This window comes from Quercus lobata, chromosome 5, assembly GCF_001633185.2.
Source record: "Quercus lobata isolate SW786 chromosome 5, ValleyOak3.0 Primary Assembly, whole genome shotgun sequence".
Lineage (NCBI taxonomy): Eukaryota > Viridiplantae > Streptophyta > Magnoliopsida > Fagales > Fagaceae > Quercus > Quercus lobata.
The window spans coordinates 55025500-55097588 of NC_044908.1; the positions used below are offsets into that span (position 1 = coordinate 55025500).

The window sequence follows — 72089 nt, forward strand, 5'->3', positions numbered from 1 at the left end:
GCAGATCTCCAAGATTGAAAAATAGCTCCACTTTGTTAAGATTAATTTTGATGCAACACTTAAAGTTAAAGATAATCAGGTGGAAATGGCAATCATGAGAAATCACAAGGTAGAAGTGCTAATAATGAACCGCCAGTAGTAGAAGGTAATGCAATAACTTTCTTTTTTTAATGTTGTAATTGAGGTGGCATTTGATTTGCTTGATGCTACATCATATCATATACTATATAATAAAAGTTGAGCTTAAAAATCTTAGTTGTACCAAGTGGCTGTACCAAATTGCAGTAATTTTTTTAGATAGAAACAACACAACCTAATTATTCTTATCAACTTTTGCTTTATTGTTTTATTAATTTTTTAGATAAATACAAAAGCTTAATTGTGGATACTAAATTTTTTTCCCTCTTTTCATGTGTGCTCGTGTGTATATATATATAGTTCAGTTTTTTATGGCATAGCTTTGTAACTATCCTAAACTACATAAAAAAAAAAAAAAAAAAAAAATCCCCTAAAAAAAACTACATTAAAAATAATAAAAAATTATGGGTCACAATTTTTTTTTTAATTTTTTATAAAATATATGTGTGACAATTAATAATAGGTGGTTATATTTTCTTAATCTTAATTTTCATGGGAATAAAAAAAATTATAGAAATGATGTCATCAAATTTTTATTTAAAAAAAAGGGAAAAATTATAACATAATTAAGTTTTTGTGTCTATCCTAAAAATTGCTAAAGCATCAACTTCTTCTTCTTTTTTCTTTGGATAAAGTAACCCTCTATGTTTTGTGAGTGTTTTTTTTTTTGGGATAAACATGCATCCTAATTTTTAACTTTTTAAAAGTTAATTGTGACAATTTTTTCCTAATAATTCTCATTCTCTTATAATTCCTAGATTTATTTAACTCTCTCTCTCTCTCTCTCTCTATATATATATATATATATATATGGGTTTTTAGTGTATTCTTATATATTCCTACGCATAACTTATATATATATATATATTCTTCTTTTTATGGCTTATTCTTTCTGTTTAAATAAATAAATATATATATATATATATATTTGGATAGAAACATTACTTCTTGTTCTAATATCAATTTTTTCTCTCTCCCATTATCAATAATTCTCATTCTCTTATTGTGGGGCCCAAATAATTTATGGGCCAGGCCCATTTACCCGTAGGGAGTCCAAAGGCCCAAGCCGAGGAGGGTTATGGCCCAAGTTTGATAATATAGAGCACAAAGTGGCCTCGGGTTACAGCCGAAGACAGTTCAATCCTCGGCGGACCCAAAGTCCCACCAGAGAGAGGGGCAAAGACGGTATGAAATTAAACTTAAAAGAAAATCTAAAATATCCAGGGAAAGCTGCCCTTACTTCCATTCAATACTCTGCACCTGACAGAGCCGTATTCTTCAGCTTTTACAACCACCCCCAACGACTTTGGGTATGGGCTGATGGGACAAGTATCAATCTTGGAAAGTTTGACCCTATACGTGGACGAAGGACAGTGAACGCATGTGAGTATAAAAGGAAAAATGAGTAATCTAGAGGAGGGAGGCTGGGAAAAATGGCCAAAAACCAGAGCCTCCCAACCCACCTCCAGGAGAAAGACTTCAGGGGTGAAGGAAACTTTACCATGTATGAACACTACGAAAGACCCACCGTCTGGTGACCAAGGCCTAACATTTCAAACCCACGCTCTACAAATGATATTGTTTGGGCCTTTTTATGTGCGAACCCAACACTGTTACGGTCCGCCACGAATCGAGTCCTTACAATTGGCGCCGTCTGTGGGTAAGGCTTGTGTGTTGGTATAGGCGATAGGTCGAGAGAGTTCCTTTGTCGTTTTTAACCACTGGTTATAGAGTTTTAGTGTAAAGTTCCGCTAGGGGCTACGCTTCTTGACTAGGGGCTACGTTAGGTGGCGTTAATCGCGTGGATAACTCTAGGGGCTTGGCCGAGGAGCTAACTCCCCTAAAGCCAAGGTCCCACGCAAAGAGAAAACTGGGTTTTGGACAGAACCAAGGCATTGCATGGTCCTCGGACCCAAGCCTATGGGGAAACCAACTACTTGGATGAGAAAACTGGGTTTTGGACAGAACCAATGCATTGCATGGTCCTCGGACCCAAGCCTATGGGGAAACCAACTACTTGGATGAGAAAACTGGGTTTTGGACAGAACCAAGGCATTGCATGGTCCTCGGACCCAAGCCTATGGGGAAACCAACTATTTGGATGAGAAAACTGGGTTTTGGACAGAACCAAGGCATTGCATGGTCCTCGGACTCAAACCTATGGGGAAACCAACTACTTGGATGAGAAAACTGGGTTTTGGACAGAATCAAGGCATTGCATGGTCCTCGGACCCAAGCCTATGGGGAAACCAACTACTTGGATGAGAAAACTGGGTTTTGGACAGAACCAAGGCATTGCATGGTCCTCGGACCCAAGCCTATGGGGAAACCAACTTCTTGGATGAGAAAACAAAGTTGTTGGCTACTTAATAACAATTCTAAGTTACTCAATCCTCGGCTCAAATACTGTAAATGGTTAATGTCGATAGGAGTGTTAAGAAGATCGAGAAACACCCCACTATTCAGTAGCATAGGGGGGCAGTTCATTTTGCGGGTGATATGTCCTCGGATGGTTACTTCCTACACTGCACCGGGCATTGAGCTATCATCTCGGCTAGTTTCGGGGTAAGTATCGTTTTTCACAGGTCGGCATTGTTGTGCCAAACAACTCTATTAAGGTTATGGTGATATCTTTTTTAGCAAGCATTTTGGCCCTAAGTGTCATTGATTCAAATGCTATATTATTATGCCGAACAACACTTGCAAATTCATAATAGTGCCCTTCTCTTTGATAAAGGATTAGGGCCCCCAAGTATTGTACTCTACGGTCGGCAGTATTGTGCTAGGCCGACCCAATAAGCTCCTCATAATGTCCTTTCTTTTGTTGTCTAATGGGAGTTTCCACCCTAAGTATCATTTGTTCGATTCAGTATTATTATTAAGCCGGATTGTTTTTATAAACACAGAGCAAGATCTTTTTATTAACTGGGACTTTGGTCCTAAACGTCGGCCACGGCTTAAGAATAAAAAGAATTCACAAGATTGTATGTCTATGCATTGCGCTATCATCTCGAAAATATAGAGAAAGAACATGTGAAGTAAAACGATAACAATTTTTATTAATATAAAGATGTATTACAACGTACAAAGAGGGGCTTAAACAAGCCTATACAAAAAGTAGATTGCCAAAACAATAAAAAAAAAAAATACATTAAGTGAACAGTCAGATCTCTATTTAAACTCGTCTCTAAAATCCTTCCAAACTCTGCCTCGGTAGCGCCCATATCGAGAGAAGGACCTTCTTCTCGGTAGCGCCCATATTGAGAGAAGGACCTTCTTCGGAAGAAGATGGAGGAGATGAATGAAGAAGATGGAGGAGATGAATGAAAAGAAGGAGGAGAAGAAGAGAGAAGAGATGAAAAGAAAGAAAAAGGAGCAAAAGAGGGAGAAGGAAAAGCACCAGGATGGACCTGGTGGTGGAAAGAAGAAGAAAGAGAGGCAAAAGGAGGCACTAGTGAACGAAGAGAGGAAAAAGCAGGGGCACTTGGCCCCTGCCTCAGTCCTGACCCCTAACACACTGGTGCCATGTTAGGTATGCTCGTGAGAGAGCGGTTGGTACTGATGATGAGTGTTTTCGACTCAGTCACGCAGAAAGTTGGACGTGACGAGTCCCTACTTCGGATTTTGGCTGAAAGGATGGTGAGATAGATTTTGAGTCTTCGCCATCCCTGTCCTGACCGAGCCATTACAAGCTTTATTGGAATGTGGTGTTTACTGGGGGGGTACGGTTCCTTCATTACTCGTTGTTACGGTGAACGTATTATAATTTAGTGTATAACTAGTGGTTAAAGTAAACGCTAAGGGAGGTTAAGGATTTCGGATCTCAGAAAGGTAAAAAGGGTCTCTGTACGAGAGAGATAGCCTCCTACTTGCCTTCTTATAGGAAGGGCAAAACTGAAGGTATTAAATTCGTCCAGGTTTCCAGAAGAACCTGTAAACAAAGATGTATCCGTTCCACTTCCCCACCTCATCAAACAAACTGTCGAATTTAAATAGTCTCGTAAATAGAAGTCATTAAAAGCGCGTCTTGGATAACCAAACGGCAAAAACGCGTCAGGAGTAAGATCAAAAGAATGTCTCGTAGACCGGTACATCTCCTAGGTAGATGGAGAACCGCCAGCATTAGTGAAAGGTCGAATTAGATGGGCCATTATAAAGACTCGGTATTACCAAAACCCCCCTTTCCAACCAAGAGGTTGGACAGCAGGGTTTTGAGGGGCTATTGTGGGGCCCAAATAATTTATGGGCCAGGCCCATTTACCCGTAGGGAGTCCAAAGGCCCAAGCCGAGGAGGGCTAGTTTGATAATATAGAGCACAAAGTGGCCTCGGGTTACAGCCGAGGACAGTTTAGTCATCGGCGGACCCAAAGTCCCACCAGAGAGAGGGGCAAAGACGGTATGGAACTAAACTTGAAAGAAAATCTAAAATATCCAGGGAAAGCTGCCCTTACTGCCATTCAATACTCTGCACCTGACAGAGCCGTATTCTTCAGCTTTTACAACCACCCCCAACGACTTTGGGTATGGGCTGATGGGACAAGTATCAATCTTGGAAAGTTTGACCCTATACGTGGACGAAGGACAGTGAACGCAGGCGAGTATAAAAGGAAAAAGGAGTAATCTAGAGGAGAGAGGCTGGGAAAAATGGCAAAAAACCAGAGCCTCCCAGCCCACCTCCAGGAGAAAGACTTCAGGGGTGAAGAAAACTTTACCATGTATGAACACCACGAAAGACCCACCGTCTGGTGACCAAGGCTTAGCCTTTCAAACCCACGCTTTACAAATGATATTGTTTGGGCCTTTTTATGTGCGAACCCAACACTATTACGGCCCGCCACGAATTGAGTCCTTACACTTATAATTTCTATGTTGATTATAAATCTAACATGCTTCTTGTTTTGTTTTTTTTTTCTTATTATTTAGGCAATTCGATGTTTGTGAAATCCATAGTAGAATACTTTATTAAACTTACCATCCACACTATTATAGGTATGTATTTCTCTTCTTTGTTTGTGCCTTTTTTTTATAATTTTTTTTAAGGTTTCAACTTTTTTTTTATTTTTGGGTTGCATTTGTTTTATGTTTATATGTGTGTTATTACATTAAATTAATTTTCTTGAATAATAAAATTTTTATGTCATTAGCTCCCAATTCTATTTTTGTTGTTAGTAATATTATATGTGTGTGGAGAGTTTGTCTAACATTATGATCATGTAACTTTTTTTAAAAAATCATCGTAATTATTATTATTTTTTTGGTGTTTACAAATATCAATATTCATACCTATATAAAATTTAGGAATTTTTTTAATAAATATTTTGAGTGATTGCTTGAGGCTTCTAAGAACAATTCTTTATATACAATTTATATGATCTAAACTTAAGTAATTATCAATTTATTATTTCTCAATAAAATTATTTTAAAAGTTTATAGCCAAAAACATGCAATGCGCGGGAATAATACTAGTTTTATTGTAATGTTACATTATTATAATTACAATAATGTGTATTAAATTAAGGTCACATTACGGCAAACCAAACGCCCCGACCATTTTCTAATCAAAGGTAATGGTCCATCATTTTGAAATGTCATTCCTTATATGGAACATGACACATTTTGTATATGTAGAATTGTGGAACAACGTCTGATTTATATATGGACTAACATTTTAAAAATGCTGATCGTTGCTAGATAAAGTAAGGTTGAGAAAAATAACGATATACATGCATATTTTGAGGAAAAAAAAAATATGAAGGCAAAATCAAGAGAACCTATTATAAAAAATAAAAAGGAAGTTAATACATGTTACAGTTATGAAGTCTAAACTATGTAGCAGAGTACACATCCACATTGTTTAAACCACACACACACATCCACATTTAATTAAGTGATACATAATATATGGAAAAAATATTGTTTTTGCCCCTAAAGTTTGCATGAATTTCATTTTTCTTAGCTAAACATTAATTTTTTGTTTTTTTTGTTTTGTTTTTTTTTTTTAAATATTAAACTATTTTTTGTGTCCCTAGAACACATGCCAACCTTTTCCTAAGAGACAATATTCCCCTTCCCTTAAAAAAAATTATTGTCCCCAAGATTCAGGCCTTGCTAAGTGTGGGTGGATCTCTTCATCTTTTCTCTTAAATATGCATTATGATTTAAACTACATAATTATAAAATATATAATCAGTTTAATATCAATATTTATAAATCATGGTGCATGTATGTACAAAGTTTCTTACTTTTTGGGTTCTGAGGCACTTTAACGTTAGTAGAATGAGGTTTAATCTTCAAAATGTATATACATATGTTTATACATGGACATTTAATCAATTTCATTTGGAAAAGTTAAGATTTAACTTGGGAATAGTAGGACTCTTTAAAGGGGTGATCTGTGGTTGAATTTTTAGCCTCAATTCTCAAACTTTTTGATTTACTAATGTTTATTTATTTATATATTTATCTTGATGAATAATTCTTAATTATGGTGTTGCATTGCACTTCCAAAGTAATAAAACATGAATAGAATAGATTCAAAATAAATAATCACAAAATGAACATTAGTGATTTGAACATATGAACAAACATAAGTTTATACATTATTTCTTCTACATTAAAATATTGCTTGTGGCTAATTATTGATATATATATATATATATATATATATATTCTAGGGTTAGTTACAAATTACCTATTTATGTTTAGGTCCGTTATCACTTTGCCACCTATGATTTAAAAAATGTCACTTTACCAACCTAAAGGTTAGCTTAGTTAGAAATTTGTTACCCACCTCATCACTTCACTATTAAAACAGAAAAAACATAATAAAATTATAGAAATTAGGATAAAAAAGTTAAGGTTTTGTATTATGAACAACTCTATTCAACATATCATCACACTAAAATTTTAGACAACAAAACACAACCCATTTCCATAAACAACAAATTAGGGCGTTGCCACTAGATATTTGGTTGCTTTTGGTTCATGGGTTTGCCTTATTTGGGTGGTTGCTTGACGCTAAAATTGTGGCTGATGATGGGTTTGTGATGGTGATGGGTGTTGGCTAGTCGAAGACTTTCAGCCATGGTGGTGTTTAATGAAGTTTTGTCGAGATTTTGAGTGGATTTCATAGAAGAAAAAAGGGAGGGAGGAGCCCATGCCGTGTACAAATTATCACTTTTTTTTTTCCTTTTTTCTACCACTTTTCATTGTTTTTTATTGGTGAGAATCTGATTGATATGTGTTCAGAATCAAGTCCTCCAAGAATATCTTTCTTTTTTTTATCTTGGCCAAGCAGGCCGTACCAATTGATCTCAAACCGACTCATTGCTTTTGGGCTCAAATTTTAATTTTGAGCTCAGCATGTGCAAGTTACGACACCTTTGAGCACGAATTTTGAGCTAAATGCAAAATTAGCAATTTTAAGATAGAGTATTTATGACGGTACCTTAAGTATCACTCTTACTTAATTTGTATACTAAAGTGAAGTGATCAATATTGTAATTAAGCGAATTCAAAGCTCAAATTATCAATCCCATTGGCTCATTGAAAGTATAATTAGACATGTTAGAGAAATCTTGTTATCCTTCTCCTTTTGCAGTGAAGTCCATATACATAGAGAGGGAAATGTACTAGTTCAATTATTAGTAAAATGGTATTTGTCTTTCAAAAGGTATAAATTATTCCAACCACTTCATCACCTTGTGTTATGTTGTTGGTTTACGTAAAGTTGTGATTTACAACTATGTTTTGTGTTGGCTTTATTCCATGACAATAAGTGTTGTAATTGCATTAATTTATTTTCTTGTATTTTATGGGATTTTATTATATTAGGATTAGTATTAAGTTGGTGAAGAATTAAGCATGCAATGAAGATTAGGGCAATTTTGCGACTAACTCACAAGAAGTTCGCAAGTAAAGGTTCTCGCGAAAAGGCCACGTGAGAAGCACATGTTAGAAGCTGAAGAATCAAGTGCCAGGTTGCATTTCGTGAGTACTTCGTGAGACAGGCCATCTTGCGAGGTACCTGCTAAACTCTCTGCCTGGAGGATTTTAAGTGTGACTTGCTTACCCTTCACCCATATTATATATACTCTCATTACTCACAAAAGTAAAAGAGGCTATTTAGAGAAAATCCTAGATAGGTTTTTACAACACAACACACCTACCTTTTAGATAGAAAGCTACTCATCTTTTAGATAGAAAGCTACTCATCCTTTAGTAATAAATCATTGTAGCCTCTTCTCCTTCCCTCTCCCATTGTCCTAACTTGAGAGGAGATTTTGTACCCGTACCCAAACACAACCCACACCTATTTAGAGTGTAGAGAGTGTTTTAGAGCTTAGGAAGCTTTGGGGATTTGCCAAAAGAAGCCGGTGAGGCTTGACGGATGCAATCAGGTAGTATTGCGAGATTCGGAAAGTTAGAGAAGACATGACTCCGAGAAGTCCGTTGGTAACAGAAGTTTGGAGGGTTCAAGTACATTGGGTAAGGCTTGGAGGGTCTTTTGTTATTTGTATACTCTAACTTTATTCTCTAGTAGATCGATTTCGATTTGGAGAGTCACGGAGAGATTTTTTGCCGAGTTCTTTAATTTCCTCTTTGATAACACGTCTTGGTGTTATCTTGTATTTGCATCTCTCTTCCCTTACTCTTTAAGCTTTATATTTATTGTTGCTTGCTTGCTTATGGCTTAGAGAGTGGATCCGGTGATTGCGCTTCATTTACTCTTGTTCCGCACTTAAATAAGTTAGAGTAAAAGCAATTAAGCCGTAATTTTAATATTGGGGGTCTAAACAAGCTCGTGTGTTTTACACAAATCTAAGCTTTTAGTTTATTTATGTATATTTTTTGGGGGGAGAATCCCTTATTTGTGTTATTAGGAAGATGGGGGAAGGTTTCTCCCTTACTTTTTGATAATAAGCCACTTACTCTCCAAAAAATATATATATATATATATTGACATGGATGTATCATGTAATTCATTTATATAAATGGACAATCATGTCATTTTAATTAATCGACTAAGGAGTGAGCTAAATGCTAAATAAAGAATATCAATCCTTTGTATCACTTTTTTATATTCCACTAATCAACATGTGATATACCACAATTGGTGGAACATAAAGTGAAATATAAAAAGTGAGATAGAGGATTATAACCCATAAGGTGGGTTGGACATGCACACAAGCACATGCTTATTACATATTGTGATACCATTGATAAAGTGATAATAGTCTTGAACATTTACATATCATTCATGTCACACAACTACCATTGAGCATTTTAGCTCAAGTGGTACCTCCTAGTGTCTTTTATAGGAGACATTTAGGGTTCAATCTCTCACTATAGGGCTCTTAATGTGGCAAAAAAAAAAAAAAAAAAATTTGTATCTCACAACTTATTGTGTGTGTGTGCGCGCGCGTGCATGTGCACTAATTCTCTTTTTTGTTTGTTCTTTGTTTGTTATGATAAATTAGATTACATGCACTAGTAGGTCGAACTTGTGGTCATAAGCCACCACCAAGCATGGAATATACTGATTGAGATTGAGATATAACCCATTTCCCTATTATATACAATAGCAACAAGAAAATTTTAGTCTCAAAATTTTGTGGTTAGCTATGGATCCTCAACAAATTAGTTAAGGTTGGTTATACATATTTTTTTCCTCCATTCTATTTTTTTTGAAGTCATACATTCTGTTAATTCTTTAATTGACACATCTTTAATTTTTTTTGATTACTTCCATTGTATCCATCAAAACATTCTCACTATTTCTTAGCTCTCCTTTGATTTTTAAATTAATTCAATGCATGCCATTCTTCAAGCTTTCCAACAAGTGAAACTTGAACATTGGTACAGAGAAGCAAACAAAGCAGCTCACGTTCCTGCGAAAATTGGATGTAGCCAAATTAAGCCTTTCATTTCTTATACTCAGCCTTCTTTTGTTGTCATGGAGGCTTTAAATTTGGATTGCAATTCTATACTTATTCCCCGACCTATTCAATTTTTCTCTAATATTCAATAGACTTCATAATTACTCCAACCAAAAAAAAAAAAAAACTTAGTTTACATTGTATTAGTAATGTAAACTTACATTGTAGACAAAAAAAATTTGTCGCATTGCAAATGTGTACAACAATTGCCATATTTTATGCGTCTAAAATATAAGTTTACATTGATAGTATAATGTAAACCTATAAAAGTTATAAAAAAGAAAGAAAAAAAAAAAAAAAAGGAAAAAAGTGAATTTTTACTTGAAAATTTAAGAAGATAGATGTGTAATACTTTTTGTGATATATTGCACATCATCCATTGATCATGAGAAATCCCTAGGGATGCTAATCAAATGAGTCAAAAAGAAGAAAGAAAGAAAAGTTCATAACAAACTTACCTCTGTTTAAACATTCAATGAAAAGCTAGTAGTGGAGTTATTATTCGTGATTGATTCTCCCGGTGCATGAATGAAGGGGTATTCTAGATCAATTGATTAAGGGCAACAACTGTCCTTACTACTGTGGGGTCTTGGCGATGGTGTTCCAACTTGCAATTTCCTTTGGGTCTCAGTCATATTTAGATTGAACTAGATGCTGAACTAGTGGTTACTATGATTCATATTTAGAAAGTTCAGTTACGGGTATTTTCTTTGCATCGGTGTACTGGACATGTCTGCATCCCAACGTGTCCATATACACCCTACAAAACTTTAATCCATTAATGAATGCAGGTGGCTGATGACCCCAATATCTTGCTGCGAGCTTCGGCATTTCTTATAATTTGGACAGCTGTTGTAATTAGATTAGGATGCAAGCAATTAGTTGATTTTGTGCCACTTTTTATTATATTATAAAAGACTTATAATCTGATATGATAATGAAATATGTAATGCTACGTCAATAACATAATATAATATATAAATATTCGATTTTTTTTTTTTTTTCCAATTGATGCGTAAGTTTTCTTAAAATTTGTATCAAATTGAAATATGAGCGTTTCCATTTTACTTGAAATGGAAAGACTCAGTATGTCATACAACACAAAGCCCTGATATTATTTTAAACTATGATGTTTATAAAACTATTATTGAAGATTATGTCCCCTTAAGGAGAGATGATTGTGTCCTTAAATGGAAAAAAAAAATTCAAAGACAATTATTAACCATTTCTAGAACAAGAAAGAAAGACACTAAAAGATAAATTTTTAGATAACAAAAAATCAAGCAATGTCACTTTAGTAAATTGAAATTGTATGGTCCCATTGTAACTTGTAAAGGTTGTAATCTTCCTTCGATTTAATTGAGGTGGACAGTATAATCTCAAAATCTACACTTGGGTCATCCCAAACAGTACATAGATGGAATGAGTGGACCTAATGAAAGATAGATGGAATACTATATCCCCTATCAATCTAATAAAATATCTCATATTCTCCTCTATACATCTTTAAGTTATAATCAAAAAAAAAAAAAAAAACCCTTTTTTTGCAGTTCTCCTTTGTTCCTCAAAGTTGGTTCTTTCATTATCTTTATCAAATTTATGGCCGAATCATATCAGGAATAGGAAAGGTTAAAGTCAAAAGACTATGTAAGAGGCAGTGCCAAACATGGCAATACCCTTTTCCATTCTTTGATATGGAACCTCCCCAGTCCACATCCTTACATCTTTTTCATGTGAATCATTGAAACCATATTCTTTTTATATGTCCTAGATTTCAAATTTGAATCACACCATGATCGTAGGTGCCTACTCCACTTCCTTTCCTTTTCCTTTTCCTTTTCCCTTTTGCAATTAAGTTTTTTTCTTTCAAACTTCTAATCCCATTAATTAATTGCATACATAAATTTTCCTGTAATGATATCTATTTCTTGAAAAATTATCAGATAATTCCAAAATATGGTGCTATTGTACTCCATCTTTTTCATATTAATGAAGGTTACACAAATAAATTTAATTGATGAGACTTATTATTAAGTGAGTAGAGAAAGTACTATATTGTTTTCCGGAAAGACTAAATAATATTTATCACCATTAACAAAACTAGACATGAATGAACTTTAATTATAGGTTTCAATCAACTTAACTAGTAAAGTATTTGATAGTTAAATAAGAGATCTGAGGTTCAATTCTCGCTTATACAAAAAATTAATTGTTATCTTGGTCTGATGATAAAGAACACAACTATAAAAAGCAGACACAATATGTTAAAACTCTATAATAAAAAAATAATGAACTCCAATTAATTGGGCTTAAATATGAAGTGCGATCCGTTAGGACTTCGTTCATGGATGGAACCACCATTGCACCCCAATTTTTTTTTTTTTTAAAAAAAATATTATTATATATATTGTATTAATTTTAGCAATTTTGTTTTATAAAATTACATTTTGTTTCCCTTTAACAATATCATTGATTCTTTTAAGAGTAATACTATCTACACTCACAAACTTTTTTATAACATTTTTACAAGCTGTTAAAAAAAACCAATTGTTATTTTGGTCTGATGATAAAAAACACAACTATCAAAAGCAGACACAATATGTTAAAACTCTATAAAAAAAAATAATGAACTCCAATTAATTGGGCTTAAATATGAAGTGTGATTCGTTAGGACTTCGTTCATGGACGGAACCACCATTGCCCCCCAAATTTTTTTATAAAAAATATTATTATATATATTGTACTAATTTTAGCAATTTTGTTTTATAAAATTACATTTTGTTTCCCTTTAACAATATCATTGGTTCTTTTAAGAGTAATACTATCTATACTCACAAACTTTTCTATAACATTTTTACAAGCTGTTTTGGTAGCAAATTCTTATTGGTTTACATGTGGGCCCAACACTCACATAATTTTTTTACTTATCAATAATCACTTATCACATCAGTAATTTATAATAATAAAAACTTATAGCTCTAATATTTCCTCATTTTAGTGACCATAAAAAAATTTATAGATTTGAAATCTAAAAAAAAAAAAATACAAGTCCAAAAAAAAAAGCTCAACAACAAAAATTACAAATAAAACTAAAAAAAAAAAATTTAAGCTCAATTAACTAATTTTATCCAAAATAAATAACCCTACCCTTTAAAAAATTCTAAACAAAAATAATTTTGTTCTTACCCACATAGAAAAAAAAAAATCTCGGCAATTAAGTAACAGAGTCAAAAGTTAAAACTATCACACACAATCAATAGTAAAATTGCTACCCTAACTCAAAGTTCTAGATGTAACCCTGACTTCATTTTTATTTTTAGAAATGTCAATTTTTTGTGGCAAAATGTAGCCTGTTAGACAGCCTTTTGAACTCGAATGACCCATGTTCATCTCCTCTTTTTCTTCGTGGATTTTTTTCCTGGAAGTTTCTTCTTAATATATTATTCATTAAAAAGAAAAAAGAAAAAAGAAAAAAGGAGTGCGGTCAAAATTGAAGCTGGGTCATGCAATGTATTAATAGGCAAAATCTAAAAAAAGACTTCTAAGGACTCTCCGAGTTGGCCCATCTCTTTGAGTACAAACTTGCAAGTTGCAACCACAGCCATCACCATTACTTGGAAAAAAGAAAACCACAGCCATCACCATACCCTTTGTGCAAACAGTGCCACCTAATCATTTCATGCATGTTAATTCAAGCTAATTACCATTACTTTCCCATTCTAGATATCAATAATAAAACAACCTTCCTAAAAAAATTTCACACTCCCACAATTTACTTCATTTGCGCCCATCACAGATTCACAATACAAAAGTGGAGAGAGAGAATACAATTTTTTGGAATATAAAAAGCAAGAAAAAGAAATAAATGCAGCTCTAGCCAATGGGAATGGTACAATTGTTAAGGTTCAGGCACTTCATCGAACTTATTTAGGTTTGAATTTTGTTGTTAGCAGTCTTTCGTTAGTGGACATCTATAATGAATGATTGACCTGTTAATTTTAACTTGAGCATCCTGCCTGAGAACTAACGTAACTTAGTTAACCCTCATTTTTCTTTAACAAAAAAAAGAAAAGAAATAAATGCAGCTCTCTATGATAAATCAAAATTTTATTTTAACCAAAAAAAAAAAATTATAAAACTAAAGAAAAGAAAAGAAAATAAAAGCAAAGCATAGCATAAAATAAAAACTTGGGGTTGAAATGGAGGGGTAACTTTAGTAAAATTGTAGAGAACCGAGGCTTTTCTGTAAAACTTTTTCCTAAATGGCCTGAAAACTCTGAAACGAGAACGAAAAGTCATTAACAAAAGAAAAGCAAAAAATGCAAAACCTTCCTGTGTCTATATATAAAAAAATCTGACACACACTCTCTCTCTCTCTGTCTTTCTCAATGAGTCTTTGCCTTGCTTTTTCCTTGGTATAAAAAAGACAGCTAGAAATAATGGCGGTTGTGTTTTGATTGATTGTAGCAGAGAGAGAAAAAAAACCAGAGAGAGAGAGAGAAACCGGTAAAGCAATAGTGAATAGTGATAGCAGAGGTACCAAACAACGCAGTAGTAGTACTAGTAGTAGTAATAGAAAGTGAGAGAGAGGACTACTTAGTACAGCCACTGCCACTACCATCACCACAAAACCCATTACACTCTTTTAGTTTCAACCAAGGCTCTATTTCCATTAGTAGAAAGAAAGAACAAACACAACCAACCCCAAATCCAGTCCATGCAAATATATAAAGATATATGGTCTTTTTGAAGAAAGCCTACCCATGTTTTTGAACAGTGATCAGTAATTTATTATCTGGGAGAAATTTTTTTTTTTGCTTTTGTTGGCTGTTTGTGTTTTAGCTCTCTTCTGGGTTGGTTTTGAATTGGGATCTGTGCTTTGTAGTGAAGCCAGCTTTGGTGCATTGAAGCTGAGATCTGGTCTCTTGGTGGCATATTTAAGTGTTTTTGGTTTCTGGGTTTTCTTGGTTTTGTGAGTTTGGGGCTAAAAAATTCAGGTCTTGGAACTAGCCTAACTGTGGAGCTGCAAGCAAAGCAAAAAAAAGCCAAAGGCTTTCTTCTTTTTTTTGTGAGTTGGGATTTGGAGCTGTAATGTTGAGGTCTATAATTTGGTGAAGTTTTTTTTTTTTTTTGTTTTGTACCATGAAGTTGTGGGTTCAAAGTTTGAATCTTTGGGGGTTGTGGGTGAGGATTGTAAGGTGCGGATGAGGCTCAAATCGACTGTACTTTGTAGTGGAACCGGTTTCGGTTGAAGATTCCGAAGTGGGTTTTTGGGTTTGGGTTTTTGGTGTCTTTGCATGAAGTTTCTTAGTCTATAAGTTTGAAAGGCTTTGGTTGTTAAAAGGAGAGGGAGAGAGGGAAAGGTAAAAAGACATGGTATTGTGCAGTGAAAGAGAAGGAGGTAAAGAAAGTGATTATTCAGTGATTTTGGTGTTTTTTAGGGGTACTTTGGTGCTTAGTAGTTCTGATTAAGAGTGGGTTTTTGGATATAATTAGTTTTGAGCTAAAGAAGTACTAGATTTGAACTACTTTTGGAATATCTGCAGGAATGAGGCTCTCTTCAGCAGGTTTTAGTCCTCAATCCCAGGAAGGTATGGCAATTAATTTCTTGCAGATTTGGTAATTTCTTTTATTCTGAGTCTCTCTCTCATCAATTTTTTGGGGGAACATGTCAATGGCTACTCACTGTGATTTCTGAGAAATATCATGATAGGGATGGAAAATAAAAATGCTGAAAATCCAAGAGAGCTATAATTTAATGTTTATGTTTTTTTCCTCCTTTTGTTTCTGCTTCTTGGACACCACCTGAAACTTTTAATTTTTACTGCTATAGCTTCTTCTCTCTCCTCCATATTCTGAGCAACCAGGTCCAAAATATTTATTTGGCTGCATCTTGCTGAATTTCTGTCTGTTTCTTGTCCTTTGGGGTTTGGTTTTTTATGTTGTAGCCATCACTTAGTATCTTAATTTGGTTCCTGAATTTGACATTTACCATGATGGGATGGCCATGAAGCCATACTGATGGAATTCTCAAGTAATATCCAAATTTTATATATAGTTACATGTATTCTTCATTTAACTCTGTCTCACAGAAACAAATTTTACATGTATTCTTCATGGAACTGTGTCTCACAGAAACAAATTTTGCAGGTGAGCAGAGAGTTCTAAACTCTGAACTTTGGCATGCCTGTGCGGGTCCTCTGGTTTCACTACCGGCTGTTGGAAGCCGTGTTGTTTACTTCCCCCAGGGTCATAGTGAACAGGTTAGAATATTTGAGTTGAGTTGTAAATGACTGTAATATTGGATTCTGGAGCTGATACTGTGAAATGGGCACCCAATTTGTCAACTTCTGTTTACTACTTAAAGATTGAATCATGAATATTGTTCTACTTTTTCTAGACAAGTAAAAATTCTGCTGTTTGATCCTTCTGCATAAATTTTCCTTTTGCTTTTTGTTTCTATTTTTGGTATTAACTTTTCCCCTCTCCTTTGAATTAACATATATAATGACTGATGATGACCTAGGCAGTACTGCAAGTGCATTGGAACTATATATATCTTTAGATCGAGAAGTTTTTGTTTCTTCTCCTTCCCCTTTCTTGTGTTCCTTGTTTGGAGTTGCAAATTTTGATCATGAAAATATAAGCATGCACTTGGCCTGTTTGATTACTCTTTGTGCTTAGATGTATCTTTCCCTTTGTGTGCACGTATGTGCGTGTGCGTGTGTATCTATCAATTATTATGCAAGTTCCATTAGCTTCAGCTAGTCTGATTTCTCTTTTTCTGGAGATAAAATCAATATCAACCTGTCTAGTATTCTTTTTCTATTAGTAAATAATAATTTGTAACTTATAACCATGTAGATTGATTGGTGCCTGTCGATAGTTCAGAATTTTTGAATGTTAATAGTTGAAGATAATCATGCTTTGATTTTTTGTTTTTTTGTTAAAGCCAGATTCATCATTAGGAGTTGAATGGTTCATATACATTGAAATGAGATATAATAATTATATACCAACCTTGATATCTAAAGCATATCTTAATGGTTCAACTTAGGTTGCTGCATCAACCAACAGGGAAGTTGATGCCCATATTCCTAACTACCCAAGTTTACCTCCGCAACTTATCTGTCAACTTCACAACGTGACCATGCATGTAAGGGTTTTCTAGCTTTTTTTGTTCTGGTTTCTGAGTTATTTTAGGCCAGTGCGTGATGGATCCAAATTTGTTAACTTCAGGCAGATGTTGAGACAGATGAAGTATATGCTCAGATGACCTTGCAACCTCTGAACCCGGTACACTACTGTGTATTTATTCGCATTTTGGTTTGTTGACCTTATTGATTGGTTCACATTTTGATAATGACCTTAAACTGCAGCAAGAGCAGAAGGATGCCTACCTCCCAGCAGAGCTGGGCACCCCCAGCAAACAGCCAACAAATTATTTTTGTAAAACTTTGACAGCCAGTGACACAAGCACTCATGGAGGTTTCTCTGTTCCTCGCCGAGCAGCCGAAAAAGTGTTTCCTCCACTGGTAAATTTTTTTTAACTGAAGATACGGTCATCAATTTTTGATTCTCCTGTGGTTCACAATCTCGTGTTGTTTCTAACATCATACTTCCAACCTGCAGGACTTCTCCCAGCAGCCTCCTGCTCAAGAGTTAATTGCAAGGGATCTGCATGATAATGAATGGAAATTTAGACATATATTTCGTGGTGAGTGTTTTTAAGTCAACCATTATGAAAAATGCTGCTTTTTGTAGCCTTTTATTTTTTAAATTTCTTTTCAAAATCTTAGAGAAAAGAATTGTGGTAGATGGTGAGATGTGAGTTTGAATCCTTTTATTTAGTGTAAGCCAACTGTCTACAGTTTTGTTGGTATATTTCTAGCTAGTTGCACTCTGTGTGAGGGTTTTTATCATGTATAATTGAAGGTAGTGTTGTACTTTCCACAGAGTTCAGAGGTTGGGGTGCATTACAAAATACACTAAATGCTCTCTTAAAGATTGTTACCTTTTTGTTTTCATGCAGGCCAGCCCAAAAGGCACCTTCTTACAACTGGCTGGAGTGTATTTGTGAGTGCTAAAAGACTCGTTGCTGGCGATTCAGTGCTTTTTATCTGGTAGGCAGTTTGCTAATCCCCTGATATTGACATTTTCACCTATTTTGTACCTGGATCAGGACATAGAATAATTTTTCTTTCTCATTCTCCTGCATCTCTTCCACTGCTTGTTGTATTTGTCCATTGATATTCCTGTGGCCTAGAAAACTTATCTGGGTGATCTGAGCTATGTAACCTATTCATTGTCTTGGAAAGTCGATAAATATATTTTAGTAGGTTTAGAGAAAAGCACAATATAAAATATGTTTGGGTCTGGCTATCAGGCCCTTTTTGAGCTAAAACTTCTCTTGATGTACTTGCTGAGAAAAATCCTCTGTACGTGCATCATATACTGTGTGCGAGGCATGGAGACTACAACAAATCTGACTCTTCATTTAACTTGTTTCTTTAAAGTTATATGAGCATGGATAAATATTACACATAGTGTTTTTTGGGTCAGACTGATATGTCGTCTTGTTCATCAGGAATGAAAAGAATCAATTACTCCTCGGTATCCGACGTGCCAATCGACCACAAACTGTGATGCCGTCATCAGTTTTATCTAGTGATAGCATGCACTTGGGTCTTCTTGCTGCTGCAGCTCATGCAGCTGCAACCAACAGCCGTTTTACCATATTCTATAACCCAAGGTACAATTCTTCAATGGTAGTATAAATTATATATTTTTTCAAATGACCAGCTTCCTCTAAATTCTCATCAATCTTCTTTCAGGGCTAGCCCATCGGAATTTGTCATACCACTGGCCAAGTATGTTAAAGCAGTCTATCATACTCGTGTATCTGTTGGGATGCGCTTTAGGATGCTATTTGAAACAGAAGAATCAAGTGTCCGTCGGTAGGTGTCAAACCAGTTCTTGTTAGTCACTTTGTCTGTGCCTTTCTGTTTTCCTAAATTAATATTTTAATAGATCACTCTGAAGCATGTGAGCAGGCCCAGATAATCTATGAAATAGAATATTATGGAGTAAAATTATACAAAGTCTGTGATATATTAAAGACTGTCAACATTTTAATGGCGAGAATGTTAAATGAATATTTAAATCCAGGTCAATGTTTTGAACATGAAATCCGTGACAATGTAGGGATCAATGAGATATTTTAATCATTTGGTATTTCAATATACAAACAAAGCTCTTTGGGTAAATTGTGGTTGGATTGAATAGGCATGAAGTGTGTTACACTTGATTGAGCTCCTATGTAATGCCCTTGTGGTTGATAAATTGCTGTCTTTTTATTTGTTATCTTTGTAGCAAAGGAATTTTTTCCCAATACATTTAACTTTTAAATGTGAAATATGGACTGATCATTGTATGTTATTCAGCTACATGGGTACAATAACTGGCATAAGCGACTTGGATCCTGTTAAGTGGCCAAATTCACATTGGCGCTCTGTCAAGGTTTGTTGAGAACAAATGGTGATATTATTTTTTATGAATTGGCAACTTGATAGAATATTACTTGTCTAGGCTAATTTTCTTTCAGGTTAATTCTCCATCCTATTATGAATAGATCAAATTGTGAATGTCGTTATGATGGTTGCAGGTTGGCTGGGATGAATCCACAGCAGGGGATAGGCAGCCAAGAGTGTCACTATGGGAGATTGAACCATTGACAACATTCCCAATGTATCCATCTCCATTTCCTCTCAGGCTTAAGCGACCTTGGCCACCAGGACTTCCATCTTTCCATGGTACTCTTCTTCTCCTACCTAGGGCTATGTATTATATTTTGACATTCTACAACGCATCTCATACTCCCCTTCTCTTAAACCATCGAGACTAAAGTTTCAACTCTCTTTGTTGATGTTTTTGCTTTAAGGTATTAAGGATGAAGATCTGGGAGTTAATTCTCCTCTCATGTGGCTCCGAGATAATGGAGATCGTGGAATCCAATCTTTGAACTTTCAGGGAATTGGGGTCTCTCCATGGATGCAACCAAGGCTTGATGCTTCCATGCTTGGTTTGCCAACTGATATGTATCAAGCTATGGCTGCTGCTGCCCTGCAGGAAATGAGAGCTGTGGATCCTTCCAAAGCACCACCTACATCCCTTCTGCAATTCCAGCAACCACAGAATCTCCAAAGTAGGTCTGCCGCTTTGATGCAGCCCCAGATGGTGCAGCACTCTCAATCTCAACAGGCTTTTCTACAAAGTGTTCAGGAAAACCAGCATCAATCTCACTCTCAGGCTCAAGCTCAATCACAACTTCTTCAGCAACATTTGCAGCATCAGCACTCGTTCAATAATCACCATCACCATCAGCAGCAGCAGCAACAGCAACAGCAACAGCAACAGCAACAGCAGCAGCAGCAGCAACAGCAGCAGCAGCAGCAGCAGCAGCAGCAACTGGTTGACCATCAACAGATTTCAAGTGCTGTCTCTACAATGTCTCAGTTTGCTTCATCCTCTCAATCCCAATCACCATCCTTGCAAGCAATTCCTTCTCTTTGCCAACAGCAGAGTTTTTCTGATTCTAATGGGAATCCTGTTACCAGTCCTATTGTTTCTCCTCTACACAGTCTGCTGGGTTCATTTCCCCAGGATGAATCATCCCACCTTCTCAACCTGCCCAGAACTAGCTCCTTGATATCTTCTACTACCTGGCCATCTAAGCGAGCTGCAGTTGAACCTCTTTTCTCCTCTGGAGCTTCTCATTGTGTTCTGCCCCAGGCGGAGAAGTTGGGAATGCCTCAGGCTAACATCTCTTCAAACTCTATTTCTCTACCACCCTTTCCTGGGAGGGAGTGCTCAATAGACCAAGGGAGCACTGACCCTCACAGCCATCTTCTATTTGGAGTTAATATAGAGCCATCAACCCTTCTAATGCAGAATGGGATGTCAGGTCTTAAGGGAGTTGGCAGCGATAGCAACTCCACAACCGTACCCTTCCCGTCTTCTAATTATATGAGTACTGCAGGCTCAGATTTCTCACTTAATCCAGCAATAACACCTTCCAGTTGCATTGATGAATCTGGTTTCCTGCAGTCTCCAGAAAACGTGGGCCAAGTAAATCCACCAACCCGAACCTTTGTTAAGGTGGGCTGCCTTTTTGGGCTTATGTTGTGTGTGCAATAGATTGTTTTTCTTAATCATATTCCTAGTATATTTAACTTTTTATAATGATCTTCGGCATTCTTTTTTGTTTCTGATTTTGACTATTGTAAATATTAACAGGTTCACAAGTCAGGGTCCTTTGGTAGGTCACTGGATATCACCAAATTTAGTAGCTACCATGAGTTGCGCGGTGAGTTGGCTCAAATGTTTGGCCTTGAAGGCGAGTTGGAGGACCCCCTGAGATCAGGCTGGCAGCTTGTATTTGTAGACCGGGAGAATGATGTTCTTCTCCTCGGTGATGACCCCTGGCCGTGAGTTTCCATCATTATTTTTTTTTTTTTTGCCTCTTTTCTTTATAAATAAAACTTTGATTGGTTCAGGATTATTATTATTATTATTTTTAAAAAAATTGTCTTTTGGATCATAAATTTATGGCTTTTTAAGTATTGATTTGCATCTCAAAGCATAAGACTTGAATTGAATCATTAGGGCCATCTGTAAATGGTGGTCATGGAGGTCTATATTCTCAATACAAATGTCTTCTCTGATTTTTACATTCTATCTTGATTTCTGCTCTTAATTGGCCAAGATTGATAAGATAATGCTTTTTTTTTTTTTACACCAGGGAGTTTGTAAACAGTGTGTGGTGTATCAAAATACTTTCACCACAAGAAGTGCAGCAAATGGGCAAGCGAGGTCTAGAGCTTCTGAATTCTGTTCCGATTCAGAGGCTGTCCAGTAACAGCTGTGACGACTACGCAGGCCGGCAGGACTCAAGAAATTTGAGCTCTGGAATAACGTCTGTGGGGTCTCTTGAGTACTAAAACTATTTAACCAGTTAAGAACCATTCTATGCTTCTGTAGTATTAGCATCTCTTCCTGCCTTGTGAGGTCAAGAATTGGTGCTTAGTTCTAGCTTCTTATAAGCTAATAGTGTAATTAAATGATACACTCTATGTTGTTCTATGCTTTTGGAATACATACTATACATATATATATATTAGGAGATTAATGTTTGTCAAGATAGATATTTGTTTCTGTAGTATTGCAGTCTATTTGATACAAGATGTTGCACTTGTTCATAAGGTGTTATTCATCTTCTTGAGTTTAACTTCACATTTTCTTATGTTTTGACAATAACTTTCTGCATGTGGAGATAGAATCATAAGGCTTCAATTTTATGTGATGGTTATCTATATCAGCCAGGGGTTGAAACCAACTCTATTATGCTTTCTGTTATTATTATTATTTTTTTTTTTTTTGACCAAAGGCGATAAACTTTCTGTTATTATTGAAACAGCCTGTGTGTTGTAGGGTTTTGAGTTTTGAAAAACAAATTGAAGAATCCCATCTTGGCTTTAAATTCATCATCTTATTAAATATGCCTTGCCCAATGTATCCATCAATTGTGCTTGATCCTACTTTTTTTCATGTGCACACTTTGTGTGCATGGTTGTTTATGTGCATTGTTAAGTTTGCTTAATTTTCTATGTATCCATTGTGTAACTTTTAATTGCAGTACTAAAATTATTTGAAAGGTTTGAATTCCATTGATAATATGGATGGTGGTCGCTTAGTCAAGATATTTATTCATGCACTTCATACTTTGAAAGTGATTGATCTAGAGAACTTACTCATTGGAATTGAAAAACACTTGTATTGCATAAGATGGAAATGCTGAAAATTATTGGAAAAGCATATGGGAATATTTTAAGTTCACATGACGGGTTTTCCATGTATGTCCTATTAAGAACATGATTCTATGACATTGTATATGATCAAATGTGATAATGATTTGTATGGTACACCCCAAAGTAAAAAAGGAAAAAAAAAAAGAGGAGAAATGTTAAATCTAGATAGTTTTGGGCATGACTTGTTTTTCATGGTGGGGTAAAGTTGAATTATATTCACCTGAATGATCATGTGATGCCCAAAATATGTCCTTAATAGATAGGGGCCAGTGATGTCGGCAAACTCTGACACGTGCCTCAAGTGTTGTCCTTGCCCCTATACCTTATAGGGAAGTAGGGAAGTGCTTGTTAAGATTTCCCTTAATGAGTTGTGTTAATGAAAAGGACAAAAAGTTATTAAAAATGTTACTAAAAAAGATTAACAAAAAAACTATTAAAAATTATCAAAAAGAATAAAAAGTTGTAAAAAGTAAATTAATGTTATCAAATGCTGCCAAAGGTTGTTAACGGACACCTTACGGTGTCCCATCCTTGTTCTATTTTCCATTTTTCGATTGTGGGTGAGGATAAAACTTGAATCAATTTGTGGTAAGGGAGATATATCTCATTCTGGGTGTGGGACTAGGTGGCCACTGTGTAAAGGTGAAATTGGAGGTTGGTTTGTGTATTTTTCTGATGCCATGTTGTGGGGCTATGAGTAATAGATGGAACTTTTTGATGGATGGAATGGTGACAAGGTAGGGCACTACCCAATAATAATAGTACCCCAATAAAAGGTAAGGCTGGCATTTCAACAACCCAACCCCACCTTTATATTTGTGGTGGGGACGATTTCTAGAGCTTATATGTATTTGTACCTCCTCCTCCTCACCTTTAAATTTTTTATTGACCCCAAAGCTCTCACGCACAACATGACCAAAAAGGACTGATATTTTTCTTGTTTAGCTTGTGGGAGATGCGATTCACTCACCGTGTGTGGTTTCTTCTTCGTGTGAATCCTAAACCACAAGATGAATTCTAATTTCGCTTGCAAGGGTTTTTTTTTTCGTGAATCTTAAACTACACGGTGAATTCTAATTTCTTGTGAAGAGTCTTAAAACTTAATTAGTTGACACTTCCTAGTATTTTCAAGTAAGACATTCTAGGTTTAAATTTGTATATTCTCCATTGTAACTATCGAATTAAAAAAAAAAAAAAAAATCCCAATTTCTTGCAAAGAGCCTTGAAGCTTTTAACTGGTTGGCACTTCCTAGTATTTTGGGTTTAAATTCTCACTCTTCGATGTTATTATTGAGTTGTTAAAAAAAAGAAACTCTCCTCCCCCCTCCCCACTCCCTAGTCCCAAAAATAAAAAATTGATTTGAGTCTCTCCTATCTAGTAAAGTGGTGGAGTTTAAGGCATGCCTTGGGCGTGTTGATTATGTGACATTGGGGTGTCAAATATGAAACCGGTTTCAAGTTAGGGTGCCAAATATAATGGCAATTCCAAGTCTAGTGCTGTGCACATGCTCGCTGGCTAAATAAATATATGCTACATGGGATACTAATACTATGTGAAGAATAGAAAATATTTACTACATTGGATACTGATTCTATGTGATGAATAGAAAAATGGGAAATAGGTTGGATGTGTATAAAATTATCAAAAACAATATATAATATGTGCATAGATGTGCGTAAAGGTTATATTATGATAATATATCTAGCCTAACATGTATACTTTGAAAGTGCAACATGTGTATCATCAGCAAATATCTGCCTGTTTACAGACATTTTACATGTAAAACAGGATAGATAATTTTTTTCCATGGTTTTCTAAGTGAGAGCAAAAACTCAGAGCTAAACATGGGTTGGATGCTAACACTTCTTAAACCCTGCTCACTATATTATTTGTGTAGTACGCATTAAGTTAACTTTTACTCAAGAGAAGCAATGAAAATCTCCAGCATAGCATTTTAGATTTGAAGTTTTGATGAACCTCCAAGTCATCGCTGGAAAAACAATTCGAATTTCCTAGAATTGCAATTTCCTGGCACAAACTTTGAACTCAAAGAATACAGTTGCTGCAACAAAAGTTACAAAACATTCAAGCTTGTGATACTGATTATATGGATTCGATTAAATAAACGTGTCGTAAGTCGTAACTAAAATAAGTGATCTTGAGGAGTTTCAATTATAATTTGACTAGTTTTTTTAAAAGTGTAGTTCACTCATTTTATATATGCCATTGTGTCTTCCTATTCTCTTACTTTTAACTTAAGCCAATATAGTACTTCGTATGGTGAAATCTTGAGTGTTTCATGTGCATGGCAATGTGGCATGTTAGCTTATTAGGGCCTATTAAACCTACAATTTGGGGTTTGCTTAAATTCCAAGCGAACCTACAAAGAGTTAGAAGGTGGTGAGAAGAATCATGATACTCGTACATTATTAGGTTTGTACCTATTCGTAAGGTTGGAATTTTCTTCAGGGGTCCTACGCTAACATATCCACAGTACCTAAAATGATAGTGACCAAACACTCTAAACCCTGTTAGTCATCCAAGTTCTTGGTCCAGCTCAAATTCAGACACTGCTGCAATCAAATGGGGTCAGCCTGTGTACTGTAATCTACAAAGACTGACTATCCAGCTTATCTGAGTGATATTGCTTCGCTAGTACAATTTTTGAGGTAGTCCTGACCACTATGACATTAAAAAAAAAAAAAAAAAAAATGTAGTAGTTCATAAGAGTATAAGACACATGTCTACCCTAAATCTAATCACCAATTATAAAAACATTAATGCCTTGCTTCTTTTTATTTTTATTTTTTTAGAGTGAAGATATATTCAAGCATTTAAACTCGTGCCACTGATAAAAAAATTTCAAATATTTATTTATTTATTGCTAGGTAAATAGGGGAGGGGACTAGTGGGGTTTGAACACTAGTGTTCAGCACTAGAAAAAACGCTCTGGAAACTTGGAACCATTGAGATATTCCTCGAACCTCAGACATTTATTCATTATGTTATTGAATTGACATTAATTATATTTATTCTCATGCTAATTAGCTTATTAGTTCTTTTAAAAGAAAGAAAAAGAAAAATGATAGTGATTTTAGCAATTTTATTTTGTTTAGAGTCGACCTGTTTTTTAATATTTTTGCTGAAAAGGAAGATTTCATTCAAAATCACATCACACACACAACAGACGACACGTAAGTTAAAACCAAGTAATACACCCAAAAACATCATACACGGACACTAGAAACATCAAAACACTATAAACAAAAGCTAGCTAGAAAGCTAGACACTAAAGCCAAGTACCCCCTAGGAGCTAGGACATGTACCTGTTTAACTTTGAGTGTGAATGGATATTTTATTGATCGGCTGATAAAATCACAATGATTACAGGAACAAGGAATAATGTTGGTGCCACAACTTGTGGTGAGTTGTGATTAGTGGAGGGGTATCCTTACATAGATCTACCATCACTTTTCCACCAATAACATAACTACACTTGGAATGTAAAGCTAAGACTGACTTACAATTATTTCATATCATCAATTCACAACTATATTTGTCTCAAATCATAATTTTGAAAAAAGTAAAGATTGTCTTACAAAATTTGGCCAAAAAATAAAAATAAAAATAAAAATAATGTTCCAAATTTATATTATATAACATCAGTATCAAGGGACTTGTAACTCAATTGACATTTTGTAGTGTTTTCAACATAAACGTACAATGTTTCAATTTCTCTCTCTTCATTATAACTATTGAATCGTCAAAATAAAATTACACGCAACACAAATTGAACACGTTTTTTGCTACAGTAAAGATATCCAACATTTATGAACAACAACAACCAAAAATAGCAGCAACTAATCAATAATAGGCAACAGCTCATGCCCATCATTAATGTAGTTAGATGCAAAAATAAAAGAATTTCCATGCATAAACAATTGAACTGGCGCCAACCTCTTGGGGGTGACAGTGACACCAACATTCAAATATGAAAGCAATAATTCATTCAAAATTGGATGATAGTGTGTGCAAGTGATGATGCTGCTACATGCAATAACAAAAGGCTCGGCAAAGTTACCCCAGTAACTATTACACGATATAATAGAAAATTAATAGTTGAAATTAAAAGTTGCAAAAGTCACTTTTCTTTTAATATCAGCCTTTGAATAAAAAAAAAAAAAAATTTACCTTTAATTTTAACCATTTTACTTTTACACTTTACTTTTTAACTTCTCTCTTACATAGTCATGGTTAATTAGATGGTGCAACTTATCACACCGGATCTCAATCTAGTAAAATCACCATTGGTTCATTTGTAGTTGCTGCAACCAATAAAATATTATCTTTACCGAATTGTAGGATGTGAATGAAAAAAAAAAATCCCACAAATTTATAGTCTGGCTATGACTAAAAAACAAAGGATAATTTTCTTACTCTCTTGAATTGTTTGTGTTAAGTGGGCTCAGGTTGGCCAAAACTGGGCAGCCCATCAGTGGGCGCGTGAAAATAATGGGAGCCTGTCTCTCCGTTTTTCTTATGGAACCCTCATTACATAGAAATGGATACAAAGGTTTTAATGTTTTATCTCTGTGTCTCTCCAATGGGCTTTCAGGTTGTCAAGTTAGTATGTCTTGCTCTTATAAGAAGCATCACCTCCGGGTACTGATAAGTGATAACAATTTTTTGGATCTGTATCACCCCAAAATTTCTGACTTGTGAGTCTGTTTTCAATGTGTGGGGGAGGAAGAAAGTATTTTTTATTTTAAAAAATATTTTCATTTCCAAATGATTATAATAGTTATCATTTATTTTTAAAATTAAAAAAAAAACCTAAATATTTATATTAATTAATCAATTGTTGTCACCCTGGGGTACTATCCTAATTTTTTCGAAAATTGTCATGTCATGGTACTAGTACCTCGTGTCATGCTCATGTCGGTGTCAAGGTGGTATTACATGCATTGGGTGCATGTATTCTCCCTTACATGGGGGGCGGACCCTACAACTCGATGCATGGTAGAGGTCCACCCCATGTGAGAGGGGGGATACAAGCACCCGATACATGGTATATTTTCTTCTTTGGGAATTGCAGCATGCTCGTGGCAGCCCTACGTGGACATACAGCCAAGACCATGGCATGCCCGCGTGCACGCTGCCTAGGCCATGGCAGCCTAATGTGGACAGCCAGCTTAGGCCATGTTGGTGACAGTGGATGTATCTGTGTCCATTTATGCTTTTTAATATTTACAATTTGTATGTGACATAATCCCCCAAAGTTTTTGGCTCTTGTATTTCAGCTGCATTAAGGAATGCCCTAAACTCCATGCTTTTCCCCACGATATGTTCTCGTCAATATCAATTTCCAACAAGCTGGAATGTATATTGGTTTGAAATTTACATAACCAAACTTGAAAACCAGGTTTTAGAATGAAATTTCATCAACTGACGGCATTAATTCTAGTGATTTGATTAACCGCGGTAATCATTAAATCTAGGGCTGTTTAGCAAGGGTACTAGATTTAGTTATCATACGATTTAGCAAGTCCAGGCAAAATTGCATCCAAGGACATGTATAATCTCACAGTAGGCTTGTTGAAAACACATTAGTTAAGATATTACTACAAGTCTACATGGTCTAAGAATTAGAAGTTTTTATGCCTGGTATATTTGTTTTTTAGTAAGACCACAGAAAAGAAATGTAAAGCCTCTTCGTTCCTTTGCTTTCTTTTCGTTTTGGCTGCTTCATTAAGGTCCCAAAACAGCATTATATATGTAGCTATTGGTGGCCGCTCTAGAAATTTTTTTTAAGGTGGTCACTAGAGAGAATTCACAACCACAATATTTTTCTTGGTACTTTTTTTTTTTTTAATGAAAATGAAAAATGAAATTATAGATTATTTTTATGTAATGTGTTGAATGAGTTACAAATTTTAATAGATTAAGGATTTTTATTTTTTATTTTTTGTTTTCGAATAGGCTTTTTGTTGAATAATTTGTTCACTTGTCGTTTGGTTTAGTCTTCTTTTTATTTGGATTTTTTTGGCTAATTTTTATTGTTGTTATTAAGCTTTTTTTTTTTGGGGGGGGGGGGGGGTAGTGTTTAAGGGTTAAGGATTATGTTAAGAGGCAAAAATTATTTTTGGAATAATGCTACGTCCACAATATTTTCACAACAAATCTTATACGACAAGTTATTTTTATTTGGATTTTTGTTGGCTAATTTTTATTGTTGTTATTAAGCTTTTTTTTTTTGGGGGAGGGGTGGGGGGTTTAAGGGGTTAAGGATTATGTTTAGGGGCCAAAATTATTTTTGGAATAATGCTATGTCCACAAAATTTGCAGTAAATCTTATACGACAAGCTATTATTGGTAAGTTTAAATGTGATATCAATGTTGGGCTCAAAATAAAATAGTAACTACTTACTACATAAGATTTGTTGTAAAATTGTTGTAAATGTAGCATTACTCTTATTTTTGTTGAACTCAAATTCTTGTGATTTTTAAGTCAAGGTGTTCAACAATTTTATTAGGGATTAACAGCGCCATTGTAGTTGTTAATCAAGAATCTTGTAATTCAGTGATATTACCTACTCTTTATAAGAAGAATTGGTGTTCGAATTCTCTCTCTCTCCTATTGTTATAACCATCGAATTATATATAATAATAATAAATAAAAAAATTGTATCCTTTAGTTGCAACTCTTTTGGTTTTATTCTGTTTAGAGAACAAGTTTGTGCAGGGCTAATATAAGCAGTTTTTAAATTCATGTCTTAGTGCATCTTGACTTTTTAGATTACCTTTGAGTAGATATAAAAAGGGTGGTTCTTGGCGTGAAAATCATGGGCATAGTATGAATATGACAACAGCAGAGTAATTGTACATGCTTGTACCATTTGAAAAGTAAATTGGTGTTCCATTATTTTAAATTAAATTGGATGCTTCTTCTTTGGATGCTGATTTGATGACGAATACCCTGTACCAATTTCTGGAATATTCAAATTCTTGACCCTGCAAGCACCATATGTTTGACTGACCTCTGACAACCACACCTTAACTCATTATGAGATGCAAGAGCAGCAGCAGAGCCCTTTGTCATTTAATAATCTAACCATCATATTGTGGCATGGGAGTGAGTAAAATATGATTGTCAAAGTAGATGCATTCCTCGATCTTCACCATCTTCAATCAAAAGGCATTTATGTAGTCTTCTGCAAATTTTCTATTTGGCGTGCTATATGTGATTTTTTTTTTCCTTGGTTGCTTGTTGAATTTAAGAGCTCCTAACATAAAATAACTATGAACGATTCCATGACCAAATTTTAACGCATAAATTGCAAATTTCCTTCATGTAACAACTTAAAACACTGAGGTTGCTTAGTTACAGGATTGATAAACAAGCAGGACAACACTCTCCAGGTCAAGAATTCATTTCCAAACAGACTACAAGAGGAAGACTACTTCGGCAAAAGCTACCATACGAAGCCTTTCCTTTTATCTGTAATTTATTGTTTATGACAGCCAACCACAACAGATGTAATGCCTAGATGGCATTTGCCCGGTTTGACGAATATATTCTGTTTGGGCTGCAGTCCTTTCTGCATCACGGTTTCTTCTGGCTTCAGCTGCAGCACGTTTTTCTTCTGATCTTTGCCTTGTCATTGCAATCTTCTTCACCATCTTCGCTTGAGCTTGGACTCTCAATTGTTCAACTTGGGCCTGAAAAATGCCAAAGTGTATTCAGAGTCTAACAAGCATGTAGAAAGATTATTATTCCAAGTGAACGACGAATAACATGGCATTTGCAGTTGATTGGTACTGCCATCCTCTCTATGGTGGAGAGTCTAGAATTCTGTCTGTCAAGGGTGTCTTATGTGGTTTTGTAATAATGAAATATAAGCAACGAATGGATCAAATCTGTCTCATGTTTGACAACAACACAAATTCTACTTCACTCAAAAAATTAAATACCTCTATTCTTCGCATCTCTGCTTCTAGTTTTGCCCTCTGCTGACTTTCCCATGCCTGGATTTTGATTTCCTCACGCTTATATCTGAGCAAATTTAACATCCTCTTATCAGATTATGATGGTAGAATGAATTGAGATAAGCGTACAGCAGAACATATACATGGCTAAAAAAAAATGTTTTGCTATTGAAAGGTATTTGGGGCTGTAGAAGAAACCTTGCCATATGTTTCGATTTTTCAGCATCTTCCCATGCAGCTGCACGTTTCTCATTTTCAATACGCTCAAGCTCCTCCATATCAATACTTTCATTACAAGGCCTATTCTTTTCTTGCTCATCCTTACTTGCCCATGCAGCAATGTTCATCTTACCTAGTTGGACACCCAGGGCTACAATTTCTCTCCTTGTCTTGAGCTTCAATTCTTCTTCTGACAATTCTTTTTTGGTTCTTTCTGTTGGATTCTGTGATTCCTTGTCAGTGCTGTGCTCCTTAGGTGTTGGAGCAGGTGCACCTCCTCGGGGAGTAGATGGAATTGAGGAAGTTGGGCTGCGAAGTGGAGTTGTTGCCCCAACCGGAGTAGCAGTCCTTGAAGGCTCTTGACTTGTGGCAGGGGTCATTTCTGTTCCCATGTCTCTCATTGAGACTGATCTTATGGCAGGAATTCCTGCATAATTAGATCAAGACATCATCAAATTTTGCACACTAATAAATAATTGCCAGGGATCCATGAAGCCATTTCCATAGACATTTATCGATAGTCTATAACCATATAATTGAGGAATAGACAACATTATTTAACTCATCCATAAATGTCAACTAGGGATAAAAGAATGTGAAGGGAGTGCACATATATATATTATCACCACTTTGAAGTCTGATATCTAATTTAAGATAAATAAATAGGGCCTAGTATTGAACCAACAAATCAATAAGACCAGATCAAACCTACATGGTTGGTCCTCATTGCCATAATTGTTTGCAACAGACCTAGATTGCTAAGCTTTTCGCCAATCAAATCATTTATAGCCTTTTTCATATAAATAATCATTTAGCTGTTTGAATGTTACATAAAGTATGACCAACCCAATTGTTTTGCACACATGAAAATGATCAGTGTATGATTTTAGCGCAGAGATGTAGCTCTGTCCTGCATATAGCCATATACTAAGAGCAAATCCATTCATAGAATATAAATGCTTTTGCATGGCATTTGTCAAAAACACATCATCACCTTGATCAGTTTCTAAATTCTGAACCTATCATTTAACATAAGCACAATGAAGGCTTGTACGTACCTGTTGTATCTCCCGTTGAACTTTTTGTGAAGGGTAAATCACTGTGACCAATTTCCTTCAAATCCTCATTCTGAGGACATGGATCAGTTACTGCATTTCCCCCATATGCTTGACCCGAATTGGAGTGACTCCCTGAGGGAACAAAAGAGAACTTATCGAGTCCCATCTGTGACGCAGGTTGACAGAAATCAACCCTCTTTGTGTCTGCTGTTCTGCTAACTGTTAACTTATGATCATAATTAGCAGACTCCGGAGCAATCCTTACCATATTTGACACTGGCAACCTATTTGGTTGGTTTTGTAAGCAATTCTTTTTAGAATAATGGGCTTGTACATTTTGCCTATTCATTATCCATTTTTCTGCATCATTCCACTTAGATGGCATTTGTCTTGAAAATGATCTTGTAATGGGATTGTGTACTGATCTCTCCCCTTTATGAAACTCAAAACTGGAAGAACTAGCATTGCTATCATAATCAAGATTTTCCTCATCTATTATGTTTCTCACAGGGTGCACTGCGCTTGAATTACCATTTTCACACTTTGGATACTGCTGCACTTTAACACGACCAACGTCACCGTTTTCCCTTGGCAATGACTCTTTTGGTTGGCAACAAGTCTGGCCACCTTGTGTGGAGTTCAAGACTGCCTCACTTGATAACTTTATGGAAAGAACTTCTAAGTTGGCAGATGTAACTGGAAAGGCACATATGCATATCTAAGTCAGTACAAAAGTTCAATACACATGTTTCATTCATTGCTACAAAACCTATCCATAATCAACAATTAACCACTACTAAACCAACCCGAGTTAATTTGTTGTCAGTGTTCTAATGCAAAACATAGTATATCTGGCTTATTAACTTGAACCAAATGCACAAAGCTCCCAGTTCTATGGGGTCTGGGAGAGGTGATTGGTAAGCAGCCTTACCCTCAATTGTTTTTGGAGAGGCTGATTCCTAAAATCGAACTTGCCACATATCAGTTTAGGTTGAAAGCACTTGCCATTACACAAAGGCCTCTATATCTGGTTTATTGACTGGGAAAAAAAGAGAGGAAAGATTATGAAAGTTTCTGACCTTCTTCATCAAAATCTCCATTTTTGGAGGCTAGCAAGCTGTTCGCAAAATCATGATCCTCAAGCTTGGAAGGAGAAGTTCTGGAAGAGTTACTGTTTGATCCATCCTTCTTTCTAAGATGGTGAGGCCCTATGAGCTTCATCCTCAGTTTACTTGGAGAAATTATACCAGTCTGCAATTAAGAAACCAAAACACTATAAACTGTCAATCTACAGCTCATTTAGAAAGTTCCAAAGCCAAAGCTTTTAACAAAGCAAACCCAATAATTACTTAAACCATCTTAAGTCATTTCATTTCTGTCCATTTCAAATACTAAATTTGTATTCTTGAGGCTTACTTCTGTGATAGAGCAGAGTAATAGTTTGCCAACCAAATATAAAAGCAAAAATCAGTTAAAAAAAATTAATATATATATATATATAAAAGAAAAATCATGACAAGATAAACTATGTCATTCACAAAAGACTTAGAAAAATTAAACAAAAAAGGCCAAATTTATGTAGAAATCATTTGTACAGAACCAAATTCCACGAAGTCATCATTGAGAAAATTCTGCTATCCATCCACACAGACACTCTAAACTGATAAAAAACATAAACTAATTATAATTCTCACATTGTTCAAAACCTTTTAAGGACTAAATCAAGTGCAATTCTGTCACGTTTAATGCCCACATTCAACCATTTCCATTCCACACCCCATTACAGTCTACAGAACAATGAAAAAGAAAGAGAAAAGAAAAAGAAAAAGAAAAAACCAATACTTTTTCACAACCCACAAGAACAAAAGCACTTTTAACATGAAAAAGAAGTTCAGAATTTCAGAAGGACAGAAAAATAACACATGGGTGCTTGATATTTTCTTTCAGACTAGAGTTGCAAGAACAAGCCGAACCTGAACTTTGTGTATCCTCTCGTACTCCATTAGATCTCTCTCTCTCACTCTCTCTCTCGAATTTAGCAAAGCAAGAAGATAGAGATTTTCTTGCAGAGAGAGTGGGGTGGTGAAGACAACGTTTGCTACTTTGTGTTCAGTCTGTGTGTTTGTGTTTTTTATTTTTATTTTTGACTGTTTTTGTAGTCTTCACTGACAAACGTTTGTGTGTTTGATCCAGTGGGCCTCGTCTTCAGCGTAGAACTTTCTGTACCCCCTTACTGTGATCTCGCCACGTCAGCACCTGGGTCCACCTTAGTGTGTTCCATGTGACGTGGCAAGATCTTATTGGGGGTACTAGATTTGGAACTACTCGCCGACCTTTAAAAACTGGTGGTCGGCGTGTTACTCTTACCACATTTCCCACCCAAACAACCCAAACCATCCGAGGAATTGCCGAGTTTTTAAACTCCTTGTGTTTTTCGTGTTTTTGTATGGACTTATCGCCTGCCATAAGCTGCGTGACGATAATGAATAATATTATGTCTGTTATTAGAGCTTTGATTGAATCAACATGGATATAACACACACGTATAATTGATATTATTTAAAAACATTTAAGGCATGTTTGGTACATGTATTTAAATACATGTTTTTATTTTTTTTTTAACAACATTATATATATTTTCATACATTTTTTTATCCACATGTATTTTTTAAAAAATAAAAAACTATTGTTTAAACACACATGCTAAAAAGGTCCTTAATTTCTACTAAAGCATCTTATATTATTATTATTATTATTATTAAGATTATACTAACATGTACCTTTAAGATAATGATTAAAAATTTATTTAAAAAATTTTTTGACACTAATTATTAAAATATAATTATTTTTTTTTATTTATAAGGCATTCGTTAATATTTATTTTTATTTTTATGGGGATAAATGTATTTTTGCTTTTGGAAAGAAGACAAAGGCAAACGTGGAAATGATTGAGAACGGTGTGCTCAACAGTGGCAATGATGAAAAGTAGAATTTTACTTTCCTCTTTATGGTAACTGATCACAGTAAATGGGTCATCATAACCAATCAATCACAAAAATTACATCTCCATTCTCCACCATATAAAATACCAAAAATAAAAATAAAAATAAAAATTAAATTAAATCATTAATGTGTGATAAGACTAGACTAATCAATCAATCAAGTTAATCAAAATGAGTAGTCTTATATTTCTTTTTTTTTTTCTTCTTTTGTTGAGGTAGTCCTATATTTCCTTTAATTATCACATATTACTTTACTTTCACTATCAATGAGGATATTATTTGACTATTTGCTTTTTAGCAGTCCCCACCTAACCTGTTTTTCTTTTGGGTAAGTAGTCCGAGTCCCCAGTCCCACCTTAAGAAGTTTGAACTACATAAGTTTCTCATTATTTTAGTGGCAAAATATTCTCCATGAAAATCACATTTATTGTTTTCTATATTTGATTTTTAGTCAAATTTCGTCGCTAGATTTTGTCATCTGGTACTTTGAGTAAGTCTTACTTTCTCTCGTGGACTGGCCTCAACTTAAATAGGCCAAATTTTATGCCGCCCACCATGAATAATTTATTACTACCTCTTTTACATTCATATATAGGTTTCACTCTCTTTTTTTTTTTTTTTGAGAAAAAAAAAAATATATATATATATATATATATATGTTCCATTTCGAGTAACTTGATTTTAGTGGATTGCTTTGATTAAAAATTAAAATAGGTAAAATTATAATTGTAAGGACACGGTTCGTGGCGGACCGTAACGGTGTTGGGTTCGCACGTAAAAAGGCCCAAACAACATAATTTATAGAGCGTGGGTTTGAAAGGCTAGGCCTTGGTCGCCAAACGGTGGGTTTACGTGATATGCATACATGGTTAAGTCGTCTTCACCTTAGGAGCCTTTCTCCTGGAGGCGGGCTGGGAGGCTTTGGTTTTTGGCCATTTTTCCCAGCCCCCTCTTTGCACACTCACTTTTACATTATATAGTCCTTTTTGGTTGATCCTAACCATCCACTTGTAGGTCAGGCAGGTACTTAGTCCTGTACCTGTCCCATCAGCTGTCCCCTCTTACTTTTCTGTTTAGTCGTGAGGACCAAGGTTATACCGTCCAAGCGTCTTCTCTCATTAATATGATCAGAACATTGGCCAGTGCATTTAATGTGGAGGGGACGTATTTTCCTCGAACCTATTTTGCACCGCCCCCCCCATGTGGGCCTTATTCCACTCACATCCCCTTCAGGGGATTATTCGGGGGCGGCTTTCACTAAGACGTTGCTCTTCTCATCAGAGCCCTGGAGTGCCGAGGACAGGGTCGTCCTCAGCTGTTCCCCTTAACCCCTCGGCCTTTGATCACTCGTCCTCAGCACACTACCTCCTCGGCACGGGCCCTGAGCCCGGATAGTGCGTGGGCCGGATCATAAGTTTCCCGGCCCTACAATAACCCCTCAAAATCCTGCTATCCGACTCCTCGGACGGATAGAGGGGTTTTGATGACATCACATATCTGCTAATGTCTGCCCATTCTTGTCACCTATCGGTTCCCGAGACTTTTTATCTGCCCTAGATACGTTCCTAGAGCCCTTGGAAGGCGAAACGTGGCCTCATTAAATGCGGGCGGTTTTGTGTTTCCCACGTTCAACGGTATGATGAAGATCGAACGGTCGTGATCCCTTAGTCTTTATGGGCGGGAAAACTTGTGCAGTTACCCTAAAAAGTATAAGAGATTTTTTGGAAAGGATCTGTCTCTTCAGTTTTGCACTTAAGAGCTCTAGCGCGTATATTCTGGGTTCACCTGGATTTTCGTCCAAATTCAAGTCTATCTCCAGCACAAAAAGCCTATCCGAAGCGTCTTTCTTCTTTTGTGTAAGTTCCCTACCTCCATTAACTCGTGCTTTTTCTTTTCTGGGTTTATTTCTTTTTGGCTCCCTTTTCTTTCCCGTCGCGGGTTGGGTTTGTTTAGTAAATCACAAAGATGACTAAATTGAGACTGAGGAAATTAGTCGATACTGAAGAGGCGATGAATAAGTTCATCGTTGATTATAGGATTCCCCCCAACGTAAGTCTGAAGCACTGTAAGATGGGGGAATGGCACTACAAGAGGGAAACGGGCGCGGTAGTAATTCCCGTCCTTGCCTTTGTAGAGGGAGGTATGAGAATTCCTATGGGGCCAGTGACGAGGGGTTACCTTAGGCACTTCCGTTTAGCCCCCACCCAGTGCGCCGACAACGTTTTTAGGATTCTGGGTTGCGTGGACGCCTTAAATGAGAAGATGGGGTTAAGACTGACCCATCATGACGTGAACTGGTGCTATAACCTCCAAAAATTGAAGGGGAAAACCTACTACATGAAGTCGAGGGACGAAAGGGTTCGGTTAATCCAATGCCTCCCTGACTCCAACAAGGGACTGAATAAGGATTTCCTTATCGTCTCTGGGGAATGGCACGATGGCAACCCGTGCCCCATAGTAGAAGGAAAACCAGGTGGGGTACTGGGAATGGAAGGGGGATAACCCTTTACACCATTCTAATCTAATGTTTGTTCGGTAACTAACCATGCGTACGTGTTTGTCTTTTTGTAGATCTACACGCCTACACACGGCATTTTCACTTAGTTAACCGGGCGGACTTGGAGACCGTTTTGCAAGCAGCAGTTTTTGTAAATGACAGAAATGGTCAAGTCCGAGCTGCTCACAAGATATTAGGGTACCCCCCTGTTCAGAAGTCATTTGCGGACGCAAGGCACGTGATCAGCGCCAGCCGCCCTTGGCTTCCAAAAATTACCGTGGTTGAGACGAGATTTTTAATCTCCCAGGAACCAGTTGTCCCTGAGAACACCCCACAGGTGGGCCCCTCCTCGTCTTATCAAGTAGCAGAGGACAAAGGCGAGCCAGATCGGCCCGAGGAAGGTTTTGGGGTATTTGACCTAGCCCTCCAATCCGAGGATCCTTCTGGTGACCTAGGTGACCCAGCCTTGTCCGAGGCGGAATTGTCGTCAGTAGGCACCTCTTCTCAAGCCGAGATGGGAGTCAAGAGAATGCCCCTGAACCCCCCTCTCGAACTCCTTAAGGACCAACCTGGGAAGGATATGCAGGGAACGCCACAACCCAATGCTCCTTCCCCACCACCTCGGCCTCTGACTATCCAGACTAGGTCATCTTCCACCAAGTCACAGCCACAATCCCCCCACCCCGCACTTCCTGCTTTCTCCCAACCAGGTCGGCCTCCTCGACCTGAAAGCACTGACCCAAAAAGAAAGATGAGTCCCAAGGGTAAGGGAGTCATGGACGGGGGAAAAATCCCAACCTTCCAAGGAGAAGGAGGAGGCACCGCGTATTAAACAACTGAAGATTGGACACCAGAGCAAGGACAAAGAAGCTGAAGCCTAATCCACACAAGGCAAGGGAAAGGGGATAGAGGCCCAGTCCCTGCCGAGTGCCTGGCTTCCTGCCCCAATACTTCACGGGGGTCCACTACTGGAAACGGCATCCCTGAGGGACCTTGGAGATGGCGAGGGTGGCTACGTGGCAGACGCGTTAGGGAGAACCATGTTACTCCCTAATGACATGGATGAACTGAGAAAAATGAGGATGCAGGAGGTCTTCCTCAGTACTAAGAGGTATTTGGGCATAGTAAGATTTCTCGAAACCTAAAACCTTATTAACTCTTGCCACCGGTTTGTCACTAACTACACGCTCATCTCCCTTGCCAGACTCTCCAAGCAACCTATAGAATGGAGGAAGAGGTGAATAACAGGAGTAAGGTGGCCGAGAACGAACGCAAGAAGCACATAATGGCCTCGAAGACTCTCGAAGCCTCTGAGGATGAACTTGCCAAAGTCAAGGCTGACTTAACAATAACTATCCGTGAGAGGGATAACGTCTCGGCGGGCCTAGCTAGTGCCCAAAAACAGGCCGAGGACCAAACAAAGCGCGTACTTGAAGCCGAGGATCAATTGCGAATAGCCAAAGATCTGATCGAGGGTTTAAATAAGCAACTGGCCGCGGCCGTGCATGACAAAGGGGTGGTGGAATACGCCCGTGATGAAGCCGAAAGGGCTAAGAAGGAAGCCGAGTTTGCCAGAAACGAGGCAGAGATTGCCAAGGAAACTGCCGAGGATGATGGTTATAATGCCGGAGTGACCGAAACCCAAGCCATCCTTAAAGCCCAGATTCCTGGAGTGTGCAGGTTTTATTGCTCCCAGGTTTGGGAAGAGGCATTGAAGCGAGCTGGGGTAGATGTTTCATCTGATTTGTGGAAGGCGGAGAATATATTCTACCCTACTGCCATTCGCGAGGCCATTTCTACCAGTTCCGTGACTATGGATGTCCAACCTGAGGAAGGGGTCACCCCGTCGGAAGATCTACAGGTTAGCGGTTCTTTTGGCCAGTTGCTCAAAGAGGGAGAATTTCAGGATGTGATAGAAATATCTCGGCATATGGATCCTGAGGCACCTAGAGAGGTTACTGAGCCCGTGGTTGGCATTCAGGTGTCTAGTACTGAGGAGCCAGCCACACTTGCCCAGCCGCCGCAGGCAGTTCCCCTTACTGTGGTTCCCCAAAGTACCAACGCTGACCCTGTTCCGCCTTCCCCAGAAGGGACTACCCTCCAGGGCGTCGAAGCTGATCCTGTTCCTTCTTCCTAGGACGTGGCCGACGCAAAACTAAAAAAGTAGAAATCTTGGCTAGGCTTTTGTATTTATTTTGAGTTTAACGATCAACTTGCTTCTTTTTATTTTGAAAACTTTCTAATCTGTTGATAATTTGAAACCGTTTGAACATGTATATATGAAATCCTTTCATTCATTTTTCCTTCTGGTTACCTGATAATTTTCCTCGCTGATACTTAATATTGTTTATGAATCCTGCACTAATTCATCTTAACATGTACGAATATTTGTGCATGCGATACATTTAACATCATGCTTCAAAACCCTAGCTTATTTGCACTCGGAGAGCCTTTAGACTCATTTCTAACCCTCATTCAACTAAGATATAGGTATCATTTTAGATATCATGTGTAGCTACTAAGTCCTGCTTAGTGCCCAGGTTCCCTGAAAGTGGTTGTTTTCCCCATGTATAAATATTGCATGATCCGAGGACCATACAATACATTGGTTCTGTCCAAAACTCAGTTTTTTCATCCAAGTAGTTGGTTTCCCCATAGGCTTGAGTCCGAGGACCAAGCAATGCCTTGGTTCTGTCCAAAACTCAGTTTTTTCATCCAAGTAGTTGGTTTCCCCATAGGCTTGAGTCCGAGGACTATGCAATGCCTTGGTTCTGTCCAAAACTCAGTTTTCTCATCCAAGTAGTTGGTTTCCCCATAGACTTGAGTCCGAGGACCATGCAATACCTTGATTCTATCCAAAACTCAGTTTTCTCATCCAAGTAGTTGGTTTCCCCATAGGCTTGAGTCCGAGGACCATGCAATGCCTTAGTTCTGTCCAAAACTCAGTTTTCTCATCCAAGTAGTTGGTTTCCCCATAGGCTTGAGTTCGAGGACCATGCAATGCCTTGATTCTGTCCAAAACTCAGTTTTCTCATCCAAGTAGTTGGTTTCCCCATAGGCTTGAGTCCGAGGACCATGCAATGCCTTGGTTCTGTCCAAAACTCAGTTTTCTCATCCAAGTAGTTGGTTTCCCCATAGGCTTGAGTCGGAGGACCATGCAATGCCTTGGTTCTGTCCAAAACTCAGTTTTCTCATCCAAGTAGTTGGTTTCCCCATAGGCTTGAGTCCGAGGACCATGCAATGCCTTGGTTCTGTCCAAAACTCAGTTTTCTCATCCAAGTAGTTGGTTTCCCCATAGGCATGAGTCCGAGGACCATGCAATGCCTTGGTTCTGTCAAAAACTCAGTTTTCTCATGTAGTTGGGGGAATTATCCCCTCGGCTATGGCGTAGGATCTTGGTTTAAAGGGACCAGCCCCTCGGCTAAGCCCCTGGAACCATCCGTGCTATTGACGCTACGAAGCGCAGCCCCTAGTGAAGAAACGTAGCCCCTAGTGGGACTTTACTCTAAAACGCTATATCCAACTACTGAAAATGACGTGAAGGATGGTATCAACCCACCACCAGTGCCAAGACACAAGCCTTTCCCACAGACGACGCCAATTGTAAGGACACGATTCGTGGCGGACCGTAACGGTGTTGGGTTCGCACGTAAAAAGGCCCAAACAACATCATTTATAGAGCGTGGGTTTGAAAGGCTAGGTCTTGGTCGCCAAACGGTGGGTTTACGTGATATGCATACATGGTTAAGTCGTCTTCGCCTTAGGAGCCTTTCTCCTGGAGGCGAGCTGAGAGGCTCTGGTTTTTGGCCATTTTTCCCAGCCCCCTCTTTGCACACTCACTTTTACATTATATAGTTCTTCTTGGTTGATCCTAGCCATCCACTTGTAGGTCAGGCAGGTACTTAGTCCTGTACCTGTCCCATCAGCTGTCCCCTCTTACTTTTCTGTTTAGTCGTGAGGACCAAGGTTACACCGTCCAAGCGTCTTCTCTCATTAATATGATCAGAACATTGGCCAGTGCATTTAATGTGGAGGGGACGTATTTTCCTCGAACCTATTTTGCACCGCCCCCCCATGTGGGCCCTATTCCACTCACATCCCCTTCAGGGGATTATTCGAGGGCGGCCTTCACTAAGACGTTGCTCTTCTCATCAGAGCCCTGGAGTGCCGAGGACAGGGTCGTCCTCAGCTGTTCCCCTTAACCCCTCGGCCTTTGATCACTCGCCCTCGGCACACTACCTCCTCGGCACGGGCCCTGAACCCGGATAGTGCGTGGGCCGGATCATAAGTTTCCCGGCCCTACAATAATCATATTAAAAAAAAAAAGCTTCTAAAAATTGTACATAATTGGTGATAGTGAAAATAAATTGTATTTTATACTTTATTTGTTTTAATGTAAAATTATTTTTTAAGAACACTCACATCAATCAATGTATAATAGCATAATAAGTAGAAGATTTTGCATGACCAACCTTAAAAATTACCAATAGTAGTTAAGCTAAACTTGTGTAAATTTACATTTTTGTTATAATAACCATATAAATATTTATTGTTCACATGTAAATATATTTTTTAATACTTTCTTTACTCATATACACAGAGAGAAAGAGAGATAATTTGAGAGAGTAAGAAAAATTTTATAAAGAAATAAATTTTAATGAAACGAAGTGTAAAATAAATAATTTAATGTAAATGTTTTTAAAAGTGGTTATGTGAAATAGAAAATGTAGGTTTTTATGTTAAAATAGATATGAATTTTTGCATGAACTTATGTAAATGCTCTAATTTTTCATTTTTTTTGCAAACCCTAGTTTTCTTTTTTAAAATTCTTCAATTGCCAAAATCTCTTTTTTTCCTAGTCTTTTAAGAACATTCACATTAAGTCGTGTAAATTTTGTTTTATCTATTTTAATATAAGGACTTTTTTCCCCCTATTTTACATATTTATTTTTCAAAACACCTCACATCATATTATATATTTTGTTATTATTTCTTACATGGGTTTACATAAACTGATATGAGTGATTTTTTGAGTTGAAATTTATTATACATTGAATGGTTTGAATGCTAGTTCTTTATACTTGCTCATGTAATAGGCTACATTACTCATCCTCCATACTCCTCAGTACTCAGAATACTCCCTGATTGGGCTTTTACCTGCTTTCTTAAATCAATTTGATCCAGTGGCATCAGTGATCTTTTTCTGATTGTGACACAAACTCTCATTACAAGTTTGTAAGATAAAGTCTTTACTTCGAAGGTTTTTCATCTCGGATTAGAGAGTTTCTTGCAAGTCCAGACAGAATTATTAAGCCGAGCAAAAAAGACCCTTAATTATGTTAGGTAAAAAAAACAAAAAAAAAAAAAAAAAAACCCTAAAAGCTAGTAAGAAAGAAGCACTTAATTTCTTTGGGCCAAGAGCATGTGTGAGTGTGACCTATCGAAGCAAGTTTGCATGAATGGATGAATTTGCTTTAAACAGAGTTTGATAGAGAATCATGTAAGGCACGTTAAAGGTACTAGAATCCTAAATTGTGGCGAAATGTAAAGCCTTCATGAGAATAGGAAATGAGATTACAAGGCATTAACTTATATAGAGGGAGGCCCTACACATGATTAAGCTAAGGTCTTTAATTAACTGAATGGACTTGTCATTTAAGAAAATTTGGATAATCCTTTAATAAAGACAAATGAAGATAATGTGATCACTTTTGTGGCTGTGACGAGTTCATCCAAAATGGAGAGAATTTATAACCTTGACTCTAGAGATTCTCAAAAAAATAAAGATAAAAATCTATATATGTCGATAATTTCAAATTAATGTCAAAATTGTGTTTATTTTTTAAAATTAGTTGTTTTGTTTAGGAGCATTTCAAGTCTAATTTAGCTTGAACAAAGCTTAGTTTTCTTGATACGTTTGTGAACCCTAAACCAAGTTAGACAAAAGTCACAAAACCTAAAATAATAGGAACTTAAAATCATAATAAAAATTGAAATTTCAGTTTTAAATTAACACAAGTTCAACTTGTACTCAACAATGATGTAGATGAATTAAACTTGAATATACCTTAGTGCTCAAGAAAGCTGCAAACTTAATTCATAATTTTTGCCCTATTTTTACCAATATTGATGAAGATATATAAGATGAATCATATAATCATCAAAACAACAACTTTGGTGGCTCCCATGAGCTCAACTCTTTTTGATACTTCGCATTTCAAACTCTTCAATTTTTATTTTTTATTTTTTATTTATCATTGTTAAGTTCAAGTTGAACTTGAGTTTAAGACTGAATTATCTAAGCTTGGTTTGTAACTTCCTCAAATCAACGAGAACCAAGAGTTTGGTTCCTATATTATTTTAGGTTTTGTCTAACTTGGTTTAGGGTTCATAAAAATATAAAGAAAACTTAGGTTTGTTGATGTAGGATACAATTTTCAAATTAATTTATGTAATTTGTTATTTTTAGTATTTTTATGTAATTTTAGGTTTTAGGCATTTATTTCATTATTTTTAAGTGCTTTTAATTCTTTTTAGGTCAAATTTGATTTTTGTTATGATTATGTATTAATTAGAACTTATTTTAAATTTTTTTTTTCTGTCAAATTTTATGGAGCTCGTAAATAGGTCATTAAATCTGTAAACGTTTTTTTAGAGATTATTATCAATAAAATACATTTTGTCAATTTCTTTCTCTAATGGATTTCAATTTATCACCTTATGAATTTAAGAAACTACTTTTGAATTCGACGTTTACTATCAGAAATTAATAATTTAATTTCTGTTTCACTAAAAGAATATTGCGTATGTTTTCTTGTATACGTACAAGTTTCCTATAAATGAAGTGGATTTGAAATGGTGATTCAGCTTGGTTGACTACGTAAAATCAATGAATAAACAAAAGGAAGAACGGTCTCACTTCGTCTTTAAAAGCTGTACCTGATTCTTTCACAAATAAAATTTGAAAAACAATGTATTTGATTCAGTAGATTACACCATTGTAAAACTGAGAAAAGGCGGGAATCAGTATGCTGATTGCTGACATTGACCAAGTTTATGATTGAACAGTACGTGGTAGGAAATTTGAGCATTCAATCGTTTGAATTGTACTCATTCTGAACAGTGGAAAAATCAGGACGAATATAAATATAATCACGGGCATGAGGTTTGGATGTGGAGAACCCAGTTATAAATTCAACCGACTTCGAATATAATCACGGGCATGAGGTTTGGATGCGGAGAACCCAGTTATAAATTCAACTGACTTTTAATATATATGACATTAAATATTGCAATAATAAAAAGAGAAAGATTCTCAGCCAAAAAAAAAAAAGAAAAAGAAAAAAAAGAAAGAGAAAGAAAATGATATCAGATTTTCGTATCCGTGCAATGTGATCTTGACTCATGAGGCAGAGGCAGACGCCAGAGAGCAGTTGGAAATTACTGATATCAGATTTTTAAAGTCAATTGTTTTTCATTTATCAACAGAAAAATGAATGATTTAAAATGATACTTAATAAGTTAATGGATACTCGTTTTCTAGGTAGGAATAGGTTTATTTCTTTTTTAATTTGAAGGCATACATTTATTGTCTTTAATCTTCTCATAATTTTGTAAAGAATTTTGATGGCACTTTATGGAATACAATTTTTAGGAAAATTTATTATCATGGTTAATACGAAATAACAATATGGTTTTAAAAATCAGTATGGTCAAAGATCCAAAAAAAAATTTGTTCTCTTTTTTACCAATTTTGGAAGGGTTTTATCAGACGAAACTGGTGTCTTGTTTTACCAATTAGATGGGGCAATGTTGGATCAAGGATGACTCGTCCTTGTCCCCTTTAGGGTAAGTAACAATTTGGTTTTCATTTTTTGGTAGAAAAACATGATAACATTTTGTAAACACATATTTTGATATTTGGTAAGTTTTCATAAGTGCACTTAATGGCCCCACTATCATGATTTTATGCGTTTTTTCATTGCACCATTCGAGTTGCAATTGCAAAACGCACTTAGAAAAACAAGTTTTCAAATGCCCAAAAATATAAAGTTGATCCCATAATAAATTATAATTAAAAAAAAAACTGAACCAAATTGACTCTAGGAATGGGACAAGTCAAAAAAAGAAAAGAAAAAAAAGATCAAAGACATTTTATCATTCCTAATAAGGTAGGTCAAAATTGATGGGAGAAAAGAAAAAATAATGAATATAAGAGTATCGGAACTCGAAAAATAAAATATGTAGAAATATAATACTAATATATGTGTATTAAAAAAAAATCAAGAGCCTTGCAACTTAAGCTCAACTGGCATTTTCAAACCGAAATTCAAATCCTCTTCTCTCAAAAATTAAATTATTAAGAAAAATATATAAAAGAAGGAAGGCAAAATTGGGTCCTATACGAGGTAGAAAAGCTCACATGAGAATGGATAAGATGAGATAAGAGGTTTGTTGTGATCCTTTTCACCTTTCCCTGATTGATTGTTACAATTATTATTATTATTATATGTTGTTTTGAAAATTACTTCCGCTAATCGCGTCATCATTTGTGCCCTTTATTATCTGCAACAGGTTGAGATATTATATGAGGTGTATGATTTGTATACATTCTTTAAATTAGTTTGAATTCCTCGCAGGTGAATTGGCGATTATTTAAAGAGATGTGTTTGTTTTAAGAAGAAAATGAAATAATAAAAAAGGGTCCAGTTTAAATTGGTGAGGTCATGAGTCAAAGATAGGTTTGCTAAGCACATTCACCGAAGCAGAGACTGTTTATCGTATGTGAATGAAGGAATGATTAATAGGGCGTAGTCTGTAGACTGTAGACTATAGACTGTAGAGGTCTATGGTTCAGAATTCTACAATGGTCCCAAATGGTCTCTGGTTCAAAAATGGACCCAAATGGTCCCATATTCTATTTTTTGGTTTTTGCCAGAGTTGTTAATAATAGACTTATAATTTTATTTATAATTTGTTGAAATGACATATATATATAAAATTTACGTATACTTAGTCTTTAAGCAATAATATAATATTAAATTATTTACATATTTAATGGTGTATATCTTGGGGCTGAGTTCTCATCTAAAAAAAAAAAAAATTTATTGAGGCTGATGAAAGAGGACCCTGAACCCTATACATTAATCATTATTTTGTACCTAATCCACAATATAGAGAATGGACACTAAAAAAGAATTTCTCTACCCAGCCCATGTATTCTTGGAATGCTAAAATAGAATTTCTTTTTGCTAGTATTTCTGTATTTGTTTAATCTGCCTAAAATATCACCCCTACCCGTTTTTTGTGCCACAAATGTTGCTATTGTTAAGGTTGAGGTGAGATCTAATTAAAAGGGAAGTGATGTCATCGACTTTATTAGGTTATAGAAATAATAAATAAAAGTTTTTCATTTTAAGTGTATTTAACTTATGGATAAAAAATTGTATTAAAAAAAAAAAAAACTAATGGATAAAACTTATGAAACTCTTTCTAAAAATAAAAGAAGAAGGTAAATTTCAAAATATACAGCTAAAGTTTGGGGCTTGAATTTTATATCTTAAAATTTGAGAAATTTAATTTTACACCTTAAAATTTAGTTTCGTTAGCAAAATCATACATTTAGTTAGTTTTGACTATTAAATGAAATGTCATCATGCTGAATTTTTTTTTTTTTTCTTTTTGTGCGCCCAAATCAGCCCTTAAATGGAGCCATTTTGCCCAAAATTCACAACACAAACTGCAGATTTAATATTACATTGTTTCACAGCTATTACCAAACTTAAAACCCCATGAATAGCTCATTTCCAAATCCCTTTTTTACAAATTTTGGCAACACATTATTTTTTTTTCACCGAACGCCCCATGAATGCTCCAAACTGGCCGGGTTGAGTGAGGCACGCCAACTGTTTGACTAATCTGCCTATCTTTTGTCTTTTTAAAGAAATAATTTGTTTAAATCTATTTTTATCTTGAAAATTTAAAGACAGTCACTTGATTAACAAAATTTGAAAAAAAAAAAAAAAAGTATTTGGGAATGAGGTGTTCGTGGGGTTTTGAGTTTGGGAATAGTTGTGAAACGGTGTCATATTAAGAGCATTAGCATCAGAAAACTCTAATTCTACTCTATTTTACCATTCTAAAAAACCACTTTATCATTATACCATACCATTTTACAATTCCTTCAGCATCCCAAAACTCTATTTCTATTAAAATATTATTTTTTAATATTTCTTTATTATTTCTTTATAACTGTCATTTTTTTTCAGACTCATATTTCCTAGGCTTTCCAACAATCTTTTTTTTTCCTCTCCTTCTCCCTCAACCTCTAGCAACACACAAGCCATCAACAACCACAGCCACGGCACCAAAAACCCATCAGCACCTCAACCCATCAACAACCACAACCACAGCCACGGCACCAAAAACACATTAGCCCATGTCGCCGATTTGAAACCCACCGGAGCAAACCCATTAAAAAAAATCATCACCGGAGCCACCATCGGAGGTACCGATGATCAACCCAACCGATCCACCCACCGATCAATAGATCCATTGTTTCAAACCCACTATCAACCAATCCCAGCCCACCGATCCAACCATGACCCAAACATCGGACCCAACCCACTTCAGCCACAACCCAACCACGACCCAAACACCAAACCCAACCATGACCCAAACACCGGACCCAACCACAACCCACAACCCCTTTAGGCACCGATCACAGCAAAAAAAAACCACAACCACCATAGTGACCCACGCCGTCAGCCACGCCAAAAAAAAAAAAAGCAACCACAGAATCGCCGGATTGCAACCCACCGGAAAAACTGAGCCACTGTGATGTGTGATGTACGTTGGGAGGGGAATGGTGTTTGGGTCTGAAGAGAGGAGAGAGCAGATGTAGAAAGAGAGAAGGAAGAGAGAGAAGATAACTGAATAATGAGATAGAGGAGAGAGATTTCAGGGGAAAAAGGGAATAAAAAAGTTTTTTTTTTTAGAATACTTGCTACAGTACAATTCTAACTTTAGAATTGTATTGTAGCACTATTGCAAAAAAATTTGCAATAGTTGAGTTTAGCATTGTCTGATGCAAAGGATTTTAAAGCTTAAAATGCCAAATTGGTCTTAGATATGGCATTTGGAGAAATATGTAGTTTGCGTTGTGAGTTGTGGGCAAAACAGCTTCATTTAAGGGTTGACTTGGCACCCAAAAAAAAAAAAATGTTAGCATGATGATGTGTCACTTAATAACAAAAACTAACCGAGGATGTGATTTTGCTAACAGAACCAAACTTTGAGGCGTAAAATCAAATTTCTCAAACTTTAAATTATAAAATCCAAGCAATCTTAAACTTTAGAAGTGCACTTTGCAACTTACCCAAAAAAAAAAAAAAAAAAACCTTATTGATAAAACTTACAATACCATAAACAATAAATAAATAACTATATATATTTGTGTGTGTGTGTGTATATATATAAATAAAGGGAAATGCTAACAAGTGCCCTTAGGGCACTCGTTAACAATCCAATTAAAGAAAGTTTTTATGGGAAAGGAAAAAAAAAAAATTAATGTTTTGACAACTTTTTTCATTTCCCATAAAAATGATGTCAAAACTTTCCTAAAATAGATTGTTAACGAGTGCCCTAAGAGCACTCATTAGCACAACCCATAAATAAATTTAAGGAAGATAAGTTCAATACTTTTAATATTTGATAACATTATTTATATTTTATTGATCAATGCAACTATACATTTAAATATAATTAGAAAACTTAACATGTTACACTTTAAATATTGTGTATAAATTTTTTCCTTTAACCTATTTGGTAATATTGAGAATTTTTTCCTATTAAAATACAAATTTAGTAATAGAGACAAATTTAGGATGAATGCAATTACATACTCTTTCACCCAAACTTACACATGCAAAATGCACTGAAATCGTGACTTTAAATCATGAATTCAATGCACTTTGTGTGTGTATAAGTTTGTGTAAAAGATTGTGTAATATACACACACTCATAAACTTATTGGCACAATTTGCTCAAGGAGTTTCTCTCTCTCTCTCTCTCTCTCTCTCTCTCTCTCTCAAGAAAGAAATTTGTCACCATTCAGTTTTCAGGCAAGGAAGGAATTTTACAAAAAGAGATGTGATCCAATGAGAAAACATCTGGAGAATAAGAAAAGATTTTTATCTCTTCACCAAATGTTTCTAGGGTTACAAAGTTCGATGTAAAATAGGCTGACCCATTATTGGAGAAAACCCTTTCTTGAATTTCCCACAGGCCATAGCCAAAGGCATCAGCAACACTAAGAAGCTAGTGTAATTATTAATTAGTACTAATCTAATGAACTTTGGTTCCCATTGTAGGAAGCTATAAAGTCTTAAAGACTTACACATGGCTGTATGGCTCACTAGTACATAAAAACAAATCAGAATAAAACCCATATAATTAAAGTTTACAAAATAAGATATATGCTTTTCGACCAATTAATGATCATTAGTAGATAGAGTTCACCATCACCTGTGATAGCTGTGATTATGTGATCACTACAAGACCCAAACCTTTGTTTCTCTATCTAGTATCAATGTCTGTGGGGCTCAAAGCCCAAGATTATTTGTCTCCTTCCCCAATATCACCATCTTTAGATTAACAAAATATAGGTAGAGTTATCCATAAAAGCGAATTTAATACTCAAAACCCTAGGTAAAGTAAGGGGTCCCCCCATTTCAAGTGTTAATTTTGATGGGGTCCTATACTAATTGCAGTCCTAGCAATAACCTTCTCAAAAGAATTAGAGCAAAGGTATGTGTCCAAAAACATTCTTTATAACAAAGTGCTATTATTAAACAATAGTGGCTAGTGTGGGGACTGTGGATTGTTGCTTAAGGCCCTACTCACATGTTGTGTTCCCCTTGTCTCTGATCCGAGTCATCTGACCCATGTCATTTGCTTATGATATCTCATCCTGGTTGCCTGGCTTAGTTTATATACAAAGAAAGGGGGAAAAATTCCTAGGTTGGAGTTTGACCAATTGGTGTTTTCATCACCTTACAAATACACGGGAGCACCGACAATGAGAGGAGATATACCATGCATCCGGTGCATGTATCTTCCCTATCACATAGAAGTGATGAGGTCTACCTCCATGTGAGAGAGAGGCAACATACATCAGATACATTTTGTATTTTCTCCTACATTGGAAGTATTAAAACTCCTAAAATGCTATTTTAGCACTCCTAAAAAAAATTCATTCGCTATCTCGTCTCTTTGACTTTTCTCTCTCTCTGACCTCACCATTGGCACCTCTGAATTGAGTGTGGTTGATCTTGGGTATTAAAGTAATATGGGTATAATTTATTTTCCTCAACATGTGGCCGGAATTTAAAGTGGATTGCACCTCTACAATACCTTATGCCAATTTTTTTTGAAGAAAAATACCATCAGAACTAAGGGCTCTTCAAAGGGTGTATATGGAACATGGCATACTTGACTTCCTCAGCTATGAAGGGCTATTGCTGTGGATTGAACTAATTACCTTTTTTATAGTGGCCAAAGTGTCTTCCATATAGGGGGGTCACTCCAACAAAACAATATACTTATTTTTAGGTTGAAAGGGCTAACATATTAGCTAGACAACAACAAGAACTAGACTATTACAAGTAGTAACTGCCCTAACAAGGGGTAGCAAGTTCTCTATCATAGGCAGTGGTTTATCAAAATGCACAAAAGAACAAGACAAATAAAAGCTCAATTTTACGAGCGCATCAGCGTACTAGTTAGCCTCGCAGTAAATATGCTCAATCTGAGTCTTGAAGATAGTTCTCAATAGATTCCTACAATTTGTGAGCAGTGGTTCCAATAGTTGGTTAGCAACAGAGTTCTTCCTCAGTTGAACATTAGATAACATCTAGATTCCGATTGGATACAACTTATTTTTGCTAAAAATTGAAAACTGAAAACTAAAAATACGGTAATAAAATAATTTTTAAATGTGTGAATAATACTGCGAGACCTATTTTTAATAAAAAAGTTGTTGAAAAGTATAGTTTGTAGGTCAATAAACAGTACACAGATCCATTGATGCAAGTTTGTAGATCGGTAAACAGTACACGGATCCACTTATGCGCACTGTTGACTGAAGAATAGCCACTGATGCGCACTGTTGACTGAAGAATAGTCAACAACTGCGGCTGAAAAAAAAAAACGCGCAAATAAGAAAAAACGCACTACTAGTTTGATAATAAAGTTTTCAATGTGGAGTTTTGAGGCTAAAGTAAGCCCATCTCTTTAGGCCCATATTTCCTCTAGACAGCTTGTAGAGGTGCCATTTCCTCTGGAGAAACCACAGAGCCATTCACCACTCGAGCAAAACATTGCTTTTAATGGAAAACTCCATTGATTTATTGTCACTAATGACATAATTTTAAAAGGCAATGAACTGAAAGATGAAATTAAAATTTAAAAGGTGCAAAACGAATTTTCATTTTTAAATACGTTTAGAGCTAAAGTTTTCAACTTTAACATGTAGATGTAGTTGTCCCAATAAAGCCTCAAGAAAAAGAGAGTAGCAGGAAAAAGACATATGGGGGGAACCAACTTTATAAACCAATTACGTTTCTCATTTCCATACTTTTCTTTAGTCTCACCGCGTAAGAGAATTCAAACTTTTCTTTGCTTTGCTTTAATTTTTATACCACAACTAGGGCCTAGAACCCATTTGGTAGCGACCCTTGAGAAAATCTCTCACATGCCTAGCTTATATTGGATTGGAGAGAATACTATGTTTGTTGGGACCTATATAAGTTTGACTGAGACTGGCATAATGGTTACAACCTTTCTAACATGGGTCCCCAAGTTTCCCTCTTTTCTTCCATTCTTTAAAAAGTTTGAATAATTTGGTTTATAAAAGTTCCTTTTTTGTTCTCCAATTTCAATTTTCAAATAAGGGTCTATGTTAGTTTGGCTTCAAAGTCAATGATGCTATACAATTTTTTGCAAGGAGAGCAATTGTAGAAATACTTTGAATTAATTCTCAATGTGGGCCATGTTCCACTAAAAGGTTCTTTGGCTTCTAAAGTGTAAGTATATTTCTTCAAGAAATCAAGTAGGGTGGATTAAAATGATTGAAAAATCATTTATGTAGCTACATGTGTCTTTGAATGGCATAAGTTATATAAATGGCCTCAATCTAAATTCAATCAAAGTGGTTTACTCCAAAAAGGACATTAGATAGGGACAAATATATCAAACCAAGTTAGAGAGTATGGGTTGATAACAATTTGATAAGAGATTTCAGTATATTTCATACCAAAAATACAAAAGTAGAGTAAATTATGATTCATCACCTTTTGACTAAACATATTTACAGTTCATCTCTTTGTAGTTTAAAAAAGGGAAACAAGGACACAATTTGGTGAGCCAATCAAGCGATGCCATATCATCTATGTGAAACCCTTTTCGACACAACAACTATATGAAATCCTAGTTGCACATAATCCTTTTTCATTCTTCCTTTTTCTATTATGGTTGCATTCTTCCTAATAGGGTGATTATATTTTTGGTTTAGCTCTTAATTTTAATGCAAGCAAGGTCCCAAGTGATTGATTATGTCGTGTGTTGAACCATCGACTCTAATAAAGTGTGGCAAGAAAAAGGCTTTCATTAAGGTGAGTCTTTAACTAGTTGTGGCCACAAAAGAATCACTCAAGGACGAGATTTGTTGGCATAATAATCTAGTTAACTGTATACCTTAGGAACATCCATTAATCATCAATTTTAGGAAAAGTTTTATGATAAATTGAAAAAAACTATCAAAAAAGTTAGTTTTTTTTTTATTTTACCATAAAAGTTTCATAAAATGGTTTATTAATAGATGTGTAAAGGGCATTTGTTAGTAAAACTCTATTAACTTTGGAAAGATAAGATTGTTTAATTAATTGGGTCCCTTATCAGGTTTTAATGGGTCAAGATTGAATTGGATTTGAGTATTGTTGATTCAATCCCATTTAAACTTTTTGAGTTTATATATTTTTTCCTGAAAAAATATTATCTCAAAAAGTTTAATTTTTTTTGAGTTAATATGTACCAAGCTCTCTCAAACTCAAATATCAAATTAGACAATAAATATAAAAGGCAATTTTTATCATGGGTTTGGAAGTTTTTGGATCAAATCATTTTTTCTACGAAGCTTAATATAAATAAACTCTAAAACGGTAAAACCAATCCGTCCTCAACTTTATTCATTATATATCTCATGTCAACTCAAAATTTCATTGTTTTAGAAGTCGAAGAAAGCTGTTTCATGAAAATTTTGAGAAAAAAGAAATCTTAAATCGGATGAGTTTAACTTAAATACAGATAACAATACTTTGCCACAATCTATTAAACCATCGGACCTTATATAAATTTTTAATCGATTCATTTAGCTTGTGAGAAGCCCTTGAAGTTGATTGCGATCCCAATATGAAGGCCCCTTTTGCTTTAGGGGTTGCCTGACTCGGGGCCTTTGTTTGAGGAGATTCCAGCCCAGCTTAACTGCATCATGGGCTGTCCTCGTTTGACAATTAACTCATGGGCCTCTTCTTTTTCTTTGTCTATTGAAGAATTTTTTTTTTTTTTTTTTTTGTTGGGAGTAATTATTAAGGGCGTTTAAAAGATTTCTAATAATATTGTTTAAATGTTGTGGAAATATGTGTAAGTAAAAAAGTATTATGAAAATACGTGTTGTGGTGTTTAAATAATAAAAATTATTATTTAAACAACATTACCTCACGGGACCTAGGTTACAGTGATGTGATACTTTTTTTTTTCTCACATTTATGACAAATTTGATTAATAATTTTCGTTCTTTTCAGCATCAATCCGTTATTGTCATCACACCACAGTTGTATTGCCTGAAAAGAAAAATAAAAAAAAGGGGAAAAAGAAAGAATTTGTAATTACTTAAACATGTCTCCCCTCGTGGAAAGAATTGAACAACACCACTAATCACAAAGCTCTTGGTCCAAACTCCACAAAAGTTAAAAGCTTATAAATTTTGTACTGTGCATTAATATAGCCTCTAACGTAATTTAGGGATTTGAAATCCCAAATCTGTATCTTACCATTCTTACGTGCTTAGATGGATGTGAGGTTTATTTGTTTGTTTTTGTGTTTTTTCTTTTTATTTTTCTTTTTCACATGTTAGTACTTAGTGCCCGTTTGGTTTCACATTTTGAGCTCAAAAAGCGCTTTTTGAAAAAAGCCAGTCCTAAATTTGCATTTGGTTAAGCCCAAAACGCAACTTTTTGATAAAAGTTGCGTTTTGGGCATAGAGCAAAAACGCAGACAAACGTGAAAAATTTTATGGACCTCTGAGGGTCCATAAATGAAAACGCGCAGTGCGCGTTTTGGATGGTTACCGTTGCTACGGTAGAATTATGGAAATACCCATTCAATTAGAACATCAACTCTTTCGGAAACAGTAGATCAAGAATAGAAAAAAAAAAAAATTAGAACAACTCTTTCGGAAGCAGTAGATCAAGAACAGAAAAAAAAGAAAAAAAAATTTAGAACAACTCTTTCAGAAACAGCAGATCAAGAACAGAAAAAAAAAAAAAAATTAGAGCAACAACTCTTTCGGATCAACAGCAGATCAACAACAACAACAAGAAAATTAGAACAACAGCAGATCAAGACCCTCTGGCGGATCAAAAAGACTGACGAAAAAAAAGGGGAGGGAGAGATTTACCGACCATCCAATCTTCCCGATCATCCAATCTTCCCGATCCAAGAACAAGAAAAAAAAATAGAAAAAGAAGAAGGAGAGCTGGTTCCTTCATTCGTTTTGAAGTGCTAAGAGAACAAAAAAAAAAAAAGAAGAAGAAGAAGAAGAGAGCGACTGTTCTGGCTTGAAGTGCTAAGAGGAAAAAAAAAAAAAAAAAAGAAGAAGGAGAGCGACTGTTCTGGACTGAAGTGCTAAGAGGAAAAAAAAAAAAAAAAAAAGAAAGAGCTGTGGAATGAATGTTCTGGATGGTGCTGGTGTGGTAGGAATAAAAGAGGAACAAAGGAAAAAACAAAAGAAAAGAGTGTGGGTACGTGGGTGGAGGAGAAAAAAAGAGGGGGAAAAAAAAAAGGAAGGGAAGGAGAGCCCACGTGTGTGTGTGGAGAGGAAAAAAAAGAGAGAGAAAAAAAATTATATCACAATATTTTTACAATAAATCTTAAGGTAGGTTATTATTAGCTAATATTGGTGAGAAAAAAATAGTTTTAATAGTATGTTAAAATTAAAATTAGTATCAATTTTTATCACAATATTTTCACAATACTTTCATAATAAATCTTAAGTGGTAGGTTATTATTAGCTAATATAGGTAAGAAAAAAATAATTTTTTTAGAAAGAGAAAAATTGATTTAAGTATGATGAAGTAATTGATTTAAGTATGAAACAAACTCACATAAAAAAAAAAAAAAAAGTATGAAATAAATTCCCTTATATATATACATTGTCCTTTTTGGTAATTTATCCCTCAAACTGCCATTTTAATAAGTGTTAGCCAAATACTCAGTTTTTTCATTATGCACTTTTTAACAGTTTTTACCAAACACTCAGCTTTTTAAAATTCCACTTTTTCATTATGCACTTTTACAAAAAGCTGAACCAAACTCACCCTTAGTCCACGTGAACAAAAACGTAGCCACCTGTGGACTAGGGGGGACAATGGGCCCCCCAATTTTTTTTTAAAAAAATATTATTATTATTATGTAGTTATGTGCTAATTTTAGTAATTTTAAATTACATTTTTTTCCCCTTAAACAATATCATTAATTCTTTTAAGAATAATGTTATACTCACAAATTTTTTTACAACATTTTACAAACGGTTTTGGTAGGAAATTCTTATTAGTTCTCACATGAGCTCATCACTCACATCATTTTTTTACTTACTAGTAACCACTTATCACATCAATAATTTATAAAAAAAGTTTGTTGCGCTAATATTTTCCTCATTTTAGTGACTATAAAAAAAAATTATAGATCTAAAATCTAAAACAAAATATACAAGCCCAAAAATAATAGCCCAACAACAAAAATTACCAATGGTAAAACATTAAAAAAAAAAAAAAAAAAGCTCAATTAACCAATTTTATTTAAAATAAACAACCCTGCCCATAATTTTGTTCTTACCGTCACCAAAAAAAAAAATCTCAGCAGCTAAATAGTAGTAGAGTCAAAGATTGAAACCGTTGCACACAGTTAACAGTAAAGACGCCCCCTTAACTCAAAGTTCTGACTCCGTCCCTGCATGTGGAAGCCCGAGTGACATACAAAAACACATTTTATTTTGATCATTGTCATGTCAACATTTTTTATCTATCACTTATAATGGCAAAAACTATTTTAACATATCACCAAAATATTATAATCTAAACTAATACACTTAAAATGTTAGAAACCATTTTGACATACAGTCCAAACGATAGGAACTAGGAACCAAAATGATAATTAACCCTTAGAGAAATATATGCTGTCACCAATTTCTCGTGATTTTTAAAACAACATTGAGAGGAGAATAAATTTCTTGTTGAAAAACCAAAGTAATATGGTATTAAGGTCGCCATAAATTCCTTCACTTTATAAAACCAGAATGATTCATTTACATAGCATAAAGCATGCTAAAGTAAAGGGGAGACAACTTAACATGCATATTCCTTGGGAGCATTACTCAATTTTGCATGATCTGCCCTTCTTTGCTTTCTCCTCCATTCTCTAACATTTCGACAGGAGATAAAGACTGAAAATTTTGTACATTGTCACCATTAACATAGACTACCTTAAAGATGTCATACTTAAATTCGAGAGAAAGACGATCAAGATAAGGCAGCAGCATTGAACTTCTATGATCCGAGTTTAAAATCCATGAGTAACAAAATTGGAGAGACTTCCACACATAAAGACATGCCACTCTTGGGCTGCTTTGGCATTTCAAGCAAACTCCAGCAGCAACACCTTCCATCTTTAGAAAGCGAGATTTGAATAATGCTAAGCATGCATAAGAAAGGTCATTTAGGTCTCCACCATCAGAGGTCATTGCTGCATTCATAGATATTGTGTCACCAGTGGAAAACCTTACGGCTGAGAAGCCATCTCTTGATTCTCCAGCATATGCATCAAAGAAGCTATGCTCAACTAAGATAGCCATGCTTGATATATTGGTTAACATTGAGACCTAGGACAAGAGTGAAGAGGGTATTAGAGGAGAAGTGCCAAAAAAATTAAAGAGAATCTGATGAGGGATGCAAATTATGACAAAATACTTAACAAAAGAAGTCATTATATGATTTTTTTTGAGCTAAAATTATCGGAGAATTCCCACTTTGATTGATTAAACAATTATAAAAAAGAAAAATTATTAGGTATTCATAGAATAAGCGACAACATGATACTCCACACCAATAAATATAATTTATATATTACATAATTACTGATATAAACTCAAAAAGTAAATATTAGATAGCTTATATTTGTCAGTGTGAAGTACCATGCCAGTTGTAATCTAGGAAAACTCCCCTCCTCTAGCTCCATGCACCAAAAGAATTTAAGAATAGAGGAATTAAGAGAGTATACTTTAGGATCAATATTTTTTTTTCCCTTCAAAATTTAACAACATATATAATGTCATGTCATTAAAAATTTCAAATAAATAATATTAGATATATATTTAGATCTTTAATATTTAATATGAAGATTATAAACTATAAAGTAGATCAAGTCAAATACAAGGGATTTTTTTATTATATGAGATTGAATTTTAGCTTTAGACTAACTTAATCTAAGTGTGTGTGTTAAGTTCTCAGAGACTTGAATCCTGATCTTTGCCCCTCTCACACCTTAGAATTAGAAGTATTTATACTTATAAAGTAACCATCATGTCAATGATGTGTGTGATAAATACTAAATAGTGGAGATTCTAAGAATAAGTAAAAATTTAAAATTTTCTTGAGCATTAATCACGCAGTTAAAGGCAAATAATCATGTGGTAGATGGACCTCATGCGGCCCATTACCCTGAAGTAATGCCCCATGGTTTACTTTGTTGACTTACATGGTCTATGTAATTTCTTAAGGAGATTTTTTTTTTTTTTTTTGTGAAGAAAATTAAGAAGAATTATTTTAGTCTATCTAGAAGTGAACTACTTAAAAATAAAGCTAAGCTATTTATATAAAACACAAGGAAAAAAAATTGAAAATATTATTTAACTTACAAGGCTAGTACTTAATGATTCTTTGTTTTCACAAGATCTCTTCAGCCATGCTCCATACCATATAATCTGAACGAAAGATTAATCAATTAAGATCTCCAAAAAAAAGTATGTTACTGTTTGGTTCTTCCCATTCAAATGAAAATGGCATAAATGAATTATCAAAGAAAATCAAATACACTTCTAGGACCAAAAATACACTAATAGTGTGTGAGGCAATGTTTAAAACATCTTAAGTTATATTAGTCTCATTGGACCATCGAAATATGTGCCTGGAAATCAGGCTGATTGGTTTAAACTTCGAAATCAGGCTGATTGGTTTAAACTTCAAAGGACAATCAAAAATTTTGATTTGATAGGAAAGGAGAAACAAAATTAGTACATATTTTCTATCCCAAAAAAAAGGTACATATTAAATACCAATTTACTCAAATCACAGGATGGCCAAGTGTTACTCAAATGTAACCATAGTTGATTAAATGATTAGTAGTAATAATGATACTAAATAAACAAATAAAAGATTGATCCATTGATTCAAAACTTAAGTTGGAAGCTAAAAAAAGGGCTTATACTTACATAAAACTGCTTTTTCAATTAATTTTATTTAGAATAAGAAAAGGATGTAAAGAAAGTTTTATATATATATATATATATAGTAATCCAAATTCCAAAGACAAATAATAGTTTAAAAAACTTTATGGAACACTTTTAGTGAGAATCAAATTCGGAAACAAAAGCAATTGAAACAAATTTTGTTCATGTAAAACAGTATAATGGAAACTGAAATACAGTAAAGCAATTGAATATAAATACAAAGCAAGTATATTTAATCTGAAATGAAGTGAAACATGAAAGTTCTTACCATATTTCCATGAATGCTCTTGAAAATAGAGTTTTGTACACAACCAAGAGTCTCAGTGCATAAAGAGAATTGTTTGAGGGCGTCAATAAATTCATCAACCAATACTACTGTTGGCCTGAAGATGAAAAGGCATACATCCAAATTTCTATTGTTAAAAGGCACAAAGCAAGCCATTCTTTTTCTCTCTGAGTCTCAGTCTCAGCTTCCTTTGCTTATTTTCTTTGAAGCTTCCGTCTCTCCTAAATGAACCAAGGAGAGCAAGAAAAGCCAATGAATACTCGAAACTTTGATGAGGAAATTGTTTAAAGGTACAGTTGGTCATGGTGACTTGCCGGGTCTTCTTTGGCTACTTCAGCTTTTGAGACAGTGAAAAAGGAATTTAAAAAAATAAATAAAGGGAGACTTTGAAGTAGAGATGCTCAAGTCTTTTGCATTGACTAGTTCTAGATGTTCACTGGCAAAAGAGAAAGACTGATTCTAGACGTTAATATACAGAGAAAAATGTAAAGTAAATAATAAGAAATTGAACAAGGGTACTTGTATTACTCAAGGATTGGAAGTTCTTAACCAAATTATTGACACCCTAAATCCAAGTTATTGGTGTTCTTCTTTGTTTTTGTTTTATTTATTTTTGGTAATGTGATTAATAATTTACTTGAAAATTCGATGTCTCGTTCATTGCGTGATACTAATATGATACAATTACAAGGCTCATGTAATTGTGAGAACCTGAGAAGGCTGAGATAGCTTAGCTATCTCAGGTTCTCACAATTTGATTTATTATATTTATATATAAGCCATAGTTAATCTAATTAAGTTAACCATTTCTATTTTTATTGGGGCAAGTTTCATTTTAAATTTCAAATTTTATGTGTGATTTCAAATTAAACCATAAATTCCTAGAAGTTTTAAATTAAACCTTTTGCTTAAAAAAAAAAAAAAAAAAATTCAAAGTTCAAAGCATAGACCCATTCATAGTGATGTCATTAACAAAATAAAACAAAATCTCTAAACAAAACACTGTCGTGTAATTATTTCAACACATGTGCCTTTTTCTTTTCTTTTCTTTTTTTTTCCTTGAGAAGAACACATGTGAATACATCCTATCTGATGTCACTCCGTGTAAAAAGTGCGCATCATGGATTTGCAGTTTTATTCCAACCCATTTTTCATCAAATAAAAAATCAAAAAATTCTTAATTAATTATCCTTAAAAATCTATCCATTCCTTTTTTTATTAAGAACAAAATTTAGGATGTGTTTGGTTGGGGTGAAAACAGGGAGGATGGAAAATAAGGTGGAAAATGTTGTTTTCCACTGTTTGGTTGAGGACAGAAAATAGTGGAGAAAATTTTCCTTCTTGGACTCACTTTTTTTATCTTTCTAAATTGGGAGGAAAATGAGGAGGGAAAAGTGATGATAAATGTATTTTACACAAATACTCTCATTTTATTACACTCACCTACTTTTCTCATTTTCCCACTATTATATAACAAGGACATAATAATCAATTTATATAAACTTTATTTTTCATCCTCCCCATTTTTCTCTCCAACCAAACAAAAAAGTTTTTCACCCTCCCACTTTTTCACCCCTCCAACCAAACACACATGAGGGAAAACCAAATCTTTTCTATCCTCCCATTTTTCCATCCTCCCACTAATTTTCCATCCTCCCACTTTTCCACTCCTCCAACCAAACGGACTCTTAGGTACGAGAAAGTATACAATGTTTCAGTAATACCAACTCAGCATCTGTTTTGGTATTTCCAACCCAATAAATGAGTGACACTTGTTTCAAAAAACTACATTAGTAGAATATCATCTTCATATGAGTGTATCTTTAACACTATTTTTACCATATACCAATCACCACATGTTACCTTAACAAAAAACAATTGTTCCATTAGACTACATGTTGGAAACATTTATGTGTGGCTAATTTGCCCGACCATTGTGAAAATATGAACATACTGTTGTGATTGTACATGGCAAGGAACTTTCCTTGCAGTCCTCCATATAAATTGAGAAGCGTTTTGCTCGTAATATTTTCACAACACTTTTACAACAAATCTTAGGTAGTAACTTGTTATTGGTTTTAATTTAAACTAATCATTGAAATTACTCTTTTGCCCATTAGTAACAACTAACAACTTGCCACTTAGAATTTGTCATGAAAGTATTATAAAAATGTTGAAGACATAGTATCTCCCATAACAATTACATAGAATTGATTATATTTCCACCATCCGTTGCAGGCCAATAGTTTATTTACCCCTTCATCAGCTAAAGCCTAAAGCATAGTTTTTGTGGGATAATAAGCAAGCCCATCCCATAACTTTCCCCGGAATGCAAATCAAGTGCATCAAGCTAATTGGCTAATTGCTAAAGGCTTGTATTGGTACTGACGCAATAGCAAGCTTAGCAACCCTTGGAAATAAAAATAAGTCTTTTTTACAACCCGTCATTAGCATAGAACCCACAATGAGCTAAACACCAAGGCATCCAACTAGAAGTTCATAAAACATTAGCTATCAAACAAGTACTCGTTCAAGCCATCGACTTGTACCTGACATATTAATCGAAATTAAAAGATGTCTAGTGGAATATTCTTTGTCCAACATTATTGTCATCCTGTGACATAACTCAACTCAGAGTTCTTGGTTTACTGCATGTAGATATTCACTTCTCTTTTACATCTTAACACTTTTCTCATTTGATAAATGCATGACAGATTAATTGCTTGGAAATACATTATAAGGTCCTTCCTAATACCAGTTCTGAAAGCATAACCTTCTGCCTCTAGCATGTGAATCAAAAATCAATTTCTGCACTACCCTCCATATAATTGTTTTAATTCTTTGGACCTTGCTCTTGAAAATACACATAGATGACTCAAACATTATTGCCTTAGTTTCCTCCAATCAATTTGGGCTGGGAACTGTAAGTATATATCTGATCTTAATTCAAGGTTCATGCATTAACCTACATACAAAAAAGTAGAAAAGATATTCATTAAATTTTGGCTTTTCTTCTTTTTCCACCCAGTGCCAGTAGAAATTATAGATGAAACAACTTTAAAACAAGAGAACTACCAACTTGTGCACTAGTTTCAAAGACATTTGGTGCAGTCCAAATAAATTTTATACTAGTGACTGGTGTTAATATTACACTAGTCATCAAATCAAGTTGTGTTTGTGTGTGCTCTGTGCAGTGGTTAAATTTAATTATGTACAAAGAAGCAAGCTAAACTGTGCACACGCGAGGTCTTTAATGCGATGAGGTACATGGGTCCTATCTATTAGGATATGATTAAAATTTGTGTGTTTCTTTAAGGTCTCCATGGAGCATGATTGACCATGTGGTTGTGGGTTTGCAGTGGGGATGGTGGTGAGCTTAGTTGTAGATCTGAAATAATGGAATCAAAGAGGAAGGAGAAAAAGTCACTTGTCAAACATGTTGCCTCTCTTAGGCATTTAATCATAGCGAAAAAAAAAAAACTCATGTGTGCTCTCCTCCATCCAAAGTTGTCAGGATCGAGGTCCTACGTAGGATTGGTGAGAGGGTCCCGTAAATTAGGTCATAGAATCAGATCAAGGATCTTAGGATTCTACTTTCTTTTAAAAATAAATAAATAAATACTAGTAATCATAATTTACAATATATTTTAAAGAATCATTAGAAAAAAAAAAGGGGAATTTTGACATAAATGATATATAAAGGCAAGTATATATATATTTTATAATCAATCCATTAACCAGATATAGATATGTATTATATATTGATAATTTACAATATATATTTATATATATTTAAATCTCAACCCAAGGCATAAATTAAACCATCATTTACATCAAGACATGATCTGGCATCAACTATTATTATTAGTCAACTCCTTTTCTCTCATGACATCTATATATTGACATACTCGGCTTCCACTACAAGCTAATCCTAAATAAAACCATCATCACCGATAAAGTCTATCACACATCTGGCTCCTAATTTCAAGCCACCCTCCAAGACCAAGTGCAAAGAAAGCACAGAGCAATTGAGAAAGAAGTGGAGAAAAAAGGGGAAAAAAGAAAAGAAAAGAAAAGCAGAGGAGTGAAGGGCATAAAGCTGAAGCTACAAAAGGCATCCTTCAGTCAGTGGCAAAAAGCTATCGGTGATCAATGCTCCCTCCGATAAGTGCATCTTTGTCAAGACCATCGACATGCAAGAGGCCGTCTGTCCATACTACCATCACCATCTGGGCCTCTCTCTCTCTCTCTCTCTCTCTCTCTCTCTCTCTCCAGACTTATGATTTTTCTTTTTCTTCTTGAAAATTGAAGTTGGTATGTGTGAATGGATTTGTTAGCTATGTCGAGAAGCATAGTGTGGATAAAGGATTTTGTTATTTTGGCTGAAAGAGGTTTGATTTGGGCCTGTGGTAGAATCATCCAGAATCGACACTGGATCGCAATCCTACGCGATCCAACATGAGACTCTACCCTGATTCTAATGTATGAACAATTTTATTCCGGTCTGGATTGCAATTTGATGACCATGCCTCCATCTATGTAAAGACATGTGATGAAAGGTGGAGAATACAATAGTTCTTAAACTTTGAGGTTTCCATTGCTAAAAACAACAAGACACAGACAAAATAGAAACCAAGACCAAAGCAGAGAGCAGTTAGACCAATTTTCTAATGATACATAACTAGAATGAGGTGTTACATTTTGCACGTGTTATATGTGTGACGTAGGATAGATTTCAAAAATCAATTAACGTGTGCTTGTAGTATAGTAGATCTAGGGTTAGGAGAATTTGTGGATTTAGAGTTTAGAACCTTAGAAAGAAGGGTTAAGTTTCAAGAATGTCTAGGGTTGAGTAGGGCATAAAAAAATTTTGATTTGGTGGGTTGCAAAAGAGATGAGAGGAAACTGGAGTTGAATATACCCACAAGCTGTGAGCAGTGCACATGAACAATACACATGAATAGTGACAGAATATCAAATACAATAGAGAAGGGAAGGGAAAATGAGAAATGAGCATTGAGCACTCTAAGACCAACATGCCTCAACATTCAACACTCAACTTTTCTATTAATAGACTCCATATATTCTTTAAGTATATTGAGCACAAATGGAATTAGGACTCCTAGCATTCTAGAGAGGAAACTTTGGTTGTCATTGTAATGGTGTTATCTAAAAGGCAGTCCCTCATTGTTTAATGTAGTGCATTTGGCGGGAGAGAAACAATCGGAGCTTTGTGGATTTTGAAAGGACAATAGCAAACCTAAAACTTTTCTTTTTTAAAACGTTATCGGATTGAATGTCAACCGTATGAAGTCATTCTATTTTTTTATGATTTGAATAAATTTCCATTAATTACCAAAAGAGAAAGAAAAAAAAAAGGGAAAAAAGAAAAAAGAGTATAAGGACTCCTAATTTGACTAGTAAACTGAAATCCAATAAGGCAATGAAAGACTAACTTTGTAGGGGTTGATGTGATTAAAAGCTTGTTCATGCGGCCAAGAACTCAGAAGCCGCATCATTCAACTCATGTATCATAAAAAAATTTCTAACTAAATAATTATGATCATAGTATAATAAAATAAGAAGAAGAGAAATTTTAGTTTTAAGGGCATTTCCTCACCTTATCATAGGTCTATGGGTATTCTCAAACCATCATGCGCAAGCTGCACAGAGATTCCTTCCCTAAACACATTAAATGGAAAAACTGAATATGAGTGTCTTACTTTATAATATTTCCAGCATCTACAGATAGAGTGCAGAATAAAATCTTAATCCCCCAATTCCATGGGGTCTTTCAACTTTCTAGGTCCAGCTCCATAGTGAAACAAGAAACTGGTAAACTATATTAAATACACATTAAAGGTTAACAGCCAAGTCAGGCTGTTACTTAAATGCATTTGGACCAGTTACATTGTGATTCACTTCTAAAAAAGAGAGAATTTGTACCTTATAGACCATTCCATTAGAAATTCATTGTCCTTGTGATGATCAAACTCATGAGTCATTCCAATTAACAGGGCTCGCTTAGGGCATATCCTCTTCAAAGCTTCAAGGGTCTGCAAAATTAGTTAATGTGACATTAGCAGATTATGTGCTTAAGGGGGAAAAAATCAAAAAAGAATATGTCCTTTAGGGAAGTCAGATAAAAATTTTATTTGTGAAAATGTAAACAGACCTGTGGGAGGCAAAAGTGGACATTATGGGATCCTTCCTGCAATGAGAAGAAAGGCAAAGCAAAATATAAATAAGACTAATTATTAAATGAAAAGATTGGAGCAAGTCGCTTTTAGTACTATAGATGATTATGGGGCCAGAGTTTCAAAAATCACATTTCTTGCCAACAGATAATGTCATTGTCTATCTTGCAATTTATCAATGCCAACTAGACGTCAATGGAAATATCAAGAGACATATTGAGATATTAAGATACATGTTAAATTAATCAACTCTTACCATTTTTACCCCCATCTACCCCCCCCCCCCCCCCCCCCCCAAAAAAAAAAAAAAAAAAATGGTGAAAGGAATTCTTTTTAAACAAACTACAATTTTGTTATGCAAAACGGTGATCATAGTCAAGTTATTCTGTATAAACCTGCTTATCAAAAACAAAAACAAAAAAGTTACCATATAAACATAAACTAATAGAAAATATGTGCAGGTAGAACTGCAATAAACCTATTTAGTGTATACATAACTTACCTTATCATTATGTTGTCTGTCTTGCAATCTATCTGTGAACATACTCCATTGGATATGTTCTCTACATGCATACTGACATGCTTTGACTACCCACATCACATACTTGATTGTTGTGCAACACATGATTCTGCTGTGACTTGTTCACTATTATCTCTTTACCATTTTCTGATTTTATAAATAAACTTAATCTTTAGAAATTGATATCAAACATAGATATCAGTGTCTTTGATTTTATGAACCTTGACAACATACATTTAAATTTTCTTGGCAAGTCATATGCATAAGGTAACAAATAGAAACAGCAACAGTGTTGAATATGCCTCTCTTAAGTTAGGCATTTACTTTGTAAGAAATGAAGACCACAGCAATGAGGTGGTATTTGTATGATGGGGATATATAACACCCCACTCACATAGGGGTGGGTTACACACTTGTTGGGTTAACTCCTATGTGAGTGGAGTGTGGGGTCCACTCACAACAAGTTAGAAATTCTTCATCTAATCTCAATAAAAAGATGTCATAATAATTAATAGATTGCACAAAGAGCATTGACAAGGTGAATTAATGGTCAAGACCACCAGGCGGAGTAAATCAATTGGTTGAAGATGTGCACTGTAGCATCAACGATCGAGCATTGAGTGTTGTCAAACTGCACTACTTGAAGATAGCATTTATGCTGCATCATAGATGTGTAATAATTCCAGCAGATGCATTTATGTTATAGCCGTGTACTGGGTATAGCAGATACATATAAAGCTGTGCATTACATTGTTTGTATGTAATTGTAAATGCATCAAGAACAGCCATAAATGGTAAAAGCAAAAGAGTTATTCATCAACTTCAGTTGACAAAAGAACAAATCACAAACATAAAACTAACAATGGGGATGAAAACTAAAAACCTACTTTAAAGGGGACAATGCTCTTCTGGTGTGGATACAGAGCAAGGATGCAAGGATTTTTTTTCCATAGTTGCCATATTGGGGATACCATTTTCTACCACTTTATTCCAGACTTTATTGCTTCAGATAATTTCTCATTTTACCAGTTGACATTTTCAAAATTTTGAATATTTGCTTTTATTGTGATTGAGTGATTTATGACATACTAATGTCTAAATGTAATCTTTGGAGCCTATTAGAAGGGGACTCCACAAACCTTTTGAGTAGTGCATTTTGAATGAAAATATTTTATGGTTAGAATTGTTTATTGCGTAGTGGTGATTCCATGCACCCTTAGGTATGAAGCCTAGGACTTTCTTTTTATTTATTTTTTGCTTTCCCTCCCACATGCTCTGCATCAACTTCTAATCAGGGCACATAAAGAATCTATTGATGCTATTTTGGATGAGTAATTTGTTTTCACTAGGGATGGAACTATTCAGGGCTTAGACTGCACTTGGATTAGCAGAGATGAACTACAGCAGCTTGATCCAGATTCATTCGAGCACTACCAAAATGGCATGGATATCACCCATCTATCACGCGAGTTTACGAGAGACAGAGGTGACGTAGCACTCACCCAGCAACCTTATGGCTGGATGATGGGGATTCATTTCCTATTGATTGACTTGCTACAAGAACACCCAGGACTTTACTCGACAGGGTTGAGTTGCTCCTAACCCAGGGGAGCTGGTGCAAACACACAGCATGGATGCAAGGATTTTTTCCATAGTTTCCATATTGGGGACGCCATTTACTACCCCTTTATTTCAGACTTTGTTGTTTTTGATTGATTCTCATTTTACCAGTTGACATTTTCAAAATTTGAACACTTACTTTTATTGCTATTGAGTGATTTACAGTGTATTGATGTCTGATAGTAATCTTTGGAGCTTAATAAAAGGGCACTCCACAAATGTTTTGAGTAAAGCATTTTGAATAAAAATATTTTCGGTTGGTGATTCCAAGCACCCTTAAGTGGTAAAACTTAGGGTTTTCTTTTGTTTTCTTATTTTCTTGCTTTCCCACCCACACATTCTCCATCATCTTCCCAAAAGGGGAAATTACATCGAATATAACACACACACAAAGACTAGTAAAATGTGGAAGGCCGTGGCTGGTCCCAAGGAGAGGTGGGGGGGGGGGGGGGGAGTACAAGTGTAAAACTTTTTTTTTTATTGGTAGGTTACATACTCATGGTGGGTCTTGAACCCATGACCTCACCCTCCACCATACTCTTATAAGGGAAGGAGTTCCAGTTGATCTTTAACCATAGATGAAAAGAAAAAAAAATGCCCACAAACATTTTCCTTAAAAATTGTCTATTTAAGTGTCCGGATTTCCATTGTGCATATCTTTTCATTAAACTTCATGCATATCCTCCAATTCAACGTTAATGATGTGTTTAGTTGTTCCTCTACCCATTATGAGTATATGAAAAAGATTTGACTAACCTTATATAGTGTATCCAATATAATAAGATCCAACTGTCCAGCCCCACTTTTTGAAATAACTACAAAACCAAAGATCAAGGTTACATAGATTAGAGGACACATTATCACAAATGATAATTCTTTTTACACTAGTGCCTAATAAATGTCACAAAACTTAAAGAATAATATATGTAGATAAATACAAAACTTCCAGTATATAGACACAAGTGGTACAGAACACAAAATATGATCATTCCTTTTGCAAGAAGAGTTAAAAGAGACAGATGCAATAACTTGTAATCTTTGAACCAAGGGCACAAAATCAGCCATTGACACGAATCATAAACCATTAAATTTTACATTTACTATGTGCAGAAAAAAAAAATCAATACTTATAGGTCAACAGACACCATCTTCTGCATGTGAAAAGAAAGTTACCCATTTTCTATACTAATTCTTGGGGATCATGGAGGGGTGTTTTGGACATCCCTGCATTTATTTATTTTATTAGTGATCAAGTAATCCATAACAACTATAACTCATAAAAAACAAAAAGACTCTTTTTTTTTTTTTTTTTATAAGTAAGAAGAGAATATTATTACAAAACAAAAAGACTCAAATAATTTAAAGCTAAAAAGGTACGGAAAGCAAGCATAATATTTGCCTTCAGCCAGAGAAGAAACATAAACCATTGATAACAATAAGCCATGTTCTTTTGCTAAGTGAAGGTCAAGGAGAATCGATCCCCAGACCTAACCCCACAAACGAAGGCAGAATACTACTAGGCCAATTGGACCATAGATTAAAATGAATCATGTTAAAATAAATGTTTGTCTAGAATGACACAACACTTCTAATGTCAATAAGCCACCAAAATTTGTCCATGAGAATTCTAGATTAAACCTTTGGTCCCTAAAGTTTAAGGTTGGTCCAATTTGGTCCTAGAAACTCAAAAAGTTGCAACCATGTCCCTGAAGAAGTGATTTCAATGTTGGTCTAGCACTAATCAAGGTGACACTTCCATGACAAAAATGGTTGATGTGGCTTAAATTTTTCTATAATGATGTATTTAGTTGGATAACCATTCTCAAAGTGACCCAACTGTCTCCCATATGCACCCCCATTTTTCTTCCAATTTTCCTTCACAAGAAAATGTCAATAGTGTGCTTAATCAACATCATTTCACTATGAAAAAGTTTTGGATTGTCATATACAATAGCTACCTACAGATATGCAAGTCATTCTAACAAGTCAAAAGCAGGAGTTGCTACAAACGTGTCCACAGATTATTGTTAGATAAAGTATTCCAAATACATTGACAATGTATGGCTCAAAAGGGGAACCCTTAGTTGATAAAACTACTTTTTTGATAAGTAAAAGGAATTACATGAAAAAAATAATAATAAACAAAGAAAAAAGAAACAGATTCAACAAGAACAAGTATAAATACCATATACCTAAAAGCTCCATGGAAAAAATTACAAAGAATCCAGAAAATCACACAGGTTGGAAGGTCTACACCCAACTAATGACATCCAATAAAATAAAGATCCAATCATCCTATCTCTTTGTACCTCAAAAAACCTCAGATTTCTTTCCTTCCATATAATCCAACACTTACCATACTCTGTGCTTGCAGGAAAGCGTGAAACATCAGATATATAAGCTACTCTAGACTTGTCACCAAAGAGAAAACCCAAACAGATGTAATCTTCTCCGTGCATAACCTATAATTAAAATATAAGCATTAAGATACTAATAAGACAGACAAAAAAGGGTATAAATATAATGATTAAGAAAGATGTGGAGCTAACTAACTGGCAAAGGAACAAATTTTAGGCTTGATGCAACAAATGGTTTCTCACAGTCATCCTCAATTATCTTCCAGTCAAGCTGTGCAACCCGTCTCAATTCTTGACCTTCTTTTAGTTTCTTTGGAATCAAGTAAGGAAATTTCACTGCAAGACTGTTTCAAAGGTATAACACACATATGTCAAGTAATAGTACAAATTTGGAGCATGAAAAGTTAAACAGAAAGTTATATTAGTATATTCTAAACCATTTTACATCAAGTGATTTCCTGATTATAAATTCTCTGTTAGGAAATGTAGTGCACATAAGCATGATGCTCAAGTAATTCAGAAACCAGCCAAGTTCCACCATGTTTTTCCATCTTAGTTGAGTCAGTAACCCGGTAGTCTGGGCCTGTAAGCAACTTAACTATGATAGATCACAGGTGTAAAATCTTCTCAAAAAAAAAAAAAAAAAAGATCCCAGGTGTAATATGTAAAAATATATAGAAAAATAAATTGTATATAAGCATCCAATTGGTTCTAAATTTAACATGTATGATCACAAGAGCAAAATTCTCATTGATGAGGATATTATAACACAAGTCTACCTTGGCATCTGAAATGGAGGGGGAATATCTGTTCAAGCCTTACAGACCATAGAACAAACTTGTTTAACCTATCGTATTGCTTCTATATAGAATTGAATCAGAGATTTTAAAAAAAATGTTTCCAATGGCGCTAAAATATAATAAGCATGAAGCACTAGGTCAATGAGATTTGAGAACCCAAGTGGACCAAGTTGATCATGATCATGATACATGCTACAATAGTCCTGCAGTAAATAGTGTCTTGGTGCCTCCTAAATGCATGAGAGTTGTTCATACAAAGGAAGGCAATAAGCCCCCTTATAATTTATTAAAATGGAAAAGCAATTTTATGTAAAGACAAAACTCATTCATCAAACTCACACATCTCCATTGCCTTAAGAGGGAATGCATGCTTTTAAAGAAGTCACTTTCTCAAATGTAAAACAAAGAGTCCAAATAAAAGAATGATTAATGCTTCAAAATTTTTTCTTAAAGAAGTCACTTTCAGACGTAAAGCAGATGCATCAAAGAGAATTATGAAGGCTCCAAAAGCAGGATCCTACCAAGGTACCATGGAAATCCTTCACTGGCTGAGAATTAGAAAATAACAAAGTTCTCTCCACTTGCAAAGGGTCTCCTCAATGAAAAGGGGCATGCCCAACACTTCCATTAAGGGATATGGCCTCCAAAGAAAGAACATAATGAGAATGGATACAAATAAGGGGAATACAACACCAGGACTGCCCAAATATTGAAGGCAGGTATGTATTGTTTTCAAGTCTCATTTTCTAATTTTATCAAATGTTTC

At 35.2% G+C, this 72089-nt stretch overlaps 3 protein-coding genes across 6 annotated transcripts in view; 1 reads left to right on the forward strand and 2 right to left on the reverse strand.

Annotated features, from left to right (window-relative positions):
- The first annotated feature begins 14427 nt into the window (after positions 1-14427).
- On the forward strand, positions 14428-22377 carry LOC115992844 (auxin response factor 6). Its single transcript, XM_031117079.1, has 15 exons — positions 14428-15477; positions 15623-15667; positions 16227-16339; positions 17134-17232; positions 17316-17372; positions 17456-17611; positions 17709-17793; positions 18109-18199; positions 18664-18828; positions 18911-19033; positions 19520-19595; positions 19741-19888; positions 20017-21233; positions 21372-21562; positions 21877-22377. The coding sequence occupies exons 1-15, from the start codon at positions 15450-15452 to the stop codon at positions 22073-22075; spliced, it is 2793 nt and encodes a 930-aa protein (XP_030972939.1). The 5' UTR covers positions 14428-15449; the 3' UTR covers positions 22076-22377.
- Positions 22378-30263: 7886 nt separating this feature from the next.
- LOC115992723 lies at positions 30264-34339 on the reverse strand. 2 transcript variants are annotated; one of them, XM_031116945.1, is made up of 6 exons: positions 34180-34339; positions 33286-33457; positions 32207-32902; positions 31128-31575; positions 30915-30996; positions 30264-30662 (listed from the first exon to the last, which is right to left on the reverse strand). In XM_031116945.1, the coding sequence occupies exons 1-6, from the start codon at positions 34207-34209 to the stop codon at positions 30456-30458; spliced, it is 1635 nt and encodes a 544-aa protein (XP_030972805.1). In that variant the 5' UTR covers positions 34210-34339; the 3' UTR covers positions 30264-30455. The 2 variants fall into 2 exon arrangements, with proteins under 2 accessions (XP_030972805.1, XP_030972806.1); XM_031116946.1 differs by lacking the exon at positions 30264-30662 and having other exon boundaries at positions 30914-30996; positions 31133-31575.
- Positions 34340-57291: 22952 nt separating this feature from the next.
- LOC115991511 (putative hydrolase C777.06c) overlaps positions 57292-72089 on the reverse strand; it is a 19131-nt gene continuing 4333 nt past the window's right edge. Inside the window, exons 4-12 of one of the 3 annotated variants that reach the window (XR_004092217.1) lie at positions 70720-70867; positions 70523-70628; positions 68923-68981; positions 66005-66040; positions 65776-65885; positions 65450-65511; positions 59812-60166; positions 58953-59018; positions 57292-57917 (exon numbers count right to left, since the gene is read on the reverse strand). Coding sequence is in view for 1 of the 3 variants with exons in the window: in XM_031115255.1 (XP_030971115.1) it covers positions 65454-65511; positions 65776-65885; positions 66005-66040; positions 68923-68981; positions 70523-70628; positions 70720-70867 (517 nt within the window). In the remaining 2 variants the exon portion in view is untranslated. Of the gene's footprint in view, positions 57918-58952; positions 59019-59811; positions 60167-62294; positions 62795-65285; positions 65353-65449; positions 65512-65775; positions 65886-66004; positions 66041-68922; positions 68982-70522; positions 70629-70719; positions 70868-72089 lie in introns of those variants that run through there. The other 2 variants (XR_004092218.1, XM_031115255.1) reach the window with 2 other exon arrangements.

Coding starts and splice junctions, on each gene's coding strand:
- LOC115992844 (XM_031117079.1), top strand. CDS start 15,450: ATGGTATTGTGCAGTGAAAGAGAAGGAG. Junction 15,668..16,226: donor TAGTCCTCAATCCCAGGAAG/GTATGGCAATTA, acceptor CAAATTTTGCAG/GTGAGCAGAGAGTTCTAAAC. Junction 18,829..18,910: donor ACCATATTCTATAACCCAAG/GTACAATTCTTC, acceptor ATCTTCTTTCAG/GGCTAGCCCATCGGAATTTG.
- LOC115992723 (XM_031116945.1), bottom strand. CDS start 34,209: ATGGAGTACGAGAGGATACACAAAGTTCAG. Junction 33,458..34,179: donor AGAGGATACACAAAGTTCAG/GTTCGGCTTGTT, acceptor TCTTAATTGCAG/ACTGGTATAATTTCTCCAAG. Junction 30,997..31,127: donor AAATCGAAACATATGGCAAG/GTTTCTTCTACA, acceptor AAATTTGCTCAG/ATATAAGCGTGAGGAAATCA.